This window comes from Dreissena polymorpha, chromosome 14 (genome assembly GCF_020536995.1).
Source record: "Dreissena polymorpha isolate Duluth1 chromosome 14, UMN_Dpol_1.0, whole genome shotgun sequence".
Taxonomy (NCBI): Eukaryota; Metazoa; Mollusca; class Bivalvia; order Myida; family Dreissenidae; genus Dreissena; species Dreissena polymorpha.
This window is the reverse complement of record NC_068368.1, coordinates 48,910,151-48,982,239: the sequence shown is the minus strand read 5'-3', so window position 1 is coordinate 48,982,239 and position 72,089 is coordinate 48,910,151. Positions and strand designations below refer to the sequence as shown.

At 36.1% G+C, this 72,089-nt stretch overlaps 2 protein-coding genes and 1 non-coding gene across 6 annotated transcripts in view; 2 read left to right on the top strand and 1 right to left on the bottom strand.

Moving 5' to 3' along the window:
• Nucleotides 1-39,015: 39,015 nt before the first annotated feature.
• On the top strand, nucleotides 39,016-66,339 carry LOC127857538 (uncharacterized). Of its 3 annotated transcripts, none has more exons than XM_052393975.1 (8): nucleotides 39,016-39,089; nucleotides 42,162-42,284; nucleotides 43,030-43,109; nucleotides 43,334-43,487; nucleotides 43,885-44,076; nucleotides 48,908-48,960; nucleotides 63,960-64,122; nucleotides 65,323-66,339. In XM_052393975.1, exons 2-8 carry the CDS (start codon nucleotides 42,221-42,223, stop codon nucleotides 66,033-66,035), a joined length of 1,419 nt encoding a protein of 472 aa, XP_052249935.1. In that variant the 5' UTR covers nucleotides 39,016-39,089; nucleotides 42,162-42,220; the 3' UTR covers nucleotides 66,036-66,339. The 3 variants fall into 3 exon arrangements, with proteins under 3 accessions (XP_052249935.1, XP_052249936.1, XP_052249937.1); XM_052393976.1 differs by having other exon boundaries at nucleotides 39,072-39,199; XM_052393977.1 differs by lacking the exon at nucleotides 39,016-39,089 and adding an exon at nucleotides 40,682-40,960.
• Nucleotides 64,494-64,575, top strand: Trnas-aga (transfer RNA serine (anticodon AGA)). Its single transcript has one exon. It is a non-coding gene; the product is annotated as a tRNA-Ser (tRNA).
• Nucleotides 66,340-70,669: 4,330 nt separating the features above from the next.
• Nucleotides 70,670-72,089, bottom strand: part of LOC127857539 (uncharacterized) — a 7,652-nt gene continuing 6,232 nt past the window's right edge. For both annotated transcript variants that reach the window (XM_052393978.1, XM_052393979.1), the window contains one exon: nucleotides 70,670-71,421. In XM_052393978.1, the coding sequence (XP_052249938.1) occupies nucleotides 70,719-71,421 (703 nt within the window). In that variant the 3' untranslated portion in view covers nucleotides 70,670-70,718. The remainder of the gene's footprint in view (nucleotides 71,422-72,089) is intronic.

The following is a 72,089-nucleotide window of genomic DNA, read 5'->3' as shown; positions in this document are numbered from 1 at the left end:
CACAGCGGAAAATGTCATCTCTCTAGCAACAAACACACTCTCTCCCGAACAATAGCAGATATCAGATCAGCATTCACACCAAGGTATAATTAATCGCAGTTCGCGACAAGTGTGTAACATACTTGAAAAGATATTCTACACATAATTATAATCTACTACCTCCCCAAGAGCCATCAAAAAGTTTAAAATACTATTGAATGTCAAATTGTCAGAAAATCCTTGGTAACTTGTATAGTATTAATAGATTTTATCAGCTAGCATTGCCAACAAGAAAATAACATAACCTGTCATAACACATGATATACTTCTCTTTTCATAAAATCATATTGGGAAATTTTCTTTTAAACCTCAGAGTTTTAACTTGTTATTGAAAATAGAGAAATCTATTTAACAAATATATATTTAATTAATGCAGACTATCTTTTAAATAAAGTATTGAAATTCATAAACCAAGTCAACAATCCAATAATCCAACCACACGCAAGACAAAATTGTTCACTAAAATACATGTTGGCTTTAGTTTCCACAAAATTGTCGCTGTTATCTCAGAAAAATGTTCTCCCCAACAAATGCCAAAAACACTAATTCCCTTACATCAGTCCTATGCCTATATAGCAAACAAACATAAACTCTGTTTTTTTTTGGTACTATCCGTTGGGACTCGCATACAGGCTGGTGTTAGCCGTTGGGACTCTTACCGGATGAATGGTACTGGCCCTTGGGACTCGCATACCGGCTGAATCATACCGGACGTACTAGCCGTTGGGACTCGCATACCGTCTGAACCCGGCTGTCCATTTATTATTATACTAAACATACTTATCATCATCAAACCTTCAAACATACATCACATACTACAATCTTTCTAACAGTCATCATACAATGGCATTCTATGTAAATTTAGCCCAATACATATATCAATTATTCGATTCAATGTAAAATTTCCATAATATGAAATATTAACACCTTTTAAAATAACATGTATACCGTGCGAGTTCTCAAAGCTAAATGACAAACCTTCCAGAGCGCCTCTAGCGGCAAATTCATACTGAAGGGAAAGTAATTTTCGACTCATTCAATAAATTTCAAACATCGAAAATTATATGTTTCGTGTTTCAGCTAGGAAATGATAACAAACTGTGATCACGCTAAAAACAAGCTAGTATAAGGTAGACTTAGAAGAATGAAGTATTAGATTTCCGTGAGAAGAGAATTTTATAAACAATTTGCTGTGCGGAGAAAAAGAACTGTTTTGATAGAAGAAAATAATGTGCATTAACAACATCAAAATGAATAATTATATTGCTATAACATGCTATATGGCACAAAACAATGCCAAACACCACGACATATGAAATACCCAATTCTGTCGTAGGAGCAACAAGTCTTGCTACAGTACTATAATGAGAATAATTAGAAGCTTATTAGCACACACTGATTACAAGATTTTTGTGTAATCAACTAAGATTATTTGTTTAAAAATACTGTGTCCATTTTAAACTAAAATGTTCTGAATATATTTTCGTAAATAAAGAAAATGTACTCATCGCGTTAACATAATCGCCCCTCGCAATGTGTTGTTTTGAACAGCGAGACCGGCACGTGCGCGGCCAAGTCATCTTGCGCTTAACGCCGTAATTCGTGCTACGGACCCGTATTTAGGGGTCGCCCCAGATTAATTGCTAAATCAAGACGTAATGTAGTAACAGATTCCCCACTAACACCGCACCCCGCTTCGTTGTTTGTATAGACGAGTCAATTGTTATTGTTTACATTCGTGATTTTCCGCGCATGCGCACTGATTGGTTGGCACTGGTTACAGTAAGGTAAAACATGTATAAAGGACTATTGTTTAGTCAATAAAACGATATAATCCAAAATAAACATCAATTCTATTAAATACTAGCGCAAATAAATCATATTAAGTCCAATAAATTTTTATTCATAAATATTTTTTTGTCTTTATATAAATACGACTTGGTTATTAGCATCAGACTAAACGTGATCGGACGACCAAATACTGAAAATCCCACAAAACAAAACAAATAAGCCATATTATTTCTTATAGTAAGACTTTTATAAATGATATTTCAAAAGTAATGAAACATATATTTATTTGATCACAACTATAATATAATATAATATAAGTTTATTATAATTTTCAGCGATCGAATGTGATGTAAGAGGTGCATTTAATAAATTATAAAACAAAGCTCTAAAGAAGCGGAATACATAACAATTGATACATTTTATCATTTTCTTTTCCATTAAATGAATTTTCGTTTCGTTTCCATTGAATGACAATGTAAATAAGTTTAATAATACAAATGGAAATAAAACCTGCATATTCTGCAAATTGAAATGTCTTTGCATGTATATTGAATTTTTTAGCTCCACTGGCCAAAGGGCCAGCGGGGCTTATGTCATGGTCCTGTGTCCGTCGTGCGTGCGTGCGTCCATGCGTGCGTGAGTTAACTTTTCCTTTAAACATCTGCGCCTAAACTACTGGTCCAATTCTGATGAAATTTCGTAGGAATGTTTCTGGGGTGAACCTCTATCAAATTTGTTCAAATTTTGCCCCTGGAGTCAAATTTGACCCTGCCCCGGGGGTCACAAAATTGAAAATTTGCTTATATACGGCCTATTTTGTATAAACTTTCGAAATCTCCCGTCCATTACCATTGGGCCTAGGGCTATTAAATTTGGTATGTAGAGACATCTTATAGTCCTCTCCCAAATTTGTTCAAATTATGCCCCTGCGGTCAAATTTTACCCTGATCCGGGGGTCACAAAATTGAACATATGCTTATATAGGGTCTATTTTGTGAAAACTTGACAAATCTTTTCGTCCATAACCATTGGGCATAGGGCTACCAAATTTGGTATGTAGTGGCATCTTATAGTCCTCTACCAAGGTTGTTCAAAATATGCCACTGGGGTCAAGTTTGGCCCTGCTCCGAGGGTCACAAAATTGAACATATGCTTATATAAGGCCTATGAAAAAGAAAAGAAAAAAAAACTCTGGCTATGATCTCTTTTAAACCACAGGCCTTGGTTGTCAGTGATGTCTTACATGGTCATAATTGACTGTGAGACCCTCCCCCCACCCCCCAGTTTGATTGGACAAAATTCAAGGGAAGTAATAACCTTTAAAGGGAGATGATTTCTATACCTGCCAAATGATAAATAGAAATTTTATTTCAATGCGGCGCAGTAGGGGGCAATGTGTTTCTGACAAACACATCTCTTGTTTGATTGAAGTATTGAGATAGTTCACTTCACCTTTAAAAAGAAAAATAGATGAGCGGTCTGCACCCGCAAGGCAGTGCTCTTGTTAAACTTGCAAGTGAATGATAGATGTTCTTTCTTCTTCTTCAAGTCCAATTATGCATGCCATTATTCTTGTTTAAAGGAAGGAATCAGACCCTACAACTGTCAATATATTCAGGCACATACTGTTAAAGTTTGTCAACAAATAATGAAGAGTGGATGTTAAAAGAAGAAAGTCAGTCAATTTGACACAGTATGGATCTTTGTCCCACTTCTCTTGGACTTTATCGATCATGAACTGATAATTTATGGTATAACAGTGCACATTTGATCACTGTAAGATTAAATATAGCAGTCTCATTCCTTTTCCTTTCAAGGGTTTAAAATCTTTGTTGTGAGCTAGTTTCTCAAAAACAAGTCACGTTATTATAGGTTCTAATAGACCCAAATGTCCCAGATCTACGTTAAACTTTTGTGTCATATGATTTAAATAATTTTTGTGTTTGTATTTTTTCAGATCCTAGTAAAACTGGAAAATTAAATGTACAAAACCTGCAAGAAGCTGAAATCAGCTTTTCTGATCCTCCAACAGTTCGCAATGGCATTATATTCAAGTTCAAAGGTATTGCATATTTTAACGAGGAACTTGATATTGGCTATGCTGGAAATTTCTAATGCAGTTAATGCAAATCAACGACTTCCGTTGAAGCTAAGACTTAGGAAAGAAGATGTACCTCCTCTGGAACATCTATCACTCATTGGCTTTGGCCATCCTACAAATCCAGGCAAGCACATTGAGTTAAGATGCCCAATTGTTTTCCAAAATAAGGCTTCATTATCAGCATTGGTTCAGCCATATCGTCAAGCTATAATCAATTCTCTAGATGTGACTTTAGTTGGAAACATGCATAGTAAGGGTATTGATCCAGGAGTTGTTGTTGACCAAGGTTACCAACACGCAGATAACAAACTTTTGATACATTGTTTCATGGAACAGGGAGCTTCTGGTTCCCCTATCTTAGCCTGTGTAGATGCAGCTGTAGGCATTGTAGAGGTTGTCGGAGTCTTAATCATTGTATTCCAGGATACTTTTTTGATTTGAACGACAAATGCAAACATTGGATACTTGAAAATCAATTAAGGTTTGAGGCTGGATCAAGAATGACACTTATTTTCCAATATTTGTTTCCAGAATAACTCGGTCTTGCACAAGACATATTTTCTTAGAATGACCGCTTTGAAAGAACAGATCTATGCTCCATATACAAAGGTTTTTTTGTGTACATAATACTTCATAATTGTATGAAATGTTTGTTTTGCAGTATTTCATTTCCTTGCAAATGTGTTTTATGATATAAAATTCAGCATTTAATAACTTGAATAAACTAATGCAACAATTCTGATAGAGTTTATGTTCTGTATGTAAGCTTTATATTTACAAAAATGTAATGCACATAAAGTCACATAAAGATGGACTTCAGCTGCCTATAACAAAATAATTTCATACTGAATAATTATCATAGTCAAAATATTAATTTATTAAGGTCGATTTCATTAGAACAAAGTTTTTTTTTTGTAATTTTCAGGAAGACAAGACAATACCATGTCTATGAGTGTTCTTAAGAATTTACTACAGCGAAATAAGAAAAAACTGCCACACCCCCTAGCAGCTTTGTTTTTCAAAAGACTGGAACCTGAATTTTGCAATGTTCTTATATCAATAATTTGAAGTGCTGTGAAGAAAAGCCATAACCCTATATTTTCCTAAAATAAGAGTTATTACTCTTTTTTGTTTTTTCTATGATGTACCTGTTACTGGCTATATCTCAGATACTATTCGATTTCAATAGGAAATTTCATAGGTGTATTCCAATAAAGATGTGCACACAAATGCATTGCAAGTCAAAGTAATCAGCTGAAACACATACGAGACCAGTTGATCGCCGATTGAAATACGTATAGCTGTTGGGGCACCATTTATGTGGAGCGCATCCATTGAAAAAGCTGACATCTTGTCAAATGGGCTACTGGCAAAATAGAGTACATTAATCCTCCAGAACTATCTACTTGATGGTACAATTTATTTGAAATTTGTTGAATCGGTTGCTGGAAAAGAAATCAGAAGATCAAATGCACCTCAGTTTCGTACGGAATCCGGATAGGGCCAAGTTGAGTGTCGCGTGTCGACCATTCGAGGTCGACACACGACATTCAAGCGACATTCTCTCGACGCTCGATACGACGCGCGACAATCAATATTTTAGTGTCGCATATCGTGCTGGGTTTAAGGAAAAAAATATCGCAGAAAATCTTGACTGTCGACTGAATTGTCGCGCGTCGTATCGAGCGTCGAGAGAATGTCGCTTGAATGTCGTGTGTCGACCTTCGAGCGCGACACTCGACATTCTCTCGACATTCTCTCGACGCACGATACGATGCGCGACATTCAATATGATATATCGCGAAAATGTCGCCTGTCGACCTAAAAATCACTACTACTACTACTACTACTACTACTACTACTACTACTACTACTACTACTACTACTACTACTTCTACTACTACTACTACTACTACTACATCTACTACTACTGCACCTACTACTACTACTACTAATACTACTACTACTACTACTACTTCTACTACTACTACTTCTACTACTACTACTACTGCTACTACTACTACTGATACAACTTCTTCTGCTGCTACTTCTGCTACTACTGCTACTGCTGCTACTCCTGCTACTGCTGCTACTGCTGTTACTCCTGCTACTGCTGCTACCGCTACTACAGCTGCTACTGCTGCTACTGCTGCTGCTGCTACTGCTGCTGCTGCTATTGATGCTGCTGCTACTGCTACTACTACTTGTACAACAACTACTTATACTGCTACTGCTGCGGCTGCTACTTCTGCTGCTGCCGCAACTGCTGCTACTGTTGCTGCTGCTACTGCTGCTGCTACTGTTGCTGCTGCTGTTATTGCTGCTACTAGATGCCGCTATTTTTATTTAAGCTGAAAAAGTTACTATAACACCTTGCTTGCAGATGAAAACATTACTCTCACACCGGTCGACATACGACACTTGCACGATATTGGCTCGATATATCGCGCGAGTGTCATATCGTGCGTCGAGAGAATGTCGTGCGTCGAGAGAATGTCGTGTGTCGACCTAGTGATTTTTAGGTCGACAGTCGACATTTTCGCGATATATCATATTGAATGTCGCGCGTCGTATCGTGCGTCGAGAGAATGTCGAGAGAATGTCGAGTGTCACGCTCGAAGGTCGACACACGACATTCAAGCGACATTCTTGCTTCTGCTTTTACTGTTCATAAATCCCAGGAAAGATGTACCCATTGATCGTAGCAGATTTAAAGAGAAAATTGCTTCACTGCAGGGGTTGTTATACACAATGCTAAACAAAGAGATGTGTATATTCTGTCATACACAAGATTTTTAGTCAAACCGATATAACAGTAAGAGAACCTCTTGACGGAAATCTAAAGAATGAGCAAAGACTCGCATTGGTATGTCCCACATCTCCTCTTTCTACATTTAAAATACTCATTGGCCATATCACTATTTGCTCATAAAACAAGCATTATCAGGACTTAATTGCATACATTACAGTGCACAATCTTACGGAGCTATGTGTTACAGAGACCAACATGAGACAAGACAGGCCCAGGTCCTTTCTACCTGGCTATCAAATTCTTACACATCACAGGTGGTTAGCGTGTGGCTATGATATTAATTAGTGAAAACATCATTTTGAATGATAAATAATCATATTAAAACGAAAAATCAACTTTTCTGGAAAAAAATTCACTATCAAATATATATATAACAACGTATTCAACTCGAAATCGCCCGAAAACGAGGTGAATCGCTTTGAACAACCATTACTTCATCAATTGTGCAGCGATTTTCATGAACCCGGTCTTATTCAACGCAGAAATGAATTTCCTTTTTTTTTGGAAATTTATATATCGTGTTATATTTCTACACATGCTGGGTCAAATTTTAAGAAATAAAACGATACACAATTCGCTAAACCTACTTGATACCGATCAGACAGAATTCATGAATGAAATCTCTAGTTGTAAAGACAAACCTTCGCATTGGACCAATGAAATCACTCGTGTGTTTAAAATGTCAGTTAGTTGAAATGTATGTAAACAAAGGTTTAGTTTAGTTTAGTTTTGATGCATAATGCAACGGCAAGCACGGTAAGAATGTTTATTCATACGTTTTATTGCATTATGGTATCGAGGTCCGTAAACTTTGCAGGGAAAATGCCTTTTACTCCGTGAAGATTTCAGTCTTAGATACTGTCTGATCGATGTTAAGTGGTTCATACGAGTTGTGTATCGTGTTATTTCTTAAGAGTTGACCCAGTGTTTGTAAAAATATTGCAAGACATGTACATTTCCAGAAAACAACTTCATTTTTGCGTTGAATAAGACCGAGCTCGTGAAAATCGCTGCACAATTGATGAAGATATGGCTGTTCAGAGCGATGCACCCTGTTTTCGGGTGATTTCGAGTTGAATTCCTTGTTATATATATTATATATTTGATAGTGATTTTTTTCAGAAAAGTTGATTTTCCGTTATAGTATGATTATTCATCATTCAAAATGATGTTTTCACTAGTTAATATCATAGCCACAATCTAACCACCTGTGTTACATATAGAAGTGATTTGAATTTTTTTCTCAAAGACTGCTTCACTTTCACTGTAATAGAGAATGAGTCCCACAATAATGAAGTGTGTGGTATTGAGTTTCATCACAAAGGCATTGGTATTTCTGTTATTGTAGTCTACAAACCTAATCATCCCGTAGTACCGCTCCTACAAGAACTAGAGACTCATATAAAAATGTTGCAAGGTTCAATAAATCTATCATCTTGAAGACTTCAATCTAAGAGGAGATGCACTCAGAGCTCCAGATAAGGATCTTGTCTAAAGGGTATTTTACCCCCTGATATTATTGTTAAAGGGTATTTAACTACTTTGTTTCTGTCATAACGGGTTTTAAGGAATGAAGCGACCATGTATTTTAATGAAGGTAGTGAGTGATAATAAGATAATATATTTTAATGTATTATCAAATAAAAATGAAGAACAAGAAGAGGTGAAATTGTATGTTTTATTGTCAATAAGTATTGTAATGACTAGGTTTTCATAATTGAACGAGTAATACATTAGTTTCAATAGGAAAAAAACAAACATATTCGCCACTGAAAAACTATGAACATAATGTTAGAATGAAATAAAAGATAATGTGTTATAATGTGTACAGATGTTAGCAGAATGTAAACATAGAAGACTCAATATTGCAAGCATCATAGTGATGTGAATTTTTTGAAGAAAAACAGAACTTTATATAAAAAATGAACGAAAGAAAGTACAAAGAAACATATTTACACTAATAAACGCAAATATGGATTATAATAAATCAAAACAGATATATTTCCAACAGCTATATATTTCCTTAGTATCGCGGGCTACCGCCCCAAACCCCCGCTTTGTCGATAGTGGTAAACAACTGCGTACCGGTAAAGTACAATCTAGCATGTTTTTGTAGTGTTTGGTGTGGCCGCTACGGCATGTAAACAATATATTCTTTTAATTGTACAGACATGTGATTAATGCTATACTGCTCCGTAAACTAAGGAGAAACGTTTCGATGTAATGTTTAGAGGATGTTTTGTATCATGACAGTCTTCAAATTATTGTAATTTACAATATATTCATATTTCATTTTCAGTTCAAATGATATGCATCCGATGTTTTAGTCTGGGAATCCGACTACACATGTACCAATGTTTACGGTGATTTTGGTATTATTAGCCAATGAACAATTCGGATTTATTCATTTCGGATCTATCATGATAAAGATCATCTAAGGTCAAAAGTGACGTTAAACAGCTATGCCGAAAAGAGAAAACTTATTGACATACCATAATTATATCGCCGATTATCTGCAATAAAGATATTTTTGGTCATGTTCACCGGGTTAACGCGATAGAGTTTATATAATGAGTCTTGTACTGACCGCGAACTGAACTTTATAACTTGCGAGATGGAATGCAATGTATGAAAGTGAGGTCACCATTTCACTGCTGGTGTTCTAATATTATAGAGTTTACCAGGTTTAAGTCACGTGATGTACATAGCTGACTGTACCTATAAACATGCATACACTGGAGCTCTGCACTCTCTCTCATACCAGCTTTCCATCGTGTTAAATCTATTGTATTCACATACTCTTATATTGGTGCTTATTAAAAGTAATTAGAACACTTCAGTGTCGTTCTTTATTAACACCAACAGACAGATAACAAAACATGGTGTCAGAAGCCTAAAAAGCTCGTCAATAAAAATGGATTTAACTGGTGTACCTACTCCGCGGATGGACTGGGATAGTGCGAACCTTTTAGAGGGATTCCGTCGTTTCTGTCAACATGTGTTTTTAATGTTTGATGTACAAGGACAAATCGGACGAGGCAAAAGTTGCATATCTTTTGTTATTTGTCGGAGAGAGAGGCCGGGGAATTTACAATACGCTGAATTTGAGTGCAGATGATCGCAAATCAGTAACAAGAATAAGCGACGCTTTTCAACACCACCTTCAACCAAAATCAAATCCTGTATTTTGTCGATATAAATTCAATAATGAACGCCAGGGAACCAGCACTATTGAGGAATTCGTAACCAAAATCAAAGTTCTTGCTCAAGACTGTTGCTTTGGTGACCCATACCGAGACGATATGATAAGAGACAGAATTGTATTTGGGATTTCGTCAGAGAAAATTCGGGCCAAACTGATCGAACAAGGTGACAAATTGACTCTCACAAAAGCTATTGAAATTTGTCAGTCGTATGAATACGCACAGTCGCAGCTCAATCAAATGAAACCGTAGAGTCTAACCATGGTTAATGCTTTAAAAACGAAAAGTAAATCCAGTCACCAACATCAGGCATCCAAATCGTCTATCAAGTGCGTAGGTACGTCTGGCGCAAAGCAGACAACACTGTACCGTAGACCAACGGAGGGCGCTTCCACGAACCGAGGATCAACGTCGAACGGCAACACACGAGGGCCGACGTCGGATGCATCCAGTCGTGACCGGAAATGCGGAAACTGCGGGGGACAGTGGCACTCTTCGCGTGACCATTGTCCAGCCAAAGGAAAGCAGTGTAACAAATGTCACAAGTGGAACCTTTTTGCAAAAGTTTGTCGGTTACCGTAGAAAAAGACCACCTGTCACTTGTCAGGTTCATCTGGTGCAAAGCAGACAACACTGTACCGTAGATTAACGGAGGGCGCTTCCACGAACCGAGGATCAACGTCGAACGGCAACACACGAGGGCCGACGTCGGATGCATCCAGTCGTGACCGGAAATGCGAAAACTGTGGCACTCGTCGCGTGACCATTGTCCAGCCAAAGGAAAGCAGTGTAACAAATGTCACAAGTGGAACCATTTTGCAAAAGTTTGTCGTTTGCAAAATGTGAACTCCGTCGCAGAAGACGTCGTGTTTGTGGACAGTGTAAAATCTGGTGTTAACAACGGCCAAGCGTTTGTATCATTTTGTGTTGGGCCTAAGCAAACGTTGGTCAGTTTCAAAGTTGATCGCAGGATCGCAGGTAAACATTTTACCATATTCTGTATATCAAAAATCTGGTGTTAAAGGGCCATTACAATTGTCGAATGTCTGTCTGTCAGCGTATACTAATACACCTTTAAAGTCAAAGGGTATGGTTACTTTGAATTGTACATATTCAAAGACAGGTGAAAGAAAACCTGTACTGTTTCATGTTAAAGAAACCAGGTCTTCTCCACTTTTGAAACTCCAAACATCGCTTGAATTTGGTCTGATTCAGGTCTCATTTGCTGTGGAATCCCAGAACAGTGATACGTTCTTGACAAGATTCATTTAAAACACGATGCAATTCCTGTTATTCACCCGCCAATGAAAACCCCAATTGCACTGAGAGCTAAGGTCAAAGCTGAGTTTGATCGAATGGAAACTCTAGGAGTCATTAGTAAGGTCATTGAACCTACAGAATGGGTGAACTCGATGTTAGTTGTTGAGAAAAGGCCAAGGCAAACTGCGAGTTTGTTTGGACCCTACAGACTTGAACAAATGCATTCAACGTCCTCATTACCATATGAGGACATTAGATGATGTATTACCGTCACTATCAGGTGCAAATTATTTCACCAAGCTAGATGCTAGGTCCGGTAACTGGTCAGTAAGCCTTGATGTAGAGTCATCATACCTCACTTGTTTTAACACTGAGTTTGGAAGATATAGATACCTCAGGTTACCATTTGGTCTTAGTATGAGTGGTGATGAGTACATTCGTAGAATGGACCAATGTTTTGAAGGTCTAGATGGTGTCGTTAGCGTTGTGGATGACATTGGTATGAGTGGAAAATCGAGGGAAGATCATGACAAAAATCTACTATCAGTGCTAGCAAGAGCTCGTGAGAAAGGTGTTATTTTTAATGATGACAAAATAGAAGTAGGTGTCACATAAGTTCAGTATTTTGGACACATACTAACTTCTGAAGGTCTGAAGCCCGATCCAGCAAAGGTCGCTGCGATCACCGAAATGTCACCTCCATCAAACAAGGGAGAGTTGCAAACATTTATGGGCAGGGTCAATTATCTCTCTAGGTTTGCTCCTAAACTATCTGAGATAGCAAGTCCTCTGAGAGAACTCTTGCAAACAAATGTGGCATTCTCGTGGTTAGAACCACAGCAGCAAGCATTTACCAAAGTGAACGATTTGTTGATAAAGCCAGGTCAAGTCTGAGGGTATTGTGATCACAAGAAACCTCTTGTTTTGCAAACAGATAGCTCTATAATAGGTCTTGGTGCTACTCTCTTGCAGGTAGGTCGACCAATTGCTTATGCAAGCAAATCACTCACCTAAAGTCAACAGAACTATGCAATGATTGAGTTAGAGTGTTTAGGAATTATGTTTGGTCTAAAACGATTTCACCAATGGGTCTATGGTAGACATGTTACCGTAGAAACAGACCACCTGTCACTTGTTCCTATCTTTATTGCTATTGCAAATGCAGCCGTACAACATTGAAGTATCGTCCGGGTAGAGATAATCCCGTCCAAGATACATTGTCGAGGAAACCACTGTTGAATACATTCACAGAATTATCCGAAAAAGCTGACATTCATGTTAATATGGTAATGTCAAATGTACCAGTTAGTGACAGAACAATGCAAGAAATTAGGCACGAAACTGCAAAAGAAGCGCAAATGGTCACACTGAAACAAACAATTTTGTCGGGTTGACCTAATTGCAAAAGTCAATGTCCTTCCACATTAAAGGGGCCTTTTCACAGATTTCGGCATGTTTTGAAGTTTGTTATTAAATGCTTTATATTGATAAATGTAAAATTGGATCTTAAAAGCTCAAGTAAAAGATCAAAAATAAAATTAAAAAAGGAAATAAAAAAATAGCCCGCAGCAGGACTCGAACCAGTGACCCCCGAAGTCCTGGAGTAAAAACCAATTAGACTGCTCGGCCATCCTGCCAAGTATACAAAGCGGACGTATTTAATACTTTATATAAGCAATCCTCGTAGTTTCACAAAATTAAACGACAACAACAGAACTCTCCAAATTATTCAATCGTTTCGCGTTGCAACGCGTTATAATTTTCAGGTTTTTAAATCGCCAAAAGATGCATATAATGGCTATATTAGACCATTGTAAATGTTCAGTATTACTGTTTCGTCACAAATATCATAACTAAAACGAAAATTTGCGAATCTGAAACAACTTTGTCAATTTACCAAAACGTGAAAAGGTCCCTTCAACAGAATTCTGGTGTTACAGAGATGAATTAACCATCAGTGATGGTATCATCATGAAAGGTCATAAAATTGTGATACCGCCATCGTTAAGAAAAAGCATGCTTGAACTTGTTCATATGGGTCACATGGGAGTAGAAAAAAATGCTTGAACAGAGCACGAACCGTGATGTTTTGGCCTCGTATTTCAAGTGATATCAAACAGCTGGTGCTCAATTGTCCTGTCTGTTTAGAGCATCGTAGTTCAAATGCGAAAGAACCCCTCATTTCCCATGACATACCAGAGTATCCGTGGAAAATGGTTGCTACAGATTTGTTCAGATGGAATGGCAAGAATTACATGGTTGTAGTTGATTACTACCCGCATTACTCTGAGGTCAAAGAATTGCCAAATCTGCGAAGTGAAACAGTTATCAATCGCATGAAAGGTATATTTGCTAGAATGGGCATCCCAGAAATTGTTATTTCTGACAATGGGCCGTGTTACAACAGTGCTGAATTTGCAAATTTTGCAAAGCAATATGATTTCAGTCACAGGTCATCCAGTCCACATCGCCGTTCGGGAAATGGTTTTGCATAGGTGTATGTTAAAATCTGTAAAAAAAAAAAATATCAAAAGCAAAAGCTTCCAAAACCGATCCAATGCTAAGCATACTTGAGTACAGAGTCACTCCAATGGAATGTGGTTACAGTCCTTCTGAGCTTCTTATGGGCAGACAGCTTAGATCAATTATTCCCACGGCTAGGTCAAATTTGCTACCCAGATACGTTTCTCATTAGATAGTTAGAGAAAGGTTATCTTTTTCTAAAACAAAAAGCAAACTCCATTATGACAAGAATGCGAAATCACTCCCACCACTTGATAGAGGAGTCGGCAAGAATTCAGAGCAAAGACCTAAAATGGAAACAGGCTGTTGTTACTGATAAAACAATGATAGATCTTATACTGTACAACTACAAACCCCAGATGGAGCCTCTTACAGGCGTAACAGGCGTCATCTTCTAAAAACTAATGAGAAATTCGCGGAAACACCAGATTTTGATTTCCAGTCTATAGTTGATGAGGAAAGTACTTTTGAAAATGCAAATATTCTCAAATGCAAGAGAACGTGCAACAAAATTATCCAAACGCACAGCCAAACATTGACAACCAGCGACCAGTCTACACTACACTTTATGGTCGACAGCTCAGGCCGAAAGTGATCATGGACTTGTAAAGACATAGCAGACATCGTTAATGAGTTTATTAATCTCTGCTTTATCTGTTCCACGGGGGAAAGTGTGAAAAAACTGTGACAGTTCTAATTGTTCTTCCCTCAATGCTTCATTGGCGTCGCCCTGGAGGGCGGCGACTAGTATGTAATGCATTTTTTTCGCTTATGGGAGGAGAAGTTATTTTACGGATCAATGTATATATTTTTGTTTTAAGAATATCTTGCATAGTGGTGATTTTTTGTGTAAATTAGTGTAAATAAGTACTGCATTTGTGCCTATTACATTTATTACATTTATTGCCAAAAATGCAAAGCTAATTCTTTTAATTAATAACTGATCCACAACTGATCACAGGGGAAAGATCACGGGGACTGGGCAAATACGCGAAACTTTCTGGTTTTGTATTAAAACAAATGATGTTTTGTATAAAAACAAAACATAATCAAAATATATTTTTTGTGGTTTTTCTAATTTGCTTATTTAGTGAAGAATTAATGTAGAACGATATTTGACGACCTATCACGCAAGCAAGTTTATTGGAAGGCGTAGTGGTACGAAAACGTACAATGTATTAGTTTATTAATAGACATATAATAGCGATCGCTATACACAACTTCACCAAATAGCAGTACATAAGTGAATGTCAGCAGGAATAGCTCAGTTGGGAGAGCGTTAGACTGAAGTTGTTTACGCAACAGTCATCTAAAGGCCCCCCGGTTCAATCCCGGGTTCCGGCACGAACGGAACAGTCCGGAGGCTGACAATTTTTTCAGTCAGGTTAATAAATATAATAAATCTTTTTTTTATGTAGACATTTTAAAATCCATTTTACTACAATTGGACATATTTATTAAAATAAATGGATGCAACGCAACGTGGTGACAACGTTAATTAAAATTTCTTACATCACTTAAATATCTTATAAAAAAATTATCCATGTATTTGTATGGTTGTCTATCTTAGGCCTACCTCTACCACATATAGAGCGCGAAACGCGACACGTATTATTGATTGTAACAATGAGTTGCGATAAACGAAGCAGCCGCTTATCCAGGAGGAGCTGTGTCCCAAGAGTCAAGCACTCCTCGGAGTTTTTTTTAAGAACTATATATAGAGCGCGAAGCGCGACACGTATTACTATCCAGGTAGTATGGGCCCTTAAGCATTATCCGACCATTACGTCCATAGTTATCTTCCTTAGAAGTTGAGAAATTTTGAAATCCTTGTTTGAAGTCCAAAATTTTCATCCGATTGTTCCCAAACTTTCACAGGTTTTTTTTATCAATGAGGACCCAACCCAAACTCTATAAGAGCAATATCGGACCATAAGTCCAGAATTATGTCTCTTTGAATTTAAAAATAAAAGTGAAAAACTGCTTGGTTAGGTGATTATGTCAACATTTTTCATCAGATTATTTCCAAACTTACAGTGTCTTCATATCAATGAGCATTTTTACCTCATTTAAAATGAGAAACATCGGGACAATAAGTCCAGATTTTTTTTCTATTAAATTTGACAAAATAAACAATGTCCACTTGTTTAAAAGATTTCACAACTTTCGTCTGAATCTTACCAAACGTGTTAAGTGTTTTTATATCAGTATTACTCGAACCCTATTGATAATGATGAATATCGGAGCAATAAATCTATTATGATCTTTTACTGAATTTCAAAGTATTGTGAAATGCAGCTTCTTTATACAATTTACAGTTTTCATTCAAATTATTTTCAAACTTTTACAGTGTTTTCATATCAATAAGTACTCAACCCTTATCGTAAATGAGCAACGTAAGAATAAGTTCAGAATCATCTCCCCTTGAAGTCGAGATAAATATGATAAATATGAAATTACGCTTACAAGATGAAGCAGATTTTTTTAAACCTCCACAGTTCTGTTCCATTAATGAAAACTGCACACGGATACCAGTAAAAAAGGAAACAAATATAAAATTAACTATGAAATATTTGGGGGTTACAACACAAAATCATAGATGATGGTTATTTGGGGGTTATAACAAAACATCATAAATAATGGTTATTTGGGGGGGGGGGTTATAACACAAAATCATAAGTAATGGTTATACCAGTATCTTTTGTTATTTTGTTTAAAATAATCGACCAATATATTAATATTTACAGTAGAAAAAAATCGTTCCATGTAATTTTATTGAGTTCCTTTACACTGAAATTCCCGACGCCCTTTGATGCTTTGCATTAATACTTGTCTTGTTGTTTTATCTGATAAGCTTTGTTACTTGCAACGGTATGAACTTACCAGGAATTTCATCAAGTAATTGTATTCCGTTAAAGCAACAGTTTCATTTTGCTGTTAACTGCGCTTGTACAAGTTAGTTTTGTTGTGTTTTACATTTTGGAATTAATTTGATTTAAAAGGGGTAGATGTTCTAATATTATAGAGTTTGCCAGGATAAAGTCACGTGATGTACATAGCTGACTGTACCTATAAACATGCATACACTGGAGATCTGCGCTCTCTCTCATACCAGCTTTCCATCGTGTTAAATCTATTGTATTCACATACTCTTATATTGGTGCTTATTAAAAGTAGTTGGAACACTTCAGTGTCGTTCTTTATTAACACCAACAGACAGATAACAAAACACTGGAACGACGGTTTGTTTAAAGCTTTATACTTTTACACGTTTTTTTCGTTGTTTCGAAAACAATTTAATATTTTTTGGTCAAAACGAATATCAGGAAAGGAAACAACAATATTTATATGATCTAAAAATATACGTGATCACAAAATGCAATCCGGTAGTAATAACTAGATATGAGAACACAGCCTTTAAGTACAAACGCTATGACGCTGACAATCTTCTAAATGTAAAGGGGCACACACAAACTGTATTGATGTCGTGAAATGAGTGTGAAACTGTTCTATCCATCAAGCCTTTTTATAAGAGATAACGTAGATTCATGCTGAACACGTATTTAACATCTTTACAAAGACGCGGTCGTGTTGCCGATGTTCTGGGGAATTATGCTCATATCAGCCAATGGAATAAATGAAGTGTATTCATTCGGAATTAGCCGCGGAAAATTTTATTTTAATTTTATTGGACAGTGACAAATGTCAGGTAAGGTGAAATGCTGGTTTAGACAGCTATGCCGAAAAAGACACATGAAAATATAACGAAAGCAGATCTCTCCAAATTATTCAATCGTTTCACGTTGCAATGCTTAATAATTTTCAGGTTTTTAAATCGTCAAAAGACGTATATAATGGATATTTTAAATCACGGTAAATATTCAGTTTTACTGTTTGCTCACAAATATCATAACTACAACGAAAACTTGTGAATCTTGAACATTTTTTCTATTTTTTTTTCAATTTACCAAAACGTGAAAAGACCCCTTTAACTACTAGCAATCATAAAAAAAAATATTTCAAACTAGCATGTTTGAACTTTACTCCGAATAACTTTTTTTATTTATTGTTCTATGTGACGATGAAAAGACGGACTCAAAGTCGATCGGGGAAGAACAAACACACTATTGTTGATTGAAAACTGGCATTTATTATCAAATGACATAAAGTCGATACAACTAGAAAACATTATTTCCTGAATGCCATAATGGGCAGTTAAAACACGCCGTAAAAACATGATTGTCATAATAAGCACTAAAATAAGCCGGTCTGAATCTCTAACACTATTACGAACATGTACAATCTTTACTAACAAGTTAATTGATAAACATGTTATCACATTGTTTTCCGTGCAAAAATGTGTGGTTAAATGTGTAGTAAAATTACCGCAAATAAATCAATTGTTCAATACTAAAGATTGCTACTAACAAATAAACCACTTACGATACATAGAATAAACTTAAGATAACCACAGATTTTACCTGATGTACGTGTAACCGTAGCAATCCACGTGTGTCCGTTCTTCAGAATATAGGAAATACGGCCTTCAGCACAACATGCTCGGAAGATCAACAAGGAAATGTATACATAGAATCTACATATACACGTGTATTCATGTATTAAACATGAATTTGAATGGGGTGTCGCCACTCTTTCCTTAATGACATAATGGGCAGTAAAAAGAAACCCCAAATGGAGGATACAATAGCAAAAGAAAACCTTAGCAGCGTAACAATTAACTAAGATATGTACAAAAATGCTTTTAAAGAACGCATACAAACACAGAAAGTACGCCGGTCAAACCCTTTTGCGGAGAAAGGGTGGAGGTGAGCGTTCATTTTAACCACATTGGATTAAAACGCAATAACGTTTAAATGATATACCAGCTATGCCCAAGATCGAATTGGATTGGTCAGAAGACCTCAAGTGACCATAAACTTAGGTTAAACACAAGTAAATAATAATAAGTAGAAAGCTAATAATTTAGAAACCGTACGTTAAGAAAAATTACGTGTGCATACAAAATATTACAAAGATTTGTTTTAATAGAATATAGATATTTGGATTCTATAAACCTAAATTCTTTTGTACAATTTATTGTATTACCTGTGTCATAATCGAACAAGCTGTGTGCTAGGTGATGATCTCATTAATGATAACACATTATGATAAACATGTTTCTTCATTCTGCTACTGATAAATAAATAACATATTTAGGCTGAGATCATCAGTTGGTAATTTCAACAAAAGAGGCTTGGACCATATCAGCAACTACGATACCAAACACACCAGACCTTCAATCATACAAGTTTAAAGGAAAAGAGATATATCAATGAAAGTGATTACACTAAACTTTATTAATATGATATACAAAACAAAACCATGATTTTCATAGTCTGATTTTGAAGAACTATGCCAGAATGGAATAAGTGTCTTTAAATCCTGCTCGGTATTGGTGACCATTAGTTCTTCATTATGAAAATGTTCCTGAGACCATCTCAACATCACTTTTAAAGATCATTCTAAGATGCATGATGTTGAGTCCAGAACCAGCTGTCATATTTTATGTTGTTGCCTCCTTGCACACAAGACTGTAACAAGAGCACCCAGTGACTGCAAGTTCCTTGCTTTTTCTTAGTTTAATTTGAGTCCATAATCTGTTGAGTCTCATTTTCCTCCTGCACAGCTGTATCACTGAAAAGATAACACCATTGTTACTTAGAAGTTGATGTTGGACTACTAGTTATATTCAGGAAGGTTCATAAGTTTCAGTCACATAAAGTTATGTAAAATAACAAATTGTGTATCAACTAAAGCTTAGTCACAGACATGTATACCCCAAATGCTACATTAACACAGAATATGTTGCATGCTGTCTTCACCAAACAAGAGAAGCTAAGTTATGGCAATTTTTAAGAATTATTAGGCCATTATCATGTATGGCCATTTTGACCTTTGAACTCTTGAATTCTTTCGCATGACACATCGTACAATGATTGTGAACAAATGTACCAAGTCATTTTAAAATCTCACAATGAATGACATCGTTATGGCCCGGACAAGATCATTATGGCTATTTTTACCTTTGAACTCCAAGTGTGACCTTGACCTTGGGGATATTGACACACTTCTTTCGCATGACACACCTTCCAATGATGATTAACAAATGTACTAAGTCATTTTAAAATCTCACGATAAATGACTTAGTTATGGTCCGGACAAACTTTTGGGACAGACCGACCAACTGACAGACCAACCGACAAAATGACTCCAATATAGCCCCCATTACCAATGGTAATAGCATGACACACCGTCCAATGATTTTGAACAAATGTACCGAGCAATTTCAAAATCTCACAATGAAAGACATAGTTATGGCCTGGACAAGATCATTTATGGCCATTTTGACCTTTGAACTCTTGAATTCTTTCGCATGACACGCCGTACAATTATCGTGATTAAATGTACCGAGTCATTTTAAAATCACACAATGAATGACATAGTTATGGCCCGGACAAGATCATTATGGCCATTTTTACATTTGAAGTATTGACGCACTTCTTTCGCATGACACACCGTCAAATGATGGTAAACAAATAAACCAAGTCATTTTAAAATCTAACGATATATGACATAGTTATGGTCCGGACAAACTTTTGGGACAGACCGACTAACTGACAGACCAACCGACAAAATGACTCCTATATAGCCCCCATTACCAATGGTAAAAGCATGACACACCGTCCAATGATTGTGAACAAATGTACCGAGCAATGTTAAAATCTCACAATGAATGACATAGTTATGGCCTGGATAAGATCATTTATGGCTATTTTTGACCTTTGAACTCAAATATGACCTTTACGTTGCAGATATCGACGTAATTCTCTTGCATGACACACCGTCCAATGATGGTGAACAAATGTGCCAAATGATTTTAAAAGCTCACAATGAATGACATGATTATGGCACCGTGTAATGACAAGCTCATTTATTGCCATTTTTTACCTTTGAACTCAAAGTGTGACCTTGTCCTTGGAGATATCGACGTACTTCTTTCGCATGACACACCGTCCAATGATGGTGAACAAATGTGTCAAATGATTTTAAAGTCTCACAATAAATGACAGAGTAATGGCCCGGACAAGCTCATTAATGGGAATTTTGACCTTTAAACTCCAAGTGTGACCTTGACCTTGGAGATATCGACGAACTTCTTTCACATGACACACCGCCCCATGACGGTGAACAAATGTACCAAGTCATTTTAAAATCTAACGATAAATGACATAGTTAATATTATCTGGACAAACTTTCGGTTTAAAACGCACTAAGTGAGCCCGTGACCTAGTTTTTGACCCGGCGTGACCCATATTCAAAGTTGAACTAGACATCATCTAGATACAACTTCTGACCAAGTTTGGTGAAGATTGGCTGAAATTTTTGGGACAGACAGACCGACCGACAGACAGACCGACAAAGTGACTCCTATAAAGCCCCAATTACATGTATTGTCCCTACTGGATACGAAACAGACTATTAACGTTACATTTTATTTAGAACTTAAAACATGGGTTTCACATTAAAACTCACATAAATGATAGAAATACCCATTTCATTTCCATCTAATAAGCCTGTCTAGCAGCGTCTTCTGAGGAAATAGTCGACACTTGTTGAATGGTTCTACGTGTGTTTTTCCATTTTCATTCGGGTTACTTATCATGGGATTTTCAGTGTTGACAAAAAGTAGTACTTTTACCCTTCCTGGACCACCAATGTTGTCAATGATTGCTGAAAAGATTATATATTTGGATAACCACAAAACATATTATGATAATTTATAATATATACTTCCGATGGTATCAAAACACAAAATAAGATGAAGTAAAATATTTATTTTTTAGTGATCTGAGTCATATTTTATGGTGAAATTGAATGGATAAATGTGTAGGATAAAAAGCAAAACGCAAGTATGACAATAAAGAAAACTACATCATAAAGACATTAGTAGTTTGTTTGAAACTTTTTCCTCTACTGGTATAATGCGCCAGGTGGGGTATCGAATTTTTTAAACAAAATTTAGATTGGAAAACTGGTTTAGCACCTACCTACCAGTTTACAGTTAGTTCGTCACGCATGACTGAACAGTTTAATTGTCGAATTACCTACCAAACAACAGCGTGACAAGCAATTGAAATTCAGACAATAGGTACAATACGGTACAATACGACAGAAGATCAGTCGAGGGTGACCGAGCCAGAGCGTTGTTTTTCTTTTATCGTGATTGTAGTGATTAAAGTAAAAGTAAAATCATGCGGTTATGACTACAAACAATGAATAAAAGACCCCATTCATCAACAGCAAGTGAAAGTGCTTTAACAGACGATAGCCGTTTAGAACCACCAGTTTTTGAAACACCCGTACCATCAAAACAAAATAAGAGACATAATAAAAAGAAAAAGACCGACAAAGCTATATCGAACCAGAAAAGCCTGACTGATTTCATGACACGTAAAGAAACGGAAATGCCAGCTAATCAATCGCAATCATCGATCGAAAAGCGCTTAAAAGAGATCAGCTCAAAATTGTCAATGTACTAACAAAAGATGACAGCTTAATCATAAAAAATATCATAAGGGAAACGCTCGAAGAACTTAAAGAGAAACTTCTGGGCTCAGTGATGAAACGAATCGAAATAATCGAAGGGAATATGTCCGAACAAGCAAAAGAGGTCGAGTCGCTTAAACAACAAATCGAAGAAAAAACCTGGAAATCGACTTGTTAAAACATGATAATTTATAAGCTCACCCAAGTGGCGCTCCTTGGCATATCATTTTCAGAATAATATTTGGGACATAATATATACTACTGTTGTTGTTTGTTTGAGGAAAACAACATCACTTGGTCATAAATTAAATGAAGCTGTCCTTGATCTCCATGCATTTACTATACATCTTTCTCCTTACATAGCGACCATGAACATAGAAATTTTACTTGACAAATGTAAGAGAAAATGTTAAAATTATGAACTAGAAATGGAGCGGCAGAGGCCGACGCGTATCCCCAAGCCGAATGTTTGACCTAGGTGTGCCCCAGGGTTGGTAATGGGGCCATGCATAGCTGAGATTGACCGTATTGTCATAAGAGAAGTTCATCATCAATTAGAAGTGAATTGGTGTAGAAATGAAGAAATTATAGTAAAGGCAATTTTGGGTGGGTGTGGTCTATGTGGGCAGGGCCCCAGGGTTGGTTATGGGGCCATGCATAGTTGAGATTGACCCTAATGTCATAAGAGAAGTTCAGTATCAATTTGAAGTGAATCCGTGTAGAAATGAAAAAATTATAGTAAATGGAATTTTTTGGTGGGTGTGGCCTATGTGGGCGGGCGCCCCAGGGTTGGGATTGGGGCCATGCATAGTTGAGATTGACCCTAATGTCATAACAAAAGTTCAGTATCAATTTGAAGTGAATCCGTGTAGAAATGAAAAAATTATAGTAAATGGAAATTTTTGGTGGGTGTGGCCTATGTGGGCGGGGCGCCCCAGGGTTGGGAATGGGGCCATGCATGGTTGAGATTGACCGTATTGTCATAAGAGAGGTCCAGTATCAATTTGAAGTGAATCGGTGTAGAAATAAAGAAGTAAATGTAAAATAACCTAAAAAAATGAGTGATAATTTCTGACGCGGCCCCACCCCAACCGCTATAACTTTTGACCCAGGGGTCAGATCAAAATTCCAAATAGTGCAGGGTCGCACATATGCTCATAGCTACCATGTGTGTAAGTTTCAAGGTTCTAGTGCTTTTAGTGTAGGAGGAGATAGTGGCCAGGACGGACGGACAGACAGACAGACAGACAGACAGACGGACGGACGGCGGAGATAACCACAATATCCCCACCTTTTTTTCAAAAAGCGTGGGGATAAAAAGCTAAAAAACAGTGTAATACTAGTTTAATTTGTCAGAGTTGAGAAAATCATTACATGTGGTACAGTTCTACCGTGTAATATTGTTAGTGTCAACTTTGTTTTGGTAAAGTTCTACCGTGTAATATTGTTAGTGTAAACTTTGTTTGAAGACATTTGAGTGGTAGCGGAGTTGTGAGTGAAAATCAAAATTGAAATTAACAAGAGATGTGTTTGTCAGAAACACAATGCCCCCTATTGCGCCGCTTTGAAATAAAATTTAAATATATCATTTGGCAGGTTAAGAAATTATCTCCCTTTTAAAGCTTATTACTTCCCTTGGATTGTACTTTTTGACTTTTGACCTTGAAGGATGATCTTGACCTTGACCTTAACCGCTCAAAATGTGCAGCTTCCTGACATACACATGCATGCCAAATATCAAGTTGCTATCTTCATTATTGCAAAAGTTATGGCCAATTTTTTTAAGTTTTCGGACGGACGGACAGACAGACTGATGAACAGTTCAACTGCTATATGCCACCCTACCGGGGGCATAAAAATATAAGATCATTAATCATGATGCTGAATTATTCCCAGCATCAATTCTGTGGAACACTGCAAGATGCAAATACTAGTGTTTCATAGTTATTGTGCTTTTGACATAGTTCACTAACCACCAAGATTTGAATGGTACATGTATACAGGTAAAATGAATGATTGTGCAAATAAAATAAATGATTGTGCAAATGTTTATTTAAAAGACATGTTAATCATAAAATGAAAACTACTTGAATTAGAGAGGGGACACCATACTTAATGTTTAAAACGCATTAAGTGACCCCGTGACCTAGTTTTTAACCCAGCATGACCCATACTTGACCAAGACATCATCTAGATACAACATCTGACCAAGTTTAGTGAAGATCTGATAAAACTACATGCATTAGAGAGCGGACACCATGCTAAATTTTTAAAACGCACTAAGTGACCCTGTGACCTAGTTTTTGACCCGGCATGACCCACATTTGACCTTGAGCTAGACATCATCTAGATACAACATCTGACCATGTTTGGTGAAGATGGGATGAAAAAAACTTGAATTAGATAGCGGACACCATGCTAAATGTTTAAAACGCACTAAGTGACCCTGTGACCTAGTTTTTGACCCGGCATGACCCATATTCGAACTTTACCTAGACATTATCTAAATACAACATCTGACCAAGTTTGGTGAAGATCCGATGAAAACAACTTGAATTAGAGAACGGACACTTAATACGGACCGCCCGACAGACAGACCGACCGACCAACAGACAAGCTCACTCCTATATATCCCCCTAAACTTCATTGGGGGGGTATAATAACAATAATAATAATTTATGATTCTGCCATTTTCTTCATTTCATATTTATTTCAACAATGTGTAACTTGTTTTGAGCTAGTGTCTTCTGCATAAAACTAACTACTTTATTACAGTACCTATGTAAAATGTATTTCAACACTAAAGGTAGTTTGTCTTGAATGATTTGGGCTTTCACATGGGTATATACCTGGGTGTTAGATTATTGCAACTACACTAAAGGGTCTTGGAAAATCAAAATTATAGGCTTTAAAATATAATATGACAGCACTCATGCATTTGACTATATAATTGTACAATTATGGTTCACATTATTTAAGAAAAATTACAATTCATCGCCATATCATCTCAAATCTAACTATGACTAAATCATATTATCAAGTAATTTTTACTGCCATTTTTTCAGAGACATTTTTTTATGATAAGATTCACCGATCTTGTTTATGAATTTAATAAACCATCATGTTAAACTTTGGAACAGAAATAAATAATGATTAAATGTTAACAATAAATGGGATACACTTAGTTGATTACTGTATCCAATTAAAATTTGCCAAAGAGCAATTCAGATCGGGAATTAAATTAAATACCATTAAGGGGAAATACAAGGATCTTATGGAAGGGCAAGCCTGCCAATAATAGTCATCACCAGAAATGTTGCACGTGTTGAATATTCAGCTCGTTTGTTTAACAGATCATTTTATAAATGCTTAAATACAAAATTTTAACATCTGTTTTGTACAATTGTAACATGTAAAACATTTTAAGTTCCGTTTCTACAAAATATATATGCAAATAAATATATATATATATATATATATATATACAGGTCGACGCTATCCCAAACAGATCAGATAGTGCTCCAGAATGGATCCTGGATGTGTAGAAACTTTAAAAAATTGACTGATAAGGCTGATCAGTTTGCTGGAATCATACACATGTCAATCTATCGTTTAAGGTAATAATATCAATCATCATTTACCATTATTGGGAAAGAATTGTTGAAAGTGTTTGATAACTGTTTTTAATAGGTATTATATTGACTTTGATGCTTTGTTTGCCATATTAACAAGTGTTTTAATACACATTCACAATAAACAATATTTATGGTGAGTGGAGTAAAGTACATTGATGTTGATTTTTTTTTTTAAATATAACTGGATAATTTAACTACTATAGCAATACAGCATAAAAAGAATGCATTAATAAGTATTTGATGATTTTTTTGAGGAATTTATTACATTTTACATGCGGGGTGAAATCTTATGGTAACAAACACTGGACATCTACTGGACATAAAATGAAAACAATACAATACAATAAAAATTTTATTTGAAGTCGGTGCATATATGACAATACAACATTAGCTATGTATAGCTATTTACCGACATATCATAACAACATAACATGTAACAATTAAACATGCATATGCGAGATTCAATGAGAATAAATAAATAACTATAAAAAATCATAGTATCATATACTGAAATGAAACATCTATTAAAGGTAGTTTAAAACAAGGCAGTTCGGATACAAAATGGACTTTAAAAAACTGCTATCCCCTCAGATCAGATCTGCGAGGAACTGATCAGCAGCTACCTCACAAAGCACATACATAAATACATAATATACATAGACAGACTCACCTTAGGTATAATGTGAGTGTGTGTACATATCCTCAATAGCATACATGCACAACAGGAGCAGAGCCTCCACTCTGGGATCCTGAAGTCTATCAGAGCACCTCCCCAGGCATCATGGAGACCCCCAGGGGTGCCAGGGGTGCTCCCCGCCCCCACATCTGACAAAATCTTATCAGAGCTGGGGATTTAATTGGAGCGTCCCTGATCCCAACATGTCTTATTATGAAAGAGAGTGGTTGCTCTACTTTTCTGCATACCTACAAGATAAAGCAGGGATCCAGCCCCTGCATAAGAATAAGAATAAAATGCAAAATAAAAGACAAAGCATAAACCAAACAAGGGAGAATGAACATATCTAGCAGATTAACACAGGGTGTGTAAAAAGTAGGGCAGAACAACTCAGACACTGAATATATACCAGTAAGCAGGGTTTTTGAAATGTAACTACCCCGGTAAGCATGGTTAGCACAAAAAGTACAGGTAAAACTCTCTCCACTTCATGAGCTTATCAGGCCTTTAAAATGGTTGAAATTGCTTTCATCTCTAAAGTGTTGAGGGAGCTTATTCCATTGTTTGACAGCATAGGAGCGGAAGGAGGTAGTGCCATAACCAGTGCTCACCTGTGGTAAATTAGCTGTTCCAGTGTACCTACAAGAGTAATTTTGTTTTTTCGTATTAAGGAGATCATGTAAGTATGTTGGTCCTTGTTTATTTATAATCTTAAAGGCTTCAAGTGCCATAGTCCTTTGTCATCTTATTTTAAGGGAGGGCATTTTAGAAAGAGTTAAAAGAGCTTGATAGTCAGAACTGTAATCACTGTAAATGAAACGCAGAGCCCTTTCCTGTATCTTTTCAATCTTTTTGGTATTAACCTCCCCGCAAAAGTGCCAAGTATGAGGGCAGTACTAAAAATTGGACAAGATGAAAGAATGATATACACTTAATTTTCCTAATCTACATAGATATTGCCCAATTCATTTTAGGACATTAAGTTGTCTTGGAGCCTTTGTACATACATTTTATACATGTATATCAAATTTGAGTTTGAAATTAATAGTGACGCCGAGGAGTACCACACTATCATCACATTGAATTTTGATATCATCAAGGTTAAATGTTATGTTTTCATTTTTGGTTTTATTACCAATATCAATTGCCTGGAACTTATCAGGATTAGCTTTTATTTGGTTGTTCTGAAACCAATTTATAAGAGACATGCATTCTTCTTCTAGCGTCTTTACCACATTTGTGATATCAGAATCCGCATGAGACAGTGTGTTATTGTCTGCATACATGAAGTTGTACAAACTATTTTTTACAAAATGAAAAATGTCATTGATGAAGATGTTGAAAAGGACAGGTCCTAATATGGTGGTACCCCTGTGGTACACCCTTATATATTTGTTTAAAATCACTAGTAAGAACCCTATTTTGACACATTGGTTTCTGTTGCTTAAGTAGTTATGTATTAAGTTTAAAGCAGATTTAGATAGACCATAAAATTTCAATTTGGGTAGAAGTTAATTATGCAGCAGACAGTCCAACCCCTTAGAAAAATCCATTTAAACCGCAGCAACAAATTTGTTTTGGTCACATGCAAGTTTCCAGTCTTAAATTATTTTAGGTAGAGTGCTCTGGCATCCGTAGCCTGGTCTAAAAGCTGATAGGTAACTATTTGGGAGGAGAAAAAATCTGAAAATTGTTCATTTATTGCTCTTTCAAAAAATATAGAGATTACTGGTATGATTCTCACTGGTCTATAGTTACCTTTTTCAAGAGTACTGTTCTTTTTATGTATTGGAATTACTTGTGCAGTTTTAAGACTATCTGGAAAAGATGACATTTCAAAAGATGTATTAATAATATTTTTTAGTGGTTTGACAATAGATGGCTTAGATAGTTTCCTGCTGATTATTAATTAGAGTATTATTCCAGAGGGTGTAATCACGTGATTATCAAGATGGCGACATCCATGCTGAGGCCGGTATTTTTCGCTGTTTTATACCCTTTAATTACTTTGTATTATTTTTCAAATTCCACCAACTTTTCAGCCATATTAGCAAGAAAGTTTCTGGCTTTTATTTCATAATAATATTCACGCTATATCTCGACTTTACTCGGTGCGAAATATTTTTTAGCGGGATGATCTAATTACGGCTCCAGTAAGAAAATTTGCGGGGAGTAAAGTCGAGATACAAAGCGAATTTAAATACGATATAAACGCTAATCACCTTTTAACTGATATAGCTGGAAAGTGAGCGTTGTTTAAAAGTTAAGCAATGGTAATAAAGGTTATAAAACGGCGAAAAATAACTGTCTCGGCGTGGACGTCGCCATCTTGACTATCACGTGATTACCTCCTCTGTTATTCTCATTTAAAATTATATCTTTTTGAAAACATGACCCTTTATTTGTTAAAAAAGGTTTGATAGTTGGCCAAACGTTTTTTATTTAACACCACCCGTGCAACTTTCAAAAAAGTAAGTGTTAACTGATTTTCTATTTAGTTTATATAGTGACCAGATTGCGTTGTTTCCTGAAAGCTTCCCTTGTTTTACTATTTTTATCTTTATTATATTTGTTTTCAAGCACTTTTTTGTACATAGCTATTTTAAGCTCTTTGTTCATAAATGGGGCAGGATTTGGAAATTTCTTTTTCTTTTTTAAAGGCGCATGCTTATTTGCAACATCTAGAACGGTGGAACTAAAACAGTCATACATACAATTTACATCTGTTTTATGATCCATACTACAAAAACATTTTTAACATACTTTCAAGGTAACAGTTGAAATTTTCAACATTAAAGTGTTTAAATCTTCTATAATAACACCATTTTGACTTAGTGGGTGTTTTACTTTTTATTTCTACTTTCAACTGTAAGGCAATCATAATATGAACATCACTGAGTCCACAGTTGAAATTATAAATTGATCCAATTGCTGAATTTACATTTGATAAAATAACATCAATTAATGAAGGATTACTATAAATTAAGGCTTTTTGACAAAGTTGTTTAAAGACTCTATAAAGGTGAAGATCCGTAATTATTTACCGATTTTTAAATATTTGTTTCATATTTTATATAAAAAGGTTATCAAAAAACAATATATATATGCTATTGGACATTACAATAAAAAATGAGCAATACAACTTGTTTTGAGCTCAAAATAAAGTGTCCTCCAAGTCAATTGTGTTTACAAACAATCAGTTTATTTACATTGCTGTTTACTCGGAAAAGAGAAAGTGAAAGTGACTCAGGTAACCAAAAATATAACGATGATTTTTAACGTTTTCCGGTATCACCCACAAAGTAGGTCTCTTCTAAATGGTTAAAACGTTTGTAGTGATCTAATAAGTTACTTTCTGCTGGTTAAAAGTTGTTTAAAATAGAATTAAAATTGAATTTTCTTTTGGCTATTTTAAGCATATGTCACCACTCTGAGGCTACACATCACGTTAGTTGCAAAAATGTAAACATTTCTTCCAATTATGAAACGGGTTTATCTTCCATAATTCTTGACAACATTGTACCTAAGCTGTTTTATTAGCAGTTTTTTATGCAAGAGCAACCGAAATCCGGTACAAATCAGACCAGTTGATATGCATAATAACTGGATTTGTCACCTTTATAGAGCCTTTAAGTCGAAAATGTCACACATAGAGTTCAGGGTTTCACATTTTGAAGATTGCAGCATGTCATTGTTTAAATCCCCAATTATAACATAATGATCATATTTATCATGCCATTTATCAACAGTATTACAGAAGTCTTTCTGGAAAAGATCATCACTCAATTTTTGAGGCCTTTAGCTCCAGAAATTAACCTTTTGTAATCTTTTTTTTATTTGTTGTCAGTATTAATGTGGTGTGTAATGTGTATTTACTTATTATGTTTAATGGTTTACGGTGGTTTTGCTCGCATATTATTTACATTCTGTATTTTGTTCTTTTATGGGAGGAGATGAAAGTATCTTCTAGAGACTTGAAGTGATATCTTGATACATAAACACTTAACATAAAATAGCACATGTTCAAAAGTGTCATTGAGTTATGTTCTTTTAACTCATTTCATTCACCAGTCTTGACAAACAAGAAAATTAATGTCCTGTTTAATAACCTGATTTTGACAATTCAACAAATCGAACAGTGTTTCATCTTTATTGCCTGCAGTAGTAATGAGATTTGCAGCCCCCTTTCATGACTGGGGCGTTGAGAATTTTCAATTAGTATTTTCAGATATTCAGATTTCATTTGAAATCCAGTTCATGTATAAGTACAATTTAATATGTGTGTTGGTATAGTGAACCCCAAAGAAAGAAATTTTGAACATGGTAGTTTGTAAAGTGTCAATGGGTGTTTTTATATGTTGTAATAGCAATAATTGCAAATTCATAAATTGACAGATTAAACTTTGTGAATACTGCTGTATTTCTTTATCATTATGAAGTTGATACTGAATTACTACTGTACGTTATATGTAAAATGTGTATGCTTATTAAAATTTAATGTAATTATAAATGTAGTGTGTATTTAAATATACTAAAGAAACCCATATGGGTATACAGGGCTTGTTTCCTTCTTTAGCAAGGGCCTTACATGTATATAGGCCCCTTACCCCAAGAGAAAGGTTCTTCCCCTAAGAACATTTCTTTAAAATGATGCACTTTTCCACAAATTTAAATAAAGCTTACTTTGGGAAAATTCTTCCCCATTTTCAGTTTTGTTGATAAATGTTTCCCCAAAATTGAACACCAGGCCCTTTCCCCAAATCAAGAAAAAAAGCCATGGCATAATAATGGAAGCTAACAAACTTAAATAGACCACAAACAAGCAGCATTGGGTTAATATTGTTATTTGTTATGAAACCACCATTTTATTTACATGCATAATATAGTTCATAATAATGCATCCAATCAATATCAGTAATAACATAGAAACAAAAACCATAAATATACACGTATATTAATACACACACTTTGTATTGATAACGGAAAAATGAATATAAAACAGTTTGTTTATAAAGTTCATTGAGAAAAAAAGCTTTACATAAACACCACTGAATTAAGCAGAGTCCCTGCCTGTAAATGCAGTTGTAATGTTAAACTTGCTGCATAACAACAACTCCCGTGTCGTTCGATAGTGTTCATGTACAACATGTACTTCTTACACAGCTTCACATCTTAAAACCGGTACAAATCTTTCGAAGAATACTTTTCAAGTCTGAAAAACAACACCAGAATAAAACATTATAACTTAAGTGCTTTTACCTTATTCGTCCAGTATTTATACAAAAATTGTGTACAAATAACAAAGCAAAAACATGAATCATTATATTTAAAAAAAGACAAGTGAATAAGAAGAAAATCTTGAATGTTAACATAACATATGTTTGTTAAAAAAGACAATAGATAAAACTTTAACAGCATGGTTTATTTAATATGTTCAGTTTAAAATAAATTAGTTTGCACAATACACAATTAATTCAGTATTCCATCATGTAAAAATTGATTAATTTGATATATTAACAGTACAGACTTAAGCATATGTTGTAGAATCTTATAGTTATGTGTTCAGATTAATTGCTGGATGTTATTTTAGTTTACACTTCTATTGGACATTTATCACTTTCATGCACACAAACAGTTTTGGTGAACAGAACCATCATCATCATGCTAATCTACCATGACAGTTAGGCATATTTGAAGGATACCAAAATGGAATCTGAAACAAAACATTTATGTATCAATTGTTGTCTTAAACTTTTAAAACTAATAAAATCTGTTCCATAAAAATGTGTTTTTTCACTCCACTCACTAATTAAGTCAAAATCAGCTAAAAAACCAAATTAAGGACAATTACTTGAGTGCATTTACAACAAATTTAATATAATTTAGTTAAAATATCCAACAGTTTCTAATACAAAAACATTTTTGATACATACTTTATTCACCAAAGTTGACTATTTTCATTGTTGCATCAGAAGAATCAATGTTTACATTTAATGGGTAGTCATCAGTTTGTTACCCAGACATTTTATCCGGGATTAAAATTTCGTGTGATGTCATGTCACAATGGTCCCCAGCCTGTAAGCTACATGTAAGCATTGCATGGTTCCTGGCTAAGACAAAAAATAATTTTGTCACTTCCACCAAGATTACAGACTTTACAAGTCTGCAAATGTAAACTTGTGACATTGCAAGATGTAAAATTACGTGTTGACTGATCTAGACGTGTTTTCATGCTCACAGTGGAAATTGGCAGTTTGTTACTGTTGCCAATTTGTATACTTTAGCATTCACCTTTGTAAAGAATCGTTTGAGTTACATGTATTACAAAGTTTGTGCGTAATTGTGTTTGCGATTTCAAAATAAAAGTAAATGTATATTTTACATTTTTAACATTTTATTTTATTCATTTAACAGTTTTATTGGACAATGCACATCATGAACTTTTATGATGTCTCCGCCTTTAAAAATTAACATTGTTTAAAAATTGAAACATAAAATATCAAACCTTAATGTTTCTTTGAATGGATATTATTTGACATGTATGTATAATCTATCATGGCAACATGGAACATATTAGCTGAATACTCAACATGTGCAACATTTCTTGTGATAAATAATATTGGCGGTCTTTCCCTTCCATACTGATAAGGGGAAAAAATACTTTTTAGATTCAGAATGGTATAATTCAACCAACAAGAGAGCCTGAAAAGCCCAACGTCGCTCACCTGAGATAACAAGGTATTATTGGGAAAATTCCACTGACCAAGTTTCATGAAGATCAGAAAATAAATGTGGCCTCTAGAGTGATAACAAGGTTTTACTATTGCCATATATGGAAAAATGCCCCGCCCCCTGGCAACCATGTTTTTCAATCAACCGGCATCATTTTTGAACTCGTCCAAGATATTATCAGGATGAATCTTCAGACCAAGTTTCATGAAGATCGGACAGTAAATGTGGCCTCTAGAGTGTTAACAAGATTTTACTATAGCCATATCGGGAAAATTGCCCTGCCCCTTGGAAGCAATGTTTTTCAAGCAAACATAATTGTTTTCAAACTAATCCAAGATATCATTGAGCCCAATCTTCTGACCAAATTTCATGAAGACTGGACAATAGTGTGGCCTCTAGAGTGTTAACAAGGTTTCACTATAGCCATATATAGCCATAGGCTATAGATCGGACAGTTAATGTGGCCTCTAGATTGTTCACAAGGTTTTACTATAGCCATATAAGGAAAAATGCCCCGCCCCCGTGGTGGCCATGTTTTTCAACCAACTGGCATTATTTTTGAACTCATCAAAGATATTATTTGGATGAATCTTCTGACCAAGTTTCATGGAGATCGGACAATAAATGTGGCCTCTAGTGTGTTAACAAGAATTAACTATAGCCATATAAAGCCATAAAAAAAATGCCCTGCCCCTTGGCAGCCATGTTTTTCAATCAAACGTAACCATTTTAGAACTCATCCAAAATATCAATAAGACAAATGTTCTGACCAAATTTTATGAAGATTGGACAATAAATGAAGCCTCTAGAGTGTTAACAAAGTTTTACTACAGCCATATAAGGAAAATGCCCCGCCCCCGTGGTGGCCATGTTTTTCAACCAACCAGCATCATTTTCGAACTCGTCCAAGATATTATTGGGTTGAATCTTCTGAACAAGTTTCATGAAGATTGGACAATAAATGTGGCCTCTGGAGTGTTAACAAGATTTTACAATAGCCATATAATGAAAAATGCCCCGCCCCTTGGCAGCCATGTTTTACAAGCAAACATAACCATTTTCGAACTCATCCAAGATATCATTGTAACCAATCTTCTGACCAAATTTCATGCAGATTGGATAATAAATGTGCCCTCTAGAGAGTTAACAAGGCAAATGTTGACGCCGCACAACGGACAAAAGGCGATCACAAAAGCTCACCATGAGCACATTGTGCTCAGGTGAGCTAAAAATACGCTGGTAAGATAATAGTACAGTTATCTGATTTGAACATTCCAAAACTTGCTTACATATGCTCCAAGACTTTTCTCACAGTTCTTGATTGATCCCTGGGACACTAGCCAGCATTATAAAGATCCCACGAAATTGTTGGTTTCTTAATCAAACTTTACCTTTCCCAAAATATTATAATAATGAAACTATTAAACAGAAATGCTCTCAAATTCCTGTTGAAACAAAATTTCATGTGTTTTTGTGAAGAAATAGTTTTTTGTTAAATGCTTTTGCCAGGCCCGTGGTATTGACATAATGTTCGATAACGCCTTTTGTTTTCACACCAGCAAGCGTTCTATACATAGATGGTGACGTCACTGCCAGTACACAATGCACCAGCAAGTTTCCTTTGTTTCGATGACCGGTTCTGACCGGTGTTGCTGCAGACTAGGTATCAAATTTTCTGGTTAATAACACGATGATGTATTGACGCACAGTCGACGGTTTAAAGAGTTTACTATCTGGGATGGTACTTGACAGGCAAAAAACGTTTCGCTGAACATTTTCGCCAACCGAGAATTTTATTCGCCGAATTTTAAAAACGTTTCGCCGAGCATTTTCGCCAACCGAGAATTTTATTCGCCGAATTTGCGAAATTTTCGCCAACGGCGAATTTGGCGAACGACAGCGGAAGCCCTGCCACTTTAACACTGATAGCTGAAACATATTGGAAGTAGAAATACAGACACATTCTTATTCAATTATGATTATCCAATTATATCATTTGTAACAACATATTTTCAAGTTAGCACTTTTGAAAGTATATTTAAAAATAAACATACCAGAAAAGAAATCATTCTTTGGATTTATTGAAGCATATGTATAACAAACTTTTCATCATTGGGATGTTAAACGACATGGTGAATAAATTTTAACTGTACATGGAGCATTTCACTAGACAATTATGCATACATGCTAGAAATTTTCGGATCCAAATCGGGACAGTCCATTAAAAATGTCGGGACATTTGACCAAAAAGCAGGACACCTAAAACGATCAATCATGCCACCTTTACTACAGTCAGTAATCAGCTAATTATTTACAAAACCTCATAATTTCTGGCAAATATTGACGATAAATGTGTTTAGAATTGCATGAACACAGGAAGTAAACAAACATGTGCACTATGCGGATGAATCCATTTGGGACTAAGGCAACGTTCAACGCGCTGTGCGCACATCGAGCACTGTTTTTATTCAACCAATCATCCATTAACTCTAAATTTAGATTGATGCAATATGTACAAATAATTTTCTGAAAATCAGTCAAAAACGAAAGTAAATTTATGTCTCTGGTATCGGTCAGCGCTGTATTTGTTTGACATATAATACACTGAATAGCGAGTAATAATAGTATTTTGGACTTGATTTGGGCCTTAAAATACAAAAGCAATCTGCGAAATGCAATACGATGCATCTATCACTAGCAATAAACGACACTTATCATAAAAAAAACTGGTGTGAATGCCCGATAAAATCAATAATTTGCCGATATATAGCTGATAAGGTGTATAAAACACTGGATCAATCGACTAGTAGATATGGTTTGTTAATAGGGGGCAATAAAGGGATTAGCGATGGTAATAAAAGCCAGACGGAGCTTGAATAGGGGATTTTATTGTGAACTTATAGAGCGTATATCGTTTTGTAAGAATGTCGGGACAAATAGTGTCACATCTAGACACCGGGACAAACACCCCAAAAGCAGGACTGTCCCGCCAAGATCGGGACTAGTTGCAATAATTCAACTCTAAGCTTTATAGCTCAATGGGCTGCTTCGAGTTGCAATGCGCTCTCTCTTGTCCATGGGTGCAAAATGTTATCAAAAATGCAAGGGTTAAGGAACACTGAAACTGCAAGAACTTATTAAAGTTTACCTATCTTAACCACAAACTCATCCAAATGGTACCATAAAAGCGAGAAATAATTGATTTTATTGACTTCGGTTTCGTTTTGTACGCTGTATCCGCCATATTGGAGAATTGACCCAATATTGGTTAGGTCGCAGTACACCAATATTTTGCATGTCGGGTTATGTGCTCCAGCCTATAAAGTCAATAACGATGTGGTATTCGATACAGAATACACTGTTTCAAATTTAAACATAAACATGTCAGCGAGAAAAGTGTGTTGAAACATCGTCGTGTTTTTATAGGGTGCATGCAAAGGAAAACATCCGTAGGTTGCCATTCAGGTAAATTTAACATGTTTATGAAGTTTATTCATTATTTTCCTCAATTTGTCTCAAACGACGTATGTTTAGTGACGCGCACGGATTCGCTGCGCTGAACTGTACCCATGTTTATGAAGGGGTGCATATGGAGCCGCCATAGCAAAAATTATCAAAGGCTCTGGGAGTCCGTTTATATGGACTAAGATCGGGACGTCTGGCATGTTTGAATTATGATGGGATGTAGCAAACATGATGGTCTCTTTGGCACCTAGCAAGTTCTCAATCAGTCATTGTCCGCTAGGGTACTATGTTTTCCATACCAGGGGTACAATGCAGTATGCTTAAGAGTACCTGGGGTCCATGGCCAATCGAGTCTAACTAGTGAAACCAATTAAGTATGGATTTGCCACATTTTTATATCCCAATTTGGTCCATTTTGTCGATTACAACTTCCCAAATTTGAAATTTTTTTCGATTTAAAAAATCTCAATTTGACCAGACTCCTTTTCCTAAAATTGCTTAATAAAAATCACCTGTTATACACTAACTAATGTTTAACTTGTCCGTTTTTAAACATCCGAAACAATGGACACGTAAACAATAAACAAGCTAATGTGTTTTAAAAAGTTGAGAGCATATATATAATTAGATACACATACTATTAATGCAGCTATATAAATTGAATTGAAGCGTCTGTTGATTTTCAATGTCGCAGTGCTCCAGCTAGCAATAAATAGAGGGGCGCTGCGCCCCTCTAAAATTAGCCCACTTAAAAAGCGCCCCTCTATTTTTCAGTCAAATGCCCTTTAAATCTCTAAATTCCTCCATTAGGCCGTATCATTACCCTTACATGACTGCCTGGGGTGTATTAAGTCAACACATTGTGAACAAACAAGCCCCAAGGCCATGGTTTGTTATCAGATCACTAATTAGCCTTTTGTTGCAGACGATAGTAACATGCTGTGAAAGATTATCTCTGAGGTCACGCTTGGTTAGGCACAATCACACTGGAATGAAATCAAACTCAGCACTATTGATTTTTTTAAACTTCTGAATGCTTTGGCCATATCTGTTTTGTTTGCAAAAATAGGAATTTTTAATTCAAAATGCCTATTAACATTTGAAAATTAAGCATCTTTTTTTAATGCGCCGCATATGCGGTTAATTTTGAGTCAGAAATTACGGCATGGAAAACATATTTGTGTTTGAATTTTATTTCTAAACTTTCAAACACTGTCTGTCCTCAATCATTATGAATTTTAACATGAATAGGGGCAGACAGTTGTTATTTCAACAAATAAAGAACTTGTTTGGAAGGAGGATTTATCACTCTGCATGTAAAATGTCATGTTGATATTGTCATATATTTTCGTGATCTAAAAAAAAACTGTCAACTTTGTTGACATTAGTTGAAATAACGTGTTGTGAAATAAATATATCCTATTATTAACAATAACAATGTTTCATTTTAATCTCCAGACTGGATGCTACTTCATGGTGACATTGATCATTGTTTAGACTTTAAATGTGTCAATATATATTTTTGTTTTAATTAATATTATTATTGTGGACAAACATTGGCTCAAAGTTATTTAAAGCAACGAATTTAAGTAGTGACAGTCACAACGTTTTTTTGACCCAGTGAAACCCCTGAATTTATTTCATGTTTTCTGCATTTCATTTTCTTCTAAAAGGCCACTGATGCTGAAACTGGAACCTGAAAGATTAACATGCAGTTCAATGATGATAGGTGATAAAAACATCAAAATCCCCCCCCCCCCCCCCCCACACACACACCGGAAAGAAATGTGATATCTACATATCTCTAATGCGTGAAGTAGGATGCTAGCCCAAGTCGGTTAGGAAATTGGCAACTAAGTTGTTTTCCTTAGCGCCAATGTAGATAGTATTAATATATTTATTGTAATTTCATTACACAAAATGAGGAACAGCATACAATTGGTGAAGTCATCCAATGCACTAATGTTTACAATTAATAAGTATATAGTATAACCAAAGGATATACTTAAGTATATTTATAACCAAATGCCCTATTTTTCAAAATTACGCGTGAAATGTGCCCTTTTTGGGGAAGCTCCCCTCTATTTTGAAAAGCTGGCTGGAGCACTGGCGACATACATATTGAATGAGGTTTGATTAAAAATACAACACGATCAACAGTGAATTTCTTGTTGCTGTTGTTGTTGTTCTTTCGAGGAATCCGATGTCTCGGTACTTCCGGTGAAAAGAACCTTCGAAACAGAAAGTAAATGTTTCATATTAAACTTCAATATTTGTATTATAAATCTCATATGAAATAAACTTCTATCACAGTATTATTTCAATAATAATATACATCGAAATATCAAGGATTTAGTACGTATATCCGCTTATATGTTTTGCTGAGTAAATTGTAGGAAACTAAAATGTCATCAGGGCTATATATAGTCCAAATTTTTGACGCTCTCAAATATTAAGCTACTTTTCTTATGGGTAATATTTGATCCAAAGAATTTAGCCCATATAAAAAGTATCTCTAAATTCTTTGCGCGTCTTATAAATAAGACTAGGCTATATATACAGTTTATGTTTTGCTGGGGTTAGAAAGCATCTTCTACATGTGATTTCCACTAAATTCACATAATTTACTTTTTTATTGTGTTGTTATGTCACGAACTAATATATCATATATGACCGTCACGCAGCTGAAAATTACCGCCTGGATTCCCTTACCAGTGTCACCTCCAAACTTCTCTAACATATCATCTGCCACCACATTCTAAACCACCTTGACAAACACAGAGTTCTCACCTCCTTAAATCATGGCTTTCGCTCTGGATACTCCTGCGAAACTCAACTAGTTGTAGCAACCCACGATCTACTTAACTTCTATGACCAAAATAAACAAGTCGACACCATCATCCTGGACTTCAGTAAGGCCTTCGACACGGTCCCACACCAACGCCTGCTACTGAAACTTGACAACTATGGAACCGGAGGTAACCTCCTGTCCTGGATCTCGAACTTCCTCACCCGCCGAAAAATGTGTGTGGTTGTTGACGGGGAGAAATCACACCAAGTTCCAGTGGGATCCGGAGTTCCTCAAGGGACAGTGCTAGGACCGTTGCTATTTTTGTGTCACATAAAGGACCTGCTAGAAAGGGTGAAGTCCCAGAGTCGAGTTTTCGCAGGTTACTGTCTCCTTTACAGACCTATAAACACATTTAAAGATCATGAAATTTTGCAAAATGACCTAGATAACCTTCACAAATGGGCCAACGAATGGGGGATAAAATTTAATGGAAAGAAATGTAACCTTCTAAGCTCAAAGCCCAATTCTAGCTACTTCTACAATATTAACAAAGAAATCCTCAAAAGAGTACAAGAAAATCCCTACCTTGGAATCACCTTATCTGAAGACATGGAATGGAATACTTATATCACCAACATAACAAAGCGAGCTAACTCCACCCTTGGATTCTAAAGAAGAAATCTCAGTCACTGCCCTTTAGAATGTCGCAAAAATGCCTTCCTAGCACTAGTCCGCTCCAAACTAGAATATGCCAGTGTTGGTTGGGACCCATTCCACCAATCAGACATTGACCGCCTAGAGGGTGTCCAGCGATCAGCCGCAAGGTTCATTACCAGAGACTACCGCTCCAGACAGCCTGGCTGCGTCACTGAAATGCTTCGCAAGCTGGAACTCTAACCACTCCAAGACAGACGGCGCGCCCAAGGGTTGACGCTATTGTACAAGGTGGTTGAAGGGCACGTTCTGGCCATTTCCATTGAGCACTACCTTAAGCCACTAAGGCCTAAACATACCATAAGGGCTTAACAATACAAGGACTATATCCATCATAATATAGTGTGTAACCTTGTGAACAATAAATCCAAGTGCTTTGAAACTATCCGAGCAAAAACTGTCCTCTTTAAAAATTCATTCTTTGTCAAAACTGTGATAGATTGGAATAAACTAAGTAATGACATTGTGAACTCTTCAACAATTGACATTTTCAAAGACAGTGTATTAAAACAGCAATAGTGTAACAATCGCGCACTCCACCACTGTCGAGTAAAAGCCAGAATTGGTTTCTTCGACGTGACCAACCAGATCCAGAGATCCAGATCCAGAGTGTATAAATGATATAATGATGCTAGATAATAATATATAACTACAGTTTGTCAATCAGTTCCGGATAATCAGCATTTCCAATTAATTTGTATTTAATTTTCCATAATGCCCCAATACAAACAAAATGATAAGTGTCAAAGGTATACATTAGGTAAAAAAATAAATTGACAAAGTTTTTAGCAAGAAAGCTTTTGTATTATGATTACAGGGGGGACAAATGTAGCAAAAAGTTAACCGGAACTGCTTGAATGAGTTATGTTTTGAAATGTGCTTATGGATGTAGAAGGCTTTATTATTTTCAAATAAACCTTTTGCTGATTGAAAAAAAATGCCATGACAATGTTTTGAAATACTTATTCTGTAAGTTGAGTGATTTTTAATAATTTTCTGAAGGGTGAATTTTAATTGGCTATTTTTGACAAATATTTGCATATGCATTGCCATCTGGCTAAATTTTACCCTTTATTTTTACATCTACTCACATTGACACTAAATCCCGAAAGAAATTATTGTGGTCAAAAGAATTAATGTTTTTTGCCGCGAGATTCTAAATGGTTGACTGACTGTATTCATTATTTTAATTTATTATATATCTTCCATTTATTATTTTGTTTTACTAAACATTACAGAAAACAATTTCATAATAAATGCTATTATCTAATTTCAAAAATATTGATAATTCAAAATTCCCTTATATAAATGATAACAATAATTGTTAATTAATGTGTTGCTTAAACAATCAATCCAAATACATGTACATGCATCTAATTTATTATTTACTGATATGGTTATAGAATGTGCTACACAGTAAAGTGAGGATATTTTCCTAGAGATGAAAATATATGTATGATTTTCTATTCCGAATAAACTCCTTCCTTTAGAGAAATGCAAGGCCCCCAGGGGCGTTTTTAGGGAAAATCAAAGACAGTATATAGAAATTTGTGGTGAATTATGATTTTTTTAATAAATTTAATGTATGACAATTGAAGACAAATTTAGATGTTTAAGCATTATAAGCAAACTTGCAGTAAGAAATCCTCTTTGAAGATGGAAGCCCCAAAATATGTTGTTGTTTTTTCAACTTACAGTCTGTATAAATAGTTATTGTTCACATGTCTACTATTTAAGCCTATTTATGGTCAAATATTAAATTTGTATGACATTGAGAATGCATGGGCTTAATATACTGTGTGTTATTTAAAGGTTTGAGGAGAACATTAAATAGTTTTCGGCCACAAAAAGCCTGCACAAGGCCTGCCGCAATGTCGGGAATGGATCCGAGACGAATGGAGCCAAGACTCATTAAAGACATTAGCAAAGAAATAAGTATGCTGACCTATGAAGATCAAATCTTTTATCATCCCTAAAGATACACTAAGATTACTTAGACTTATTTAGACTAAGTTTTGTGTGGAGAGCCCTAATACTATCACTTTGATAAAGGTGCCAACATGGCGGTTTGGTGTGTGTTCATGCACCTCTTTTGTTGGCTTATGCAAACTGTAACTTCATCATTTATATAGCACTTTTAATATAAATTACACAACTTTTCATCATATGGAAACAATTTGTTGAAAAGAAAATCTCAATCGTAAAGGCAAACTTATGGGCAGATTCATTAAGTATCAGTGATGTCAATCTGAAATCATTTGCTACATGTATAAGGAACAATGTTTTTTTATGGGTTAACTTTATTTTACAAAATATTTTGCGAAATATTAATTAATTTGAAGTACACTGTACATGTATTTATGTGACTTCAAGTACTATAAATCCAATATATAAAATCTTTATCAATGATATAGTCTTTATTGATCCATTTATTCAAAGTCAGAAACCTGACTTTGATATTCCATCATAAAGCTGAAATCAGTCCAATATTTGCTGGTATACAGCTTGTTAAGATTGTAACTTCATTATATAATATGAAATTGTTCATTTACTTCAAACAGTTTTCAAAGAAATTCTATTTCTAGTTCTTTCTGTATTATTATTTGTTAAATAAATTCTGAGTAAAATTTGCCTTTTCTGAAAAAGTATTCATCGCTCTTTCAAACTACACTTCTTTCAGGTACAGAGTTCAGCATGCTGAGAATTTACCTTGGCTTTACAGAGGCTCAGTTTGCAAGATTAAAACATGCTTATCGCAATGTAAGACATTTTAAATACTTTATTTTAGTTGTAAAAAATGCATTTAAAAACCTATGTCTGTTGTTTTCTTTTTATGCTCTCTCTTTTTATGCATCTACCGGTACATGCATTATGTATGTTCCAAAAATGTAAATGACTTCTACCTTCTCATTAAGTAAAAGATAATGCAACAGCCATATCATCAATCATCATTATTTGAATCTGCGTGTTGATGTATTCTGCAGATGGATGATCAGATATTTGCCATGCTGAATGCGTGGCACGATGTGGTCGTCAGGTGTGGAGAGAACCCTCGCCGCCTGCTTGCTGCTGCATTAGATGACTGCGAGAACCGCTTCTTGGCCGTCACCAAGCTGGTGACCCCTAAAGAATTGGATGGTAAACTTTATGCATACTCATTCAGACGCATTTATTTGGCACCTAAGGGTGGGAGATATTGAGGCATTAATTTCTGTCCTTATATCAGTATCTTCCAAAGCTTGTGTTTTCAGCTCCTCTACAATTACTAGGCGGATCTCACTTAAATATACTTACTGTTACTTGAACATGCAATGTAGAGCAATCTTAATGTTCTTAATCTAAAAAATTTCACATAAAGAGCTGACTTAATCACAGCCATCATACTTATTGCATACTAAATACTTTCATAGTGACTGTTAAATTCTAATCCATGTTATGCAACTTTGTGTATTTACTGAACATTAATGCAAACTTTAACTCTTGTTTAACTCATGAAAAGATCTTAATATTATTTATTATCATGATCCATTTGCAGGACTTAAGCCTAGGGAGAGAGAACCACGTGAAGAAACAAAAAAACTAATTGAGGAGATCAATTTTACTGTCCCTGGAGATATGGCAGGGGCTGGGCCTATTTTCAACGTTGGGGCACCTAATGCAGTAAACGTGTTTCCAGGTGGTAGTTTAAGCAACCATGGTAAACTGTCTCTTGGAATTAATTATCCAGGTATGATTAAAGAACCTCTAGAGTGTTTATATGGAAACATTTGTTTGTGTTGAATCATCCCATGCAAACAACAAAAATATCTTACCGGACATGAGGTCTGGTAACTGTTGAAACTCACCAGACCTCACCAGATTTTACCCTGTTCTTCTTTTATTCAATCCAGAACAATACCTTTTATTATGCCCCCTTCGAAGAAGAGGGGGTATATTGCTTTGCACATGTCGGTCTGTCGGTCGGTCCGTCCACCAGGTGGTTTCCGGATGATAACGCAAGAACGCTTGGGCCTAGGATCATGAAACTTCATAGATACATTGATCATGACTAGCAGATGACCCCTATTGATTTTGAGGTCACTAGGTCAAAAGTCAAGCTCACGGTGACCTGAAATAGTAAAATGGTTTTTGGATGATAACTTAAGAACGCATATGCGGCCAACAGGGCGAACTCTGAACAATATAACTGAAGCAACTGGTCTGTAATCCTAAATCTATAATTATCAGTCCAATGAAACATCATCGTTTGAGTAAAATAAAGTGGATCAGTAAAAATATTATCAGAATATGAGATTTTTTTGTATATTTTGTATATTAAATATTGTGTTAATGTTTAATTTTGTTGATTAATATAAATATAAGCAGGACAAGGGAGGTAATACACTATTACATCTTTCTTATATACAGGGGAAACAAATGCAATAAGTTTAAATTTCATGTTTAATAAATAGAGGATATTTGTTCATGTCAGTGTGAGATCATTTGTTATTTTATTCATTGTCCCTTGACATATTGCTTTTATATTTTGCATACTTGTTTACCAACATCACCCAACCTATATTCCCCCCCCCCCAACCTCACCCCCATTTTTTTTTTAAACATCATGCAATAAATTACCCCACCCCACATTATACCCCCCTCTCACCCCCACCCCCCCCCCCATTTTTTTTAACATTTAATAAATTACCCCACCTTACATTATACCCCCTCTCACTCCCCCCTTCCCACCACCCCACCCCCCCCAAAATTTTTTTTTTTTAAACACCCTACCCCCCCCCCCCCACCCCCCCACCAAAAAAAAATTTTTTGTTTGTTTTTAAACATCTTATAAATTACCCCACCCCACATTATACCCGCCTCTCACCCCCCACCCCCCCCCCCCCCCAAAAAAAAAATATATTTTTTTTTTTAAACATCTTATTAATTACCATACCCCACATTATACCCCCCCTCTCACCCCCCCCCCCCCCCAATTTTTTTTTCCTTTTTTTTATTTTCAAAAGATCGTCTAAAATATTATTGAATATGAACAATTTCCCCATGATGGCTTACGTTATACTGTCAAGCACTCGAATAGTCGAGCGCGCTGTCCTCTGACAGCTCTTGTTAGGTCACAAGGTCAAAGGTCAAGGTCACAGTGACTCGAAATAGTAAAATGGTTTCCGGATGATAACTTAAGAATGCTTACGCCTAGGATCATGAAACTTCATAGGTACATTGATCATGACTGGCAGATGACCCCCATTGAATTTCAGGTCACCAGGTCAAAGGTCAAGGTCACAGTGACTCGAAAGAGTACAATGGTTTCCGGATGATATCTTACATTAGGTCAAAGGTCAAGGTCACAGTGACAAAAAACGTATTGACACAATGGCTGCCACTACAACTGAAGCCCATATGGGGGGCATGCATGTTTTACAAACAGCCCTTGTTCAGTTATTTTCTATCAAATAGACTCACTTTTTTTAACAATTAAATCAACAACTAAAAGTTGACGTTTCATATCGTAAAACTTTCACTGAAAGTGAAAATAGCAGTGTTTTTTCTATATATAAATTACATGACATTGTACTTTTAAACAGCAATATCAAAACCTAGTACTCCATGAAATTTTACATCTGTTTGCAATTCTAAATTTCGCAACATATGTTGACAAGGAAAAGGGAACGTTAGTATCATTCCCCGCTTTAGCTTATCATAACAAGGATTGAACCAGTAAATGTCATTTAAAGCAATGAAACACTGTTGTGTTTCTTAGGTCATGATACACCCTGCAGGCTTTGACTGTTTCTGAAAATAGCAGTTAGAGTTTGTTATGTCACTAGCACAGATAGCACTTTTCCTCTGTAATGAACCGTTTTATTTTATTGTTAAACCATTTAACCAATACCAGTCAATAGTTATAACTGATTCGAAGTTTCATTATCATTTGCAGCCAAAACAACATTTTACATATCTATTTTTTTGTTGGACATGAGGTCCCGCGGTTGCTGAATTGAAACCAGACCTCGGGATATTTTATTGCAAATGTCCGAGGTCGACGTCGTTCCGATGGGTTTGTTGAATATTGAGTTAATTCCATATACACTACCACTCATCATTTAGTCTTATATTTTACATTGTGCTCACTTTATTGATGTCAGGTATCATATCAAAAAGGTCATGTAAAGGTTCACTATGTAAAAACTTGAGTAATTATGTAGCTTAGCATAGTATAAAATGTTTTGTGCTTCTTAAAATGTGTCAGTTATTGATTGTGTGGTTGTGAGTGAGCTGAATGACCAATTATGGCTGAGGAGAACCATTGTAGTGATAATGTTCTTATCATCATTATGTCTAATCAAGCTTAAATACTGTACACCAAAATACAAAAATGTGGTACCAATTGAAAGAAAAACAAGCAGACCATACATCTGTGTCCTTTCATCACTCGCCGAAGGCAGAGAGATAGTCTGTCCATCCGTCCATCTGTCACAAACTTTTCAGGGCTATATCCCAGAAAATATATCAGATTTGAACATGAAATTCATGAGATTATAGATATGATACTGAGAAGTGCCATTCACAATAAACATAACCCTTTGTTATTGCCCTTATTATGCCCCCCTTCGAAGAAGAGGGGGTATATTGCTTTGATCATGTACGTCTGTCGGTCGGTCTGTCGGTCGGTCCGTCCACCAGGTGGTTGTCAGACGATAACTCAAGAATGCTTGGGCCTAGGATCATGAAACTTCATAGGTACATGGATCATGACTCGCAGATGACCCATATTGATTTTGAAGTCACTAGGTCAAAGATCAAGGTCACGGTGACTAGAAATAGTAAAATGGTTTTTGAATGATAACTCAAGAACGCATACGCCTAGGATCATGAAACTTCATGGGTAGATTGATCATGACTTGCAGATGACCCCTATTGATTTTGAGGTCACTAGGTCAAAGGTCAAGGTCACGGTGACCCGAAATAGTAAAATGGTTTCCGGATGATAACTCAAGAACGCATAGGCCTAGGATCATGAAACTTCATGGGTAGATTGATCATGACTCGCAGATGACCCCGATTGATTTTGAGGTCACTAGGTCAAAGGTCAAGGTCACGGTAACATGAAATAGTAAAATGGTTTTCGGATGATAACTCAAGAACGCATATGCCTAGGATCATGTTACAGATTTGCCTCCCTTGTAATATATTTAAAGTTTACCAAATGTAAGGCTAACAGCATTTTTGTAATGCATACTACTACTACTACTACTACTGCTGCTGCTGCTGCTGCTGTTGCTGCTGCTACTACTGCTACTACTACTTCAACTACTACTACTACTACTGCTACTACTACTACTACTACTACTACTACTACTACTACTACTACTACTACTACTACTACTACTACTACTCCTACTACTACTACTACTACTACTACTTCTACTACTACTCTACTACTACTACTACTACTACTACTACTACTACTACTACTACTACTACTACTTCTACTACTACTACTACTACTACTACTACTACTACTACTACTACTACTACTACTACTACCACTTCTACTACTACTACTACTACTACTACTATTTCTTCTGCTACCACCACCTACTACTACTACTACTCTATTACTACTACTACCTACTGCTACTACTACTACTACTACTACTACTACTACTACTACTACTACTACTACTACTACTACTACTACTACTCTACTACTACTACTACTACTACTACTACTACTACTACTACTACTACTACTACTACTACTACTACTACTACTACTACTACTTTTACTACTACTACTACTACTACTACTACTACTACTACTACTACTACTACTACTACTACTACTACTACTACTACTACTACTACTACTACTACTACTACTACTACTACTACTACTACTACTACTACTACTACTACTACTACTACTACTACTTTTACTACTACTACTACTACTACTACTACTACTACTACTACTACTATTTCTTCTGCTACCACCACCACCACCACCACCACCACCATTCACAGTGACAAAAAACGTATTCACACAATGGCTGCTACTACAACTTATAGCCCATATAGGGGGGCATGCATGTTTTACAAACAGCCCTTGTTTATTTTTGTCTTACATAACTTTTCAGGGCTATATCTCAGATACTATAAATATTTCAACATAAAACTTAATGTGTGGATAGATATCAGTTAGTAGAATGGCAGTCCATACAAACAATAACCCTACATTATTGCATTGTACAGTTTTTGCCTTCTTCATCCATCTGAGCCCTTCAATAAACAAAAAATGTCAGGGCAAGGGTATCAATTTAATGAATTTGCTTGTGAATGGTTTAATAACATTTGTTCTATGTGAGTGCCATTTCTAAACTTTTCCCCTGTTGTATGATACATGTGCATCTTGTCTACAAATCTATATCAAACAAAACCAGATAATTTATATTTATATGTTATATCTGGCAACCTTAAATTAAAGATTTTATCAAATGTATGTGTACTTTTGTTGAAAACTATGTAAATGTTACATGCATTTTCCCTGTTTTGAACAGGTGTGTCAAGAAGTAGTGGTGCTGATTCGAACCCAAAACATGGAAATTTTAAGGTAGGATACTTGATTGAAATATTATTATTTTAATAACGTTTATTCTATTTATCAAATAGTTGACTTTCATTGTGTCAGGGATGAGAATTGTTGAAAATTCAATGATTTCCGTTATTAAGAATTTCCCATGGTCAATATTTTAGATTGGTTTAAATTCAAGGAGAAATTTTGTGGTGGGAGATAGGGCACTTTTTCCACACTACAACTCAGGGGCAGAGTTTTATACAAAATAAAGCAAAATGGTTTTGTGTGCTGTAATTATTTAACATAAGCATGAAATATTGGTTGACATAAATCTTAACAAGTCTGGAATTAGTTGCCTGGATGTAGCTGGGTAAATAATGAATAAATGACGTGAGAAGTCATCACATTTTTATGTCCCCCACTATAGTAGTGGGGGACATATTGTTTTTGCCCTGTCTGTTGGTCTGTTGGTCTATTGGTTGGTCTGTTGGTTGGTTGGTTTGCGCCAACTTTAACATTTGCAATAACTTTTGCAATATTGAAGATAGCAACTTGATATTTGGCATGCATATGTATCTCATGGAGCTGCACATTTTGAGTGGCAAAAGGTCAAGGTCATCCTTCAAGGTCAAAGGTCAAATATATGGGTCAAAATCGCTCATTTAATGTACACTTTTGCAGTATTTCAATATTCAAGATAGCAACTTGATATTTGGCATGCATGTGTATCTCATGGAGGTGCACATTTTGAGTGGTGAAAGGTCAAGGTCATCCTTCAAGGTCAGAGGTCAAATATATGTGGCCCAAATCGCTTATTTTATGAATACTTTTGCAATATTGAAGATAGCATCTTGATATTTGGCATGCATGTGTATCTCATGGAGCTGCACATTTTGAGTGGTGAAAGGTCAAGGTCATCCTTCAAGGTCAAATATATGGGTCAAAATTGCTCATGTAATGTCACTTCTGCAATATTGAAGCTAGCAATCATGTGTATCTCATGGAGCTGCACATTTTAAGTGGTAAAGGGTAAAGGTCAAGGTCATCCTTCAAGGTCAAACATCATATAGGGGGACATTGTGTTTCACAAACACATCTTGTTTTTATTCAAAACGCATCACTGTTAACAAGAATTTGATTCAGTTTTATTGGCTTGGATTTGGTATAAAGATAAGCCAAGGATAAAGACTGACAGATACAAATGTAACTTATCATTAGAAAAGTGACTTCACTGGAAAAGCTTTATGCCCATCTTGTTAAATGCCATAATTTACAATGGTGTTAAATATGAATGAGGCATTTTAAACACAAAATTTCAGTGCTTAAAAACATGTATTGAAAACTAAAAAAAAAACTTTTTGCTTGGAATGCCAAAAAATAGACCCCATCAATGCATTTTTTCTGATGTAAAGGGCATCCAGATGCATTAAGTTCGTATGATTAATACGATACTGAAAGCTTAAATGGTCAAATGCTGAGCTATGTGTTCTTAAAGAAAATCTTTCAGCTTGGTACCATAGGCACCAAGATCAAAAATCAAATCCCTATAAAGGCTATGCATACTATTAAAATGCACAAGAGGTAAACCTGCCTTCAATTCCTAGATTTTTTACATAGTCTGAAGTTTATGCACATTTATAACCATTATTTGATGTGTTTGAGATGTTTTGAATGCATTTACAAGTATATGCTTTTGAAGTGCTCTAATCTCATTAGCTATTTTGAATACATTAAGACTTTTTTGAGATCCCTTCAACCCTTTACAACTTAGATACGTATTTTCTCGTATTTGTAGTCCCTTAGAAAATTTAATTTTCCCCACGCTTTTCAAAAAAATATTGTGGTAATCTCCGCTGTCCGTCCGTCAGTGCTGGCCACTATCTCCTCCTACACTATAAGCACTAGAACCTTGAAACTTACACACATGGTAGCTATGGGCTTATGTGCGACCCTACACTATTTGGAATTTTAATCTGACACCTGGGTCAAAAGTTATGGGGGTTGGGGTGGGGCCGGGTCAGAGATTTTCACTCATTTTTATGCCCCCCGTATGGTGCATTTGCCATAACTTTTGCTATATTGAAGATAGCAACTTTATATTTGGCATGCATGTGTATCTCATAGAGCTGCACATTTTAAAAGGTCAAGGTCATCCTTCAAGGTCAAAGGTAAAAAAAAACAAATTCAAGGGAAGTAATAAGCTTTAGAGGGAGGTAAGTAATGAACCTGCCAAATGATTTTCTTTTTAAATAAATCAAAGGGGCGCAGGAGAGGGGCGGGCATTGTGTTTCTGACAAACGCATCTCTTGTTTTATGTTATTTTACTTGAACTTTTTCATTTCTACACTGATTCACTTCCCATTGATACTGAACAACTACGCATGGCCCCATTACCAACTGTAGGGTGCCCCCTGGATCAAATATGCGGCATGGGGATACGCGTCGGCCTTTGCATTGCCATTTCTAGTTTTATTTAAGACTTTTCTAACTAGATTCAAGTTTTTAAGGCTTCATATCTAAACCTTAGAATCTACTGATGAGCAGCAAACAGCATAAAACCTGAACAGACTGCAAGTTACTCGCATGCTGTTCTGGTTTTATGCTGTTTGTACATAACCTATTTCACTTTGCTTTTAAGTGGGAAAGGGTTAATCCCTGTTGTTTTAGGAATGTGGCGCTAGTTGCTCCATTTTTAGCTCACCTGTCATGAAGTTTATGTGACAGTGTGATGTCCGGCGTCCGTATGTGTGTGCGTGCATCTGTCCGTCCGTCAACAATTTGTTTGTGTAGACAGTAGAGGTCACAGTTTTCATCCAATCTTTATGAAATTTGGTCAAAATGTTCATCTTGATGAAATCTGGATTGGGATTGTATTTGGGTCATCTAGGGTCAAAAACTAGGTCACTAGGTAAAAAACTAGGTCACATAATAGGTCAAATTATAGAAAAACCTTGTGTAGACAATAGAGGTCGCAGTTTCATCCAATCTTCATGAAACTTGGTCAGAATGATTATCTTGATGAAATCTGGGTTGGGATTGTATTTGGGTCATCTGGGGTTAAAATCTAGGTCACTAGGTAAAAAAACTAGGTCAAATTATAGCAAAACCTTGTGTAGACAGTAGAGGTCACAGTTTTCATCAAATCTTTATGAAATTTGGTCAGAATGTTTATCTTGATAAAATCTGGGTTGGGATTGTATTTGGGTCATCTGGGGTCAAAAAATAGGTCACTAGGTCAAAAAATAGGTCAATAATAGAAAAACCTTGTGTGGACAATAAAGGTCGAATTTTTTATCCAATCTTTGCGAAATTTGGTCAGAATGTTTATCTTGATGAAATCTGGGTTGGGATTGTATTTGGGTCATCTGAGGTAAAAAACTAGGTCACTAGGTCAAATAATAGAAAAACCGTCAACAATTTGTTTGTGTAGACAGTAGAGGTCACAGTTTTCATCCAATCTTTATGAAATTTGGTCAGAATGTTTATCTTGATGAAATCTGGGTTGGGATTGCATTTGGGTCATCTCGGGTCAAAAACTAGGTCACTAGGTCAAAACGAGGTCACTAGGTCAAAAACTAGGTCACTAGGTCAAGTAATAGAAAAACCTTGTGTAGACAATAGTAGTCACAGTTTTCATCCAATCTTTATGAAATTTGGTTAGAATGTTTATCTTGATGAAATCTGGCTTGGGAATGTATTTGGGTCATCTGGGGTCAAAAACTAGGTCACTAGGTCAAATAATAGAAAAACCTTGTGTAGACAATAGAGGTCACAGTTTTCATCTAATCTTTATGAAATTTGGTCAGAATGTTTATCTTGATGAAATCTGGTTTGGGATTGTATTTGGTTAGTCAGGTGAGCGATTCAGGGCAATCATGGCCCTCTTGTTTTAACACTGGCTTATTTCCAGAGATTTTAATGTCATAAATACGTTACCAGCTATCTTAAAGCTTTCTCCTTTCCAAGGGGAATTAACTCATTCTGAATTTTAACTGGGAATCGGCCACCTCCATACCGTAATACAGGCCAGGTTAAACATAGTGCAATGCAACCTAGGCAATAACCGGTAACCAACCCTCAATATTCCTTCCGCATCGACCAGGTGTATACGTGTCTTTTACAGCTCTGAATTGAAAATTGTTTTTTGGATTTTATTTCACTTGGTTGATTGAGGTTTTGTATAGATAAATTTTGTTATTTATCTTTTTAATTCTCATTCGGATTAATTTATGTGGATTTAATGGACTTTTGTTTCATTTGTAAAGGTAAGCCATGCTTGCTTTTATCAAACAATGGTTTATTTCTACCATGCTGGGTGTTTTCAGGCGCGAACAAGCACGCGCAAAATGTGTTCTTCTAATAAATTGCGAGAAGGTGCAAAGCGTATTCTTCTTATGTGTTACGAGATCGTGCAAAGCTTGTTCTTCTAATTCATTGACAGATTGTTGATCATTTGCCATTGTGTGCAATAATGATTTTAAAGTTCCGTATGACAATCTAATTGATGGTCATTTTCATCTGTTTTGAATTAAACTTTTGTTTAATTTATGATCTACAGCAATGTTATTATAATTTTCATTATGGACAAATAATGATTGTATGTGCCGTATGGTAATCTGGTCTGTGACCAGTTTATTGTTAAATATGTTTTGCTCTTGTTTTTCATATAATTGACTACATGATGGTCACAGATACAAGAGTTGATAAATACCCGGTGACTTTGCAGACCGTTTTAGACAAGTTGCAGCATCAGTCACCAGGTACTGGGCAAGATAGCGACCGTACTGAGCTAATTAAATTAAACAGTCAAAATCAGACAATATGGTGTCCCCATACACCGGTCTTTGCCCGATAGCATTTGTCACGGACATCGACCAATGTGTGACCATATGGCAGCTGCCATACTTTGGTCAGCATCCGGTGACAACACTGGTCATGATATGACCTGTACGTCACCGAGGACGTTGATCACGGACCTTTGGCTTTGCATTAATCGATGTCACCAGTCCAGTCCGGTCACCGTTCATCACTGTTTATCACCGGTCCAGTCTGGTCCAGTCACCGTTCATCAACGGCCGGTCACCGTTCATCACCGGTCTGGTCAGGTTACTGTTCATCACCGGTCTGGTCACTGGTCAGAAGAAGTTGTCTTTCATCTTCATCTGACTACTCTTCTTTTTCGTCAAAGGACTCATCATCGTCAACGAGCTTCCACCATAGGCACAACAGGATAGACATCTGACACGCCTCTCCTTCATTAAGCACATAAGGATAGTCATCAAACACACCTCATCTTCATTGAGCAGTTCTCGGCGTCGATACGCCCGTAAGCGATCACGTCAACGCTCACGGAGACAATATTGTAGGAGACAATATTTCCAGCGTAGTCAAACATTATTTCGGCATCGCAGGTATATGGGACGTCGCCACTTCTCAGGTAGGTGTTAATGTATCTACTGGTCATATCGACGATCTCCATTTTATTCCTTTACGGAATATCATGTCTCCATTCCATGTGTGATGGTTTCCTTATGTCATCCACACATGTTGCAGTCACCGAGCCGTATTTGTATACGAACACTAGTTTGTTTAACTTTCAGGCTTCAGGATTAGGTGTTCTTTTCTCCACTACGACTATAATGGACACTTTATGCCTATTAATACTGATAATCTACCGTTGTTTTCCGGTTTACATTATCAGATGACTTTGTGTATGGTCATTTTTATGCACCAGATATTTCCATTCTGACGCAGTTATATTATACCGGTCCGGTCCTATCACCGGACATCGGTCACCATTCACCGGTCATATTACCAATCACTGGTCAGAATATGTAGTCGTTCATCATCATCGGATTATTTTTCCCCCTCTTCTTCATTATCATCATCGGACTATTCTTCTTACTCTTCTTCGTCATCAATGAATCTTCGTCGTCTGCTTTAATGATGTCTCATTGCCATCCGATTGGATTTTTGGCACGCTTTTCTTTTCCGAGCAGTATTCGATGTCAGACCATATGGATTTCACCATATTTCCGTCTTTAACTGGTAACGTCACCAGTCATATTATGACTGGTCCGTTCACCTGGCTACAGTAACCGGTCATTGACCGGTCTGGTTCGATCACCAGTTACCAATCACCGGTATTACAATGTGTTTTCATCAGTAAATTATATAGCATCACAGGTATCTTCTACATTACCTCATTGTATACCCCTGGCTATGATTGTATTGAATACAATATTTTATGGATTCAACAATCTACATGACATTTTGTGATTTTCAATATTGATGTTCTACTGGCGACCGTTGTTACCAAATCATCTCTGCTGACTTGGCAAGCCAGATTTAAAGACTTCCAAGCATTCTTCCGGCAAGGGTGGACCTCCTTAATGTTACTCCTAGGGTTTTCTTTTTTTTTCTGCCACCACACCTCGAATGCCGGAGGTACCACTTTCAATCATATTTCCGTACCTCGCAAATCGTTGACTTCACGACCTTTATTCTCCAGAATGTTAAAGGTGCCTTTTATTGGTTCTAGAAAGAGGCTACTGTAGATAGGTCATAAACTTATAAGTGTTCAACACTTTAATATTCTACCAATTTTCAAGTCTGTTGGGAGTGGGAAAGTTCGGCTTGCCGTGATTTCTTTCCCCACCCATCCTTGACTAGTGGTTCCGGCCACCGGTCGGTTTTTACCGGTGCGGTCACCGTCTTTTCTTACGTCTGTTTCAGCTTTATTTTTAAGTTTATTGAAATTAATCTCGGGATTATTCAATGACTCAGATTTCCATCTTTTTATCATTATTTCCCACTATTGAGTGGTGTCTAGACTAGAAGATTATCTTGGCAAGAGTATAGTTTATTCTACCACAACCCTCCTTACATCTTATACAGATGTGAGCAGGGAAGGTTAGGGATGATCACCTAGAATAACTTGTCCTGATATTCTAAATTATGTGGTATCCTAATGATTATCACCTGCACATCAACATCTTGAAAAGCGAGCATTCTTTTAGCTGTTTTTCATTTACACCACTTTTTCACGACTTCTTTGTGATGCTTTCAACTAACACACATTAGTCGTGGTTTACCTCCAGACACAGAGGTGAACATATTATCACTCCTTGTATCTGGAAACCAGGAACTCATTCGTTGTTTACCAAGAACATCATTCTTTCTTTATCGTCTTATACATACCAGGTCGTCTCAACGCCATGTTAGACGTTGTGTCTTGCAGTTATTTCTGTCTAATTAGTTTACCTTTCGGTTGAAATGAAATGTGATTTGCGCATGCGCGGCAGTGTTTTTCCTAATGGCATACATGTAGCTGCAAAATAACATCAAGGAACGTTGTTTTTCATCTAACGCTAGTAATGAGCAAAATGCGCTCGTATATCGCAGTGTAAATGCTAACAACGTGAATGCAGTTCAAAGAAATCGATCCAGCAGCGTGTGCGATTGTTATACATTCGTCCACTTGAAATAAACTGGATACTTACCTCTTACGTTTATTCTATTTTTGGAATATCTTGGTGAGTTGTTTTGCCATATTTTCATGGTATCTCCTTAGTGAACCACGGGATTATGGTTCTACGACCTTTTAAGTCTTCTGTACAATTATTTTCAGGAAACTTCTTCACAGGTCAAATATCATATCTCAGAGAGACATATTTATACTGATCCAAACATGTGCCACTTCATGTCTGGCCATTATTTTAGCTATCTCTACAGAAGAACGTTTTCTGTTAGAACTTCAATCCTTGTTACTTTTGCATGGATAACTCCATCAGAACTGTCTATTAGGTTCTCTGGAAATTCTTTTTTGACTGGGTGTTCGAGAGCATAGTTATTACCTTAATCACTCTGCTAGATGCATAGAGGTTTTTCTCACTTTTTTCTTTGATGATAAGAAATTTGTTCTTATTTCAATCAAATGATACAGATTATGCTTTTGTATACCCTGGTTTTGTAAGTCATCACAACTCTGTGCTGTCTTACCTATTTTGGAACTGATCCAAACTATGGAACTTAACACTATGTTTTTAGTTCCCTTAGCTTCTTTAGCGGTTTTGGCTTGTGTTATTGGGTTGTTTAATAAGCTTCTTATGCACCTTTTCATCAGGCTTATTAACAGTTCAAATATAATTTTTAGACGGTTTTCCTTATTTTCTTATTATGGCTATTACCATACGGAGAAGTGAAATTCATGCTTTTTCTGTTGAATACGACCAATTTCACTTGGATCTAATGTCGTCTTCGCTTTGTTGTGTCAGCCAGGATTCCTCGCTTAATATCAACTCCTCTATATGGCTTCTCAAAATCTTCAAGCTTCCAAGTTTTTCTTAAACTGGTAGGCATGAAGATGAGGATAAACTTCTATGGCAAATTGGGGCTTTGAAGTTCCATCTCAGCAGTGTAAGTCCATACGAGGTTCTCAAAAGACACTCTTTATTTCCCTAAAAAAGAGGAGGGGAGATGTGTCTGCAGTTTTTTTTTATCAGGGTTTGACCTCGACTAAGGAAGGTTTACTCTCATCTCTAATCTAGGATTCATTCCTTTTTAGGATCTGACCGCATGAATTAAGAGCTCTGTCTGTTTCGTGGGCATATATTAATCACACCCCACTTTTTGACATGCTCCAAGCTGTTTTCTGTAGGAATCTGACCACCTTTATCATCTTTTAATCTTCGTTTTCTGAAGTGCCAACAATACTTTTTGAATGTGTTTGGTCTTGTTGTGATTTCACTAACGGTTGTGTCTTCTTTACGACATAGACATATTAACTCTGTCCGAGAAGTCACAATTAATACCGTTTTAACGAAGATTAGCTAATAACCCTTGTTCTGGGTTTTGCTATCATTAGCTGATGACCCTTTTTTATGCCATGGTAGGGTGGCATATAGCAGTTGAACTGTCCGTCTGTCGGTATGTCAGTATGTGTGTTTGTCAGTCTGTCTGTCCGTCCAAAAAAACTTAAACGTTGGCCATAACTTATTCACTATTGAAGATAGCAACTTGATATTTGGCATGCATGTGTATCTCATGGAGCTGAACATTTTGAGTGGTGAAAGTTCATGGTCAAGGTCATCCTTCAAGAAAAAATGTCAAATAAATGGCGTCTGTCTGTCCTTAAACTTTAACATTGGCTATAACTTTTTCAATATTAAAGATAGCAACTTGATATTTGGCATGCATGTACATCTCACAAAGCTGCACATTTTGAGTGGTGAAAGGTGATGGTCAAGGTCATCCTTCAAGGTCAAATGTCAAATATATGGCGTCTGTCCGTCCCAAAATGTTAACATTGGCCATGACTTTTTTCATATTGAAGATAGCAACTTGATATTTGGCATGCATGTGTATCTCATGAAGCTGCACATTTTGAGTGGTGGAAATTCAAGGTCAAGGTCATCCTTCAAGGTCAAATGTAAAAAACAAATCAAAGCGACATTCTCGTGAAGCTGCACATTTTGAGTGGTGGAAGTTCAAGGTCAAGGTCATCAAGGTAAAAGGTAAAAAAACAAACAATTCAAAGCGGCGTTCTCATAAAGCTGCTCATTTTGAGTGGTGGAAGTTCAAGGTCAAGGTCATCCTTCAAAGTCAAAGGTCAAAAAATAAAATAACGAACACATCTCTTGTATGGGTTCTACTGTTATGGGAAAATATATACGAGCCTTCCCACCGCAGCTGCAAAATCAGCTATAAGATAGCAGGTAATGTATTTATGACATTAAAACAAATTTTTTAAGTAAAATTCATTTTAATTATTAAATACTTACTTGCTATCGGTAAGTCCCACCTCCCCCACCGCCATTTGATTAATATTTTTGTATATATATTGTAAGAATATTGAGGGTTGGTTACCGGTTTTTGCCTAGGTTGCATTGCACTATGTTTAATCTGGCCTGTATTACGGTGTGGGGGTGGCCGATTCCCAGTTAAAATTCCGGATGAGTCAATTCCCCTTGGAAAGGAGAAAGCTAAAAGATAGCAGGTAAGTATTTAATAGTTAAAATGAATTTTACTTAAAAAAATTGTTTTAATTAAGTCTGACTGTCTTATCTATAGTAGCATTAAATCCACCTAAACACTAAGTACTCTGTGAGCTAAAGATATAGGAAGATTATCTGTTTTATCTCACTGGAGAAAGATGTGCTGATGTTTAGCACTCAAGAAGTCATATATGTCAGTCAAATCTTTATGAAATTTGGTCAGAACATTTTTTCTAGTGATATCTGTTTGAATATGGTTCTGGTCTGTTTAAAATCACGTCCATTAGGCGAAGGGAAGATATCCTTACATAGCTACTGAAAAACTTAGTTAATGCTCTGACACATTTTTAGGTCAATCTTCTTGAAACTTGATCATAACATTAGTCTTAATGATATCTTATCTGATTTCGGAGTCCTAAACTTGATCAGAACATGTCACCACCTTGGTGCAAAAAGGTACCATGTGCCATTGAAAATAGAAGGCAAATGGCACCTTTTTGCACCAATGGGGGCGATTCGTTCTAATAATATCTTAATAGGGTTTGGAAATGAGTCTGGTCCACTGAAAATCATGGCCTCCATTGGTGAGCAGTTTTCATTTTATGGAATAGGAAAACCTTTTTTTAATCAGGTACTTATGAGCACCAGCTTTTGTCAATTTGTGTAATAAAATAAGCTCATGAGGTTTTTTATGTCCCCGGATCGGGGTTATATTGTTTTTGTCCTGTCTGTCTGTCATTCTGTCCCAAAACTTTAACCTTGGTTAAAGTTTGATAACTTTTTTAATATTGATGATAGCAACTTGATATTTGGCATGCATGTGTATCTCATGGAGCTGCACATTTTGAGTGGTGAAAAGTCAAGGTCAAGATCATCCTTCAACGTCAAAGGTCAAATATCATTGTATTTTTCTTTCCTAAAACATTAATCTTTGTTAAAGTTTTGTCATAACTTTTTGAATATTGAAGATAGCATCTTCATATTTGGCATGCATGTGTATCTCACAGAGCTGCACATTTTGAGTGGTGAAAAGTCAAGGTCATCCTTCAAGGTCAAAGGTCAAATTTATGGCTTCAAAGAGGCGCAATAGGGGGCATTGTGTTTCTGACAAACACATCTCTTGGTATACTTGGAAAACTTGCTAACTATCGTAAGGGGACTGATCCACGTTACTTTTAAAGTATCAAGGCTATTGCTTTCAACTTCAAATACTTTCTTACTATCATGAGGGTACTGTACCTGGCAAGTTGAATTTGACCTTGACCTTTGAATGACCTTGACTCTCAAGGTCAAATTAATAAATTTTGCTTAAATTGCCATAACTTCTTTATTTATGATCACATTTGATTCATACTTGACAAAACAACACTTACCTGACATACTACAATGGACTCCACCCAAACCATCCCCCACACCACACCCCAGAATCCCCCCCCCCCAAAAAAAAAGATCATCTATTAAATGACCACACACCCACATTATGACAGCTCTTGTTTAATATTGAAGATATCAACTTGATATTTGGCATGGATGTGTATCTCATGGAGCTGCACATTTTGAGTGGTGAAAGGTCAAGGTTATCCTTTTAGGTCAAAGGTCAAATATATGGCTACAAAGCTGTGCAATAGGGGGCATTGTGTTTCGCACAAACACATCGCTTGTTTTATGATTAAGAAATCATTTTGTTGATATAAAGAAGCTTTACTTTTATTAAAGTACCAATATACTACCTTCCATCTAGTGCAATGAATGCATATAATTAATTCTACCTATTAATATAATGAATAACATTGGCAAAATAACATGGTTGATTAAGGTTCTTTCTGAAGATGATGATGATGAGTATGATGATGATGATGATGAGTATGACATATGAGGATGATGAGGATGTTTGGTGATAAACAGTATTATGATAGCTGGTCTGGATATTCTCAGAATTTCATGTAATAACATTTGCCTTTGATGAAAATTACTTAGTTTATAACTTGAAATGTGTTTAACATCCAATCTGGAATGCTTGAGTTGTCAGGAATCCAATCAAATCTTTCCAATTCACCCTTGTGTAAGGCATTTCAGTTGCCTAGCATAAAAAAATCAATTAACATCGCTAATTGTACATTGTTGTGGTCAAAATGTACTTATTCCAAGGCTTACATGTATGTAGTAAAACCTTCAATGTTAGTCAAATGTATTCATCAAGTAAGGACCCTCATGAAAATACATTTTCTAAAAGAGCATTTTAAGCTGGATGCATTTAAGAAATAAAAAAGGTTTTCATGTTTTAAGTGAGAAAGATCTTGACCCATATTAAAGTAAATATTTTAAAAATCTTTTTCCAGCTTCTTTTTAGTTGTTGTAACCTGCTCTGGTGCACACTTGTTGTGAATTTAATGAAATAACATTTGTCGTTTACTAATTAAGAAAATGCCGTTCAGTAAATTAAGATTATTGTTGAGAGTGTAGCATCAATTATTCTAAACTTTTTAGTCTACTGTAACATGCTATTTTTTAACGACATTATTATACCAATATAGGAGTCACTTTGTCTGTCGGTCTGTCCCGAAAATTTCATCCGATCTTCACCAAACTTGGTCAGAAAATTTATCCTGATGATATCTAGGTCAAGTTTGAATATGGGTCATGCCGGGTCAAAAACTAGGTCACAGGTCACTTTGTGCATTTTAAACCGAAAAATTTTCAGGACCATAACTATATCATTTATTGTTAGATTTTAAAATGACATGGTACATTTGTTCACCATCATGGGACGGTGTGTCTTGTGAAAGAATAACGTCGAAATCTCCAAGGTCAAGGTCACGCTTTGAGTTTAAAGGTCAAATGCTTGTCCATGCCATAACTTTGTTGTTTATTGTGAGACTTTCAAATCATTTGGCACATTTGTTAACCATCATTGGACAGTGTGTCGCTCGAAAGAATTACGTCGATATCTCCAAGGTCATGGTCACACTTTGAGTTCAAAGGTCAAAAATGGCCATAAATAGCTGGTCGGGGCCATAACTATGTCATTCATTGTGAGATTTAAATATTATTTGCACATTTGTTCACCATCATTGGACGGTGTGTCCCGCAAATGAATTACGTCAATATCTCTTAGGTCAAGGCCACACTTTGAGTTCACAGGTCGAAAAGGACTATAAATGAGCTTGTCCGGGCCATAACTATGTCATTCATTGTGAGATTTTAAAATCATTTGGCACATTTGTTCACCATCATTGGATGGGTTGTCGTGCCAAAGAATTACGTCAATATCTCCAAGGTCAAGGTCACACTTTGAGTTCAAATGTCAAAAATGGCCACAAATGAGCTTGTCCGGGCCATAACTATGTGGTTCATTGTGATATTTTAAAATCATTTGGCAAATATGTTCTCCATCATTGGATGGTGTGTCACTCGAAAGAATAACTTCGCTATCTCCAAGGTCAAGGTCACACTTCGAGTTCAAAGGTCAAAAATGGCCATACATGAGCTTGTCCGGGCCATAACTATGTCGTTCATAATTAGATTTTGAAATAATACGGCACATTTGTTCACCATCAATGGACGGTGTGTAGTGCGAAAGAATTACGTCAATATCTTCAAGGCCAGGATCACACTTTGAGTTCAAAGGTCAAAAATGGTCAAAAATGAACTTGTCCGGGCCATAACTATGTCGTTCATTGTGAGATTTTAAAATCATTTGGCACATTTGTTCACCATCATTGGACGGAGTGTCATGCGAAAGAATTACGTCGATATCTGCTGTGTCAAGGTCACACTGTTAGTTCAAAGGTAAAAAATGGCCATAAATGATCTTGTCCGAGCCATATCTATGTCATTCATTTAAGATTTTAAATTACTCGGTAAATTTGTTCACAATCATTGGACGGTGTGTCATGCGAAAGAATTACGTCAATATCTCCAAGGTCAAGGTCACACTTTGAGTTCAAAGGTCAAAAATGGCCATAAATGAGCTTTTCCGGACCATTAATATGTCATTCATTGTGAGATTTTAAAATTACTCGGTACATTTGTTCACAATCATAGGACAGCATGCAAAGTATTCTGTGTCAATGCAGCATGTGGGGATATATGTCACAACTAGGACAAAGCTCTAGTTATTTTTAAGGTGCTTCAATACTGTTCTTTTCACAGGGTGCTTCAATACTGAACTATGTTTAGGTAATTCAGCAGATACTTGTGTCTATTGACATGAAAATGGTATAATGAAGCAACAATTTCTCTCAACTGGGAGTTTGACTTCCAATTATTCCTAAAGAAACTTAAGTAAACTTAACATGAACTTTTTAATTTGGTTTTAAGTAAGTTTTGATTGTTCAGATTTTACTAAAGTGCCATTTAATCATATAACTTTTTGCCCAATTAGCATGAACCTTGATCAAAACAATTGATCTAATAACATCTCAGCTGCGCTAAAAAATGGTTCTGGGTAAAAAGCAAGTTAAGAAGCCATATTCATAAGTTCACTTATATTCAGGATAAGGTGCACAACATAGGGCCTTTGACCCTCTTCTTTCTTTGCTGATTAAAAATAAGTCCTAGAACATTTTAGTGTGTGTAATGTTCAATATCATACATGGATCCAAGTTGACATCACCAGACTGTCTCATTTGCATATTCTGTTAAACTTCAAATCTATAAATATTTGCGGTTCGGTTTATTTCAATGGTTAAGTGTCTAGTTTTAAGCAATTTTTAAAAGAAATAGTCGCATGATAGAGAGAAAATTATATATACTTATATACTGTTAAATCAGACTCATCAGATAAGCAGGTAAAAAGATTTTGCAAGCTTCTTTTCCTACGCCAAGTCTGATATCAAAAGTCATCAAATATAATACTAGTATATATATATTCTCTTTATGAAGTTTCTTCAATATGTACTTGAAATGAAATGCTAAAACATAATCATAATACATGTGTATCTACTATCTGTCTGTCTATTGTCTCATTTTTGTTCAAACACCACATCACAAGTTTTAAAGTCATCAAAAGCAATTACATTTCTGTTGCTTTTCTTTCAGAAATCAAATGATGACTCCCTTACGCAGACAATGCTGGGAATATATCACAATATGATGGAGTCAGTAGGGGCCATTATGGCCCACAATTATGTCTTTGGAACTGGTTTTAGAGTTGGTTCCAAATATATTATGACAGCAAAGCATGTGATAACCGACATTCTTGGTAAGAGAACAGTACTGCGTAAATTTATTCATGTAGTCTATTCTTATAGATATCTCACTGTGTTTTGCAATGCCATTTATTAATGTATTAGGCATGTGTGATCAATTAATTTGTCAACTAGTCTACCACTAAGCCTTAAATTTAATATCAAACTGCATTTTTCTTCCCACCTACCGGACCCTTTTCCCTTCTTCCTCTGCAAATACCCTTTCAATCAAAACACTGCCCTTTTCAGTCGATCCAGTAAGGTCATGGGGCCAGTATCATTAAGGTAGCGCACCCGTAATGATTTCCCGCGATTTCTTCGAACATTGAAGAGCCTTTTAACCTGTTTACTTATGGATATCTAATTTAAGCAGGTACTAATAGAAGTTGTCGTGGCCGAGTGGTTAAGGCGATAGACTAGAAATCTTTTGGGATCTTCCCGTGCAGGTTCGAATCCTGCCGACAACGCATAGTTTTTGCGACCCTTTTTATGTCTTTTCTAACCTTATTTGATTTAATATAGCATATAAGTTATGTTTATTGTAAAATATGTTGCAATTTTTATGCACATTTTTCAATCGTAGTGTATGTAATATACATGTATATTTGTATGTTTTTATGACATTTTGATTGTATTTGATTATTGTATCAATCTGTTATTTCAAATTTTCCCTCATGAAGCTAATATTGGTGGTTGTGGGAATATGTGTAGGGGTGTAAAATACCACTTGTCGATTTGAATCGGTGACTCAATTTAACTGTCAATTCAGCTTAAAAGTCGCAATTTATTTGGAGGACAATCATGTCTTTCTAGGGTTGACTGTTAAAAAGATGATATTTGGTGCGACTACAAAGAAAGTAAGGGCAACCTGATCTTATCGGCTGGTAGCCCTGCTAGCCTAAAATCAATGTTCCAAGTTATAGTTCGCCAACATGAAGCAGATACTGACATTTATTAATGAAAATATTGAAGTACAATTAATTAATACATTAGTTTTCATAGTGGAATCTGGATTTATAGATACAATAATATCCTGATAACTGCATGTTATGTTGCTACTTTTTGGGTTAAACATGCACAAACAAAACTGCATTTGAATATAGGACAAAAATCATTTGTGCTTATAGATTTGACAAGTATCAAGTTTATGTTGGTGTGGTATATTTTGTATTTGATGTACCTGAACTATTACATGATCTGTATTCTTTTTTCAGATCCCTATAGATCTGGAGTTATTACTGATCAATATATGCAAGATGCTCACATAAGCTTTTCTGATCTGCCAACAGTTCCCTCTGATCTCGATTATAAGTTCAAACAAGTTTGTTATTTCAACGAAAAGCTTGACATTGCAATCCTGGAAATTTTAAATCCTGATCAACGGCTGCCCAACAAGCTTCCTCTTCGAAGAGACAACTTGCCTGACATTGAATATGTGTCACTTTTTGGCTATGGTCATCCAAACAACCCAAGAAAGCATTGGGATCAGAGGTGTCAAATTATATACCCAAACTTTGAGTGTTTGCGCTCAGCATTGGCCTTCAAAGAGAAACGTCATCAGGATTTAATCCAAAACTTGGATCGGAATTATGTAGTCAGATTGAGAAGCAAGAATGAAAACCCAGCCGCAGTTGTGGAAAAGGGTTACCTAGGTTATGATGAACCACATAAACTACTGATTCATGCTTTCCTGGAACATGGAGCATCTGGCTCCCCAATGTTAGCGTGTGTAAATCCAGCAGCAGGGATTGTACAAGTTGTTGGAGTGTTTACTCATGGAATACCAGAATTTTACTTTTGTTTAAGTGACACAGGAAAAAGCATCATTCCAAATGAATTCAGGTTTGAGGCTGGAACTAGAATGACCTTTATTTTTCAAGATATGTGTCGTGAACATGTTTCCCTTGCGCAAGACATATTTACGTAGGATCCTTGCTTTATGATAAAACTATTATGCAAAATAATGTTGTATAATGCATGCATATTAAATTTGATGAATTTTTTATGAAACAAGTAATGCTGCCTGGGTATCTAAGGTTATCTACTGATCATGGATCTATATTTTAGCTCCACACATAAATACAATTAATATTATACATCTTAAATATTGGCCAGTGTTTTCAGTGTAATCTGATTCCATTTTTGAGGCTCAGAACTTTTTAGTCTAGTTTAATTTTAATATTTTTGTGTACATGTACAAGTCTGTGAAATATAATGTATTACTAAAAAGAGCCAGAGTTGTGTAAGTTATACCTCCCCCACTTATCCCAATCATGAGTGAAATTAAACTTTACCAGAAGAGCATTTACCAGACCCATAAATTTGAGTGAGAAGTATAGCTCATTAGTGAATAGTCGAGCTAAAAACTGCCATTGATGTACATTTTGTAATATTTCTGATTCCCAAAACAATGCCAACCTTATTCCACATTACACTTTGACGTATGTGAATCGAAAACCTGAAAGCTAAGTATATTGTCTTTGAAGTGATCCTTTATATACAATGCACGCAATATTCATAATTTTTATAGTCCCAGGTATGCACCTTAAAGTGTATTTTCTGAGTGATGAAATATCGGGAAGCAATTCATGTTATTCAGTTTGATACATGTAAATGCTGATGAACTGAACTTTATTGTAAGGAAATAAAATCCTATAGAGAATTCTGAACAACTATGGAATGACATTTGCTATTTTAGCATATGATTAATTTAGTTTTTTATATGCAGTATAAACACACTATATTTCAATTATCACAGAATTCAATAGCGAATAAGAATAACAAACAACACAAAGCACAAAATAGAAATTGAGAAATGTTTTCAAACTGAAAACTAGGCTATTAATATTTGAAAACGCATGTGTGTGCTAATAATACCCATATACCTTAAACAAGCAAATTCTTTGAATTGCTAACTCTTGCAACATAATTTGCGTTTATGAATGGGTGCAAATCACTTGATATACGGTTAAATCTTTAAAATAATAATTAAGTTTAGGGTAATTGTTTTTAACTTTTTATGCCTTGCAATTCTCTTCATTGATATCTATGCATCAATAACGTTTTATGTTAAAATCTTGTAGTGTATCTGAGATATAGCCCTGTCAGAACAGTTACATCATACAAAAACAACATAGGGCAATAACTCTTATTAAGAAAGTGTAGGGTTATGGTTCTTGTGCAAGTCTATTCTTCTCATTGATATCTTTGCACCCATAAAGTTTCATGAGGATGGTATCTGAGATATAGCCCTGAAACATACAAAAACTACAAATGCAATCACTTTGATTTAAGAAAGTGCAGAGTTATGGTTATTGTGCATGGCACTTCATTGATTTCTACGCACTCATGAAGATTTATGTTGAAATCTTGTATGGTATCTTAAGATATAGCCCTGAAAAGTGACATCATACAAAAACAACAGAGTGCATAAACTTTAAAGAAAGTGTAGAGTTATGGTTCTTGTGAATGGCACTTCTCCTCATTGATATCTTTACACTCATTAAGTTTTATGTTGATATCTTATATAGTTTCTGAGATATAGCCCTGAAAAGTTTGTGACAGACCAATCAATGGACAACTCCAATTCTACATCCCTCCCCCTTTTGCGGCGAATAACAACTCTTGAGGAATTTTGTTTCAACACCGCTTTAATTCATATGCATGCACTAAATGCACCATTATTCAAACTTTCGGTGATTGTAAACATACAGAAATCTTACACTTGTGAAACTAGAGGGTTAACAAGATTTATTGTCTGATCTTCATGAAACTTGGTCAGAATATTCATCCCAATAATATCTTGGACAAGTTCGAAAATGATGCCGGTTGGTTGAAAAACATGGCCGCCATGGGGCGGGGCATTTTTCCTTATATGGCTATAGTAAAACCTTGTTAACACTCTAAATGCCACATTAATTTTCCGATCTTTATGAAACTTGCTCAGAAAATTTGTCCCAATGATATCTTGGATGAGTTAAAAAATGGAAACCTTTGCTTAAAAACATGGCTGCAAAGGGCGGGGCATTTTTCCTAATATGGCTATAGTAAAATCTTGTTAACACTCTAGAGGCCACATTTATTGTCCAATCTTCATGAAACTTGGTCAGAAGATTCATCCCAATGATATCTTGGACGAGTTCGAAAATGATGCCGGTTGGTTGAAAACATGGCCGCAAAGGGGTGGGGCATTTTTCCTTATATGGCTATAGTAAAACCTTGTTAACACTCTAGAGGCCACATTTATTTTCTGATCTTCATGAAACTTGGTCAGAAGATTTGTCCCAATGATATCTTGGATGAGTTTGAAAATGGTAACCTTTGCTTGAGAAACATTGCTGCCAAGGGGTGGGGCATTTTTCCTTATATGGATATATATGGCTTTAGTAAAATCTTGTTAACACTCTAGAGGTCACATTTATAGTTCGATCTAAATGAAACTCAGTCAGAAGATTCATCCCAATAATATCTTGGACAAGTGTGCAGATGATGCCGGTTGGTTGAATAACATGGCCACCATGGGGCGGGGCATTTTTCCTTATATGGCTATAGCAAAACTTTGTAAACACTCTATAGAGGTCACATTTATTTTCCGATCATCATGAAACTTGGTCAGATGATTTGTCCCATTGATATGTTGGATGAGTTTGAAAATGGTTTTGGTTGCTTTAAAAACATGGCCACCAGGGGCGGGGCATTTTTCCTTATATGGCTATAGTAAAACCTAGTTAACACTCTAGAGGCTACATTTATTGTTCAATCTTCATGAAATAAGGTCAGAAGATTGGTCTCAATTATGTTTTGGATGAGTTCGAAAATAATTATGTTTGCTTGAAAAACATGGCTTCCATGGGGCGGGACATGTTTCCTTATATGGCTTAAGTAAAATCTTGTTAACACTCTAGAGGCCACATTTACTGTCCGATCTTCATGAAACTTGGTCAGAAGATTCATCACGATAATATCTTGGACAAATAAAAAATGATATCAGTTGGTTGAAAAACATGGCTGCCAAGAGGCGGGGCATTTTTCCTTATATGGCTATAGGAAAACCTTGTTAACACTCTTGAGGCCACATTTATTTTCCGATCTTCATGAAACTTGGTCAGAAGATTTGTCCCAATAATATCTTGTTATCTCAGGTGAGCGACTTTGGGCCTTTTAGGCCCTCTTGTTCAAGCAAACGTAATCATTTTCGAACTCAACCAAGATATCATTTGAGACCAATCTTCTGACCAAATTTCATGAAGATTGGACAATAAATGTGGCCTCTAGAGTCAACAATGCAAATGTTGACAGCGCACAACGGACGACGGACACAAAGCGATCACAACAGCTCACCATGAGCACGTTGTGCTCAGGTGAGCTAATAAAAATACATACAAGTTTGCGCAACATAATACTGTCAAACATTCATAATCAATATTCCAAAGACTTTTCCAAACATAAAGTGCCAAATTAAACAAGAGCTGTCAGAGGACAGCCCGCTCGACTATTCCAGTGCTTGACAGTATAACGTAAGCCATCATGGGGAAATTGTTCATATTCAATAATTTATTAGACGATCTTTCAACAAAAAAAAATGGGGGGGGGTGTTGAGAGGGGGTATAATGTGGGGTGTGGTCATTATTAGACGATCTTTCAAAAATAAAAAATAAAGGGAAAAAAATTGGGGGGGGGGGGTAGGGGGGTGAGAGGGGGGTATAATGTGGGGTGTGGTATTTTATTAGATGATGTTTAAGACAAAAAATTGGGGGAGGGTAGTGGGGGTGAGAGGGGGGTATAATGTGGGTGAGGTAATTAATTATTTGATGTTTACAAAAAAAAAATTGGGGGGGGGGGGAGGGATTCTGGGTAGGGGCGTGGGGTATTGTTTGGGGTGGAATCCATTGTGGTATTCAGGTAAGTGTTGTTTTGTCAAAGTAATAACAAAATGTGATCATAAATAAAGAAGTTATGGCAATTTAAGCAAAATGTTCAATTATCTAAGTGTAAAAGGGACCATAATTATGTTAAAATGCTTGATATAGTGGTCTGCTCTTGTTTATAGGTTGGGGACATGTTGGTAAACAAGTATGCAACATATAAAAGCTATATGTCAAGGGACATTGAAAATAGTTGGGGTAGTATGCAAACGTTAACATTTGCTGCATATTCTAAGTGGGAAAGGGGCCATAATTATGACAAAATGCTTGATAGAGTTGTCTGCTCTTGTTTATAGGTTGGGTCATGTTGGTAAACAAGTATGCAAAATATGAAAGCAATATGTCAAGGGGCATTGAAAATAGTTGGGGCAGTACGCAAACATTAACATTTGCTGCATATTCTAAGTGGAAAAGGGGCCATAATTATGACAAAATGCTTGACAGAGTTGTCTGCTATTGTTTATAGGTTGGGGTCATGTTGGTAAACAAGTATGCAAAATATGAAAGCAATATGTCAAGGGACAAAGAAAATATTTGGGGTAGTACGAAAACTTAAACATTTGCACAGACGCTCACGCCAACGCCGGGGCGAGTAGGATAGCTCCACTTATATATTTCATATATAATAGTCTACCTAAAAAGTAATACTGTTTATCATGAAAACATATTACATAACATTTTGATTCCTAGTATTCTTCATCAATTCCCTTCCTACTCATTCTTTCCAATTTTCTCTTTGATATCTTCTTCACAGTATATGCCTTATTTTTGTCTCTCTTGAACTTCAACAAATCCCCTTCGTCCCCTGATTCCTTCGCTTCCATGTACGGCTGCCTACGAACTGAGCTTTTGGCATCTAAGACCTTCTGCATCAGCACATCATGCTGTAGCCCATACATATCTTGTCGTATAGGAACGCTCAGATCTTCAATCTCAAACTTATCAATTGAATGTTTAGCGTTTACATTGATATTTGATTTCTCTGATACCTTAAATACTTTACCACTACCACTAAGACCAACACTGATACTTGCTTTCTCTGAATCCATTACTATATTTTGTGAGTAAAAACTCTGCATATCACAAACTCTGTTACTTTCATCTGTATTGCCACCATGTAGAGGTCTCACAGCTGCAGACTGGCTGATGAGGAAGTCGATATCAAGGTTCCCCAACTTCCCACGTGCATTCAGTAGACTGCTCATGTTGTCATGGTCACCCAGGCCAGCTGGGCCCTGCACACTGGACAAGTCTGGTTCCCTGTGTGAAGGTCCAGTGTCCAGATTCTTGAACAGATCTTCAACCTGCTTGAGCCGGGCTAAAGACAGGTCCTTGATGAAGCATACAGGAGGCACACGGCCACATACGCGTGACTCTATCAGCAGGTGTCTGTAGAAAATGTTACTTTTCTTACTTACATGATGACTGACAACTATATAAGATTACTATGTACCACCAAAGTAGGATAATTCAAAGTTAATTGAAGGAATCAAATCCTTCAAGTATTGAAAGTCATTAGTTTTGTTTGAATATAAACAAACCAGAAATAAAACTAGAACTTTGTCACAGACGTGACGAATACCCCCACATGCCACGTTGACACAGAATATTTTGCATGTTGTCTTCACAAAAAAAGCGGACACCATGCTCAATGTTTCAAACGCACTAAGTGACCCCGTGACCTAGTTTTTGACCTGTCAAGGCCCATGTTCAAACTTGACCTACACATCATCTAGATACAACTTCTGACCAAGCGTGGTAAAGATCTGATAAAAACTACTTGAATTAGAGAGCGGACACCATGCTGAGTGTGTATAACGTACTTAGTGACCCCATGACCTAGTTTTTGATCTGGCATGGCCCATGTTCCAACTTGGCCTTAAGGTCATATAGATAAAACTTCTTACCAACTTTGGTGAAGATCGGATGAAAACTACTTGAATTAGAGAGCGGACACCATGCTGAATGTTAAAAAACGCACTAAGTGACCCCGTGACCTAGTTTTGGGCCCAGCATGGCCCATGTTCAAATTTGGCGTAGAGATCATATAGATACAA

What these genes read in the sequence shown, in the direction of transcription:
- LOC127857538 (XM_052393975.1), top strand. Translation starts at nt 42,221, where the DNA reads ATGTCGGGAATGGATCCGAGACGAATGGAGCCAAGACTCATTAAAGAC. An exon ending in TAAAACATGCTTATCGCAAT is followed by an intron (nt 43,110 to 43,333) that starts GTAAGACATTTT and finishes TGTATTCTGCAG; the next exon opens with ATGGATGATCAGATATTTGC. An exon ending in GACCCCTAAAGAATTGGATG is followed by an intron (nt 43,488 to 43,884) that starts GTAAACTTTATG and finishes ATCCATTTGCAG; the next exon opens with GACTTAAGCCTAGGGAGAGA.